Genomic DNA, 62,328 nt, shown 5'->3' with positions numbered 1-62,328 from the left:
ATTAAGACAAGATATCATTAGGCGGAATTTAAAAATACATAACCAAATAAATGGAGAACATGTGGAGAAATGGAAGGAAGAATGAAGGAAAGATTAAAATGAAAGAAAGCTTATAGATATGGGGAAGTGGGATTGAATCACGCCACTTGGAAAAGGGAGCTCCAAGATGAATGAGGGGGAGTTGCCACTTGAAGCATTCTTTGCTAAAGATAAGACTCAAAGATAAATTGGAAACCACACAAGGAAATCACTCTAACAGAGTTTCTTTACTTCAATTTCGATGTCCCTTACAATGAGGCAAGACACTCTATTTATAGGTGAAAGTGCCTTGGAGAACAAGAGTGAAGGGTAGGGACGACAATTTACACAAAGCTTCTAGAATCTAGGTTTAACGTAGGTGATGTCGCACCATGGGTGAACTTTCTAAAAGGTAGGTCAAACAGTGATGCATAGAGGCAACACATGGGAGGTGTTTCTATAAGCTAGGTTGAGGTGGGCTTGCCCAATTTATGCTAAGTACACCCTAATCTACTGAAATCAAAAGCAAGGAAAATAGTTAGTGCTCAGGTCAAATTATATGGGCTATGCTCCTATTAATCCTCTGATGAATAAGAGGCTCTGAAGCACTGACTATGGGTTGAACCTGACCTAGTCTTGGATTCTGTATGATGCTCTTAGTCATCCGTTTGGAAGGTTGGGCTAGTTCAGTGGTTGCTCTATCACTCAGGGTTCCCTCATGCTCCTCGGGTTGGACAGAATTCGTCCACGAATTTGAAACACCTGTAGAGAAAAGAGTTAGATTGCTAACATTAAAAGAATTACTCCCTAAATATGTTTCAGGAAAATCTAACTTATAAGCATTATCATTTATCCTTTTAATGATCTCAAAGGGACCATCACCACGAGGAAGGAGTTTGGGTTTCCTTTGAGTAGAAAAACAATCCTTTCTCAAGTGATGTCATACCCGGTCCTCAGGTTTAAAGATCATTTCTTTGCACCCCTTATTTAAATGTTGAGCATACTTGTCTACCTTCCTTTCTATTTGGCGCTTGATGTGTTGGTACAAGTTTTTAATACATGTAGCTTTTTCAGAACCATCTTTTTACAACACTTCATCAAGTACAAGAATAAGAAGTAGGTCAAAAGGTGTAAGGGGATTGAACCCATACACAACCTCAAAAGGGGTGTGAGAAGTAGTAGAATTAACTACTCTATTATAAGCAAACTCAATATGAGGAAGTAAGTCCTCCCACACCCTAGGATTCCCTAAAATAAGGCATCTTAACATTTGGGACAAAGTTCTATTGACCACTTATGTTTGGCCGTTTGTTTGGGGATGACAAGTAGTAGAAAACATCAGTTTAGTGCCAAGTTGGCCCCATAATGTTTTCCAAAAGTGACTTAAGAACATAAAGTCTTTGTCAGATACTATACTTCTAGGAAGCCCATGCAATCTAACAACTTTCTTAAAGAAAAGATTGGCAATATTGCAAGCATCATCTACTTTGTGGTATTGAATAAAATGAGCCATTTTAGAAAAATGATCCACTACCACAAATCACTACAAGAAATAATGATGGAAGAGTCCCCAAAAGAGTGATGTAAATACCAAAAGAGAGATGCTACATGGGGCTAGTGTGGGCTTAGCGTCCCAATAGAAATGGAAGTTAATCTTTTCGTGGCTATGCATTAGAGACGGCCTCCAATGGGACATAAATGTACAAGGTAGTGTTGGTTAAGCCTACATAAAGAATATATATTATTTAACTATAGTGTAGGTTTGTGAGACACTAAAATGGATATATAATTAAATAACTATTAAGAAGTGGACTTTAAGTCTAACTCAACCTCATAAAATTGGCTTACAAGGTGAGGTTTGCACCCACTTATGTACTATGAAATGTCCTAATCTCTAGTCGATGTGGGGTCTCCAACACCCCCCCCCCCCCCCTCACGTTGAGGCTACCAACTCGTGCATGGGACTAGATGTTATGGGTGGTCCGATAACAGACCGATAGCAGGTGGCCTGATGATCCCAACAAACAATCGTTATAATAGGCTCGAAATGGCTTTGATACCATATTAAGAAGTGGACTTTAAGTCAAACTCAACCTCATAAAACTAGCTTGTAAGGTGAGATTAGCACCCATTTATATACTATGAAATGTCTTAATCTCTAGTCGATGTGTGATCTCCAAGAATAATTAAACTTAGTGTCGCTCTTGGGGACACTACGTGAGAAAGTTGCATGGACAAAATTATTTTTGTTTGATTTTATTTGAAAATTGAAAAGTTTCATGAGTGTTAAATAATAATGGACTAACCAAAAGCTTAAATTTGTTCACTTTTTTAATCATTGAGATTTGTTCCAATATTTGAATTTAAATAACATTAAATTTGTATTTAGATATTTTGCATCAATTACTCTTTTACAAAATTTAATTATTGTATTATATCATGTTTTTATTATTATTATTATTATTATTACTTATTTACGAATTATGTGTTTGATTTTATTAGAAATTGAAGAAAAAAATCTGCACTTAAGTCATAATTTATTAAGTTTAAAAAAAAAATATGTTCACACTTTTTCAATTATCGAAGTCTATTTCAATATTTGAAATTAACAAACAATTAATTTGTTTTTAAATATTTTGTATAAATTACTTCTTTACCGTATTTAGTTATTTTATTGTATAATATTTTTTTTAATTATTATTGTGTGTTTGGTTTTATTACAAATGGAAAAGTTTTTTTTTAAGTATTAAATGATGTGTTGCCTTACCACACAATGGCATATCTATTCTCCATATTTGAATTAAAAAAAATAGTAAATTCTTTTTTAAATTTTTTTTCCATCAATTACCCTTTTAAATATTAAGTTGTTTGATTCTATCATGATTTTTTAATTATTGTTATTATTATTAATCATTTACGAATTATGTACTTGACTTTGTTGGATACTGAAAAGTTTCATGCAATGTTAAATGATAATTTACTAAGTTACCATGAAGTCAAATTTTATCACTCTCTTTCAAACGTTGACATATGTTCCAATATTTGAATTGGAAAAATAATATATTTGTTTTGAAATATTTTGCATCAATTACCTTTTTACAGTATTGAATTATTTTATTGTATAACATTTTTAATTATTATTAATATTACTCATTTACGAATTGTGTGTTTGATTTTATTGGAAAATTAAAAAATTTGTGCAATGTTAAATGATAATTGGTTGAGTTATCAAAATGTTAAATTTATCCACTATATACCCTACTAAAAAAACACTAAATAGAAACCAATTTTGAAGTTAAAAATAATTAGTAGTTGTTATATTAACTAAGTTAATTAGATACCAATTTATAAATTATTTATCAATAACATAAACTAATTTATATATCAATAATTTAGTCTCTAACAAAGTATTTAAATTATTTAATATAGCAACTAATTATTTTTTATCTTTAAAATTAGTTTCTATTTAATGATTTTTGTAGTAATGTAAGTGTTCATATTTCGTCCAATGTTTTGAATTTAAAAAACAATATATTTGTTTTGAAATGTTTTGCATCAATTACCTTGTTTACAGTGTTTAATTGTTTTCTTGTATAGTAGTTTTAATTATTATTATTATTATTGTTACTCATTTAGGAAAGAGTATTGATATATAAACAATTACCACGTGGTTGCGCCACATTACAATCAGTGGCGTGGCATGGAAAATAATATTTTATTATAAATACGGGGTCGAAATGATGCGGTGGAAAAAATTGGAAATGTAGTGCTATATGCGTTTTTCTCATTTTTTGAAAGCTGCTGTTAGGGTGGGAGATTGCGTCTTCAATTCGCATTTTCCAAAAGTTGTTGTTAGAGTTGGGAGATTGCGCTTTTAATTCGCATTTCCTGAAAGTTATTGTTAGGGTTGGTAGATTGCGTCTTCAATTCGCATTTTCCAAAAACTGATGTTAGGGTTGGGAGATTGCACCTTCAGTTCAAATTTTTGTGTCATTTGGAGTGTTGTTTGCAGTGCAATTTAGGGGCTTCAAAGGAGGTTTGTTTTCGTTTGGTTTAGGGTTTTATTGCATTATGGTTGCGATTTTGTTCTCTACTTTTGTGATTGGGTACCATTGATTTCTGATTTCATGGTGTGTATTTTTTATTTCCGTTTTGGATTTTGATTTTAGGGGTTATTTAGGGTTTCGTTTTGAGTATGAAAAAATTTAATTCCAAAACAGTTGACCTATAATATGTTTCATATATGTCATACTCCATTGCATTCATAAATATAATATTTCAACTCTGAATTTAGATTCAAATGTGGACAAAGTTTGGCATTGCACTAACCGAATTACGAATAATGTCAACTTGGTGTGTACTACATGAGGTTTTTAGTCAAGGACCTCTCTCAATCCATGACTTCTTTCGTGTAGACCATGGTCGTCCCTTTCTTTTAACAGCGATTAGGCTACGAACTTCCATGTTTATGTTCAAAGTGATATGATTAAGTGACATGGGTGGTGGAGCAAGGCCAAACAACACTGCTTGGGTCACAATTGTAGAAGTTTGTTGATTTTCCTTGTGTTTGGCCAGAAAATCATCAAGACGCTTATGTAATTGTTCTGTTGCACTTATTGAGGCACTTGCAAGTTCAGCTATATCATAAAATTTCTTGCACAACCCGTCCTATCTATCAATTTGTGGATCATTGTCCTTCATCCCAGATGAAGCTCTATGTAGGTGTGTTTTCGGCGAAGATCCATTTGGTCAACACATACTTCATTGGTACTTGTGCCACTTTTTCTTACACAATAACAACCAAGCAGTGTAGACACAAAATTCCCCTAAACATAAATAACCAGCATGTGCAGGAAATATCAAGGTTATCCCGATTAAAACACACTTCAAAGTTCATGTGTTTAGTTCTTTCATTACAGAAGAACTCTTCAACAACATTGAACCGACAACTTTGTTCCTCAACAAACACATTATGAGCAACACAATTTATTTTCAATCTAAATTTCTACTTGCACTTCACTGAATTTGGCATGTGTGTACTCCATTTGGAATTGTCTTTCTATGCTAGACTAGGACATGCAAGGAGTAACGGTGTTCAACGAAGCAAAGTCTGATTCACATTCTAATTGTGTTTTTTTGTAGTACATTGTCATATTAATGTACAAATTGTTGGAGTGTAGTCATTGAATTGATATAGCCATAAAAAAAAGGCGTTCATGCTCTCGTTCCTTTGTGTTGTTGACATCCCTGCCTAAAATAAATTCTTAAGAAAACATGGCACCCAACGTTGTCGTTCTTCAAATAGGGTAGTCACCAAACATTGTTACTCAAATCAAATGCACTAATGAATTTTCCAGGACGACAAAAATTCATCAACATTGGTGGACTCATACATTATGGTCTTCATTGCATGTTTGATTTGTTTATATTGACCATAACCTTGTAGCTTCTCAGGTATATTCTTCATGATGTGCCATAAGCACCACCTGTGACTTGCATTAGGAAAAACAATTTATATTGCATTATGCATTGCCCTGTATTGGTCAATCACAATGCCTTTTGGTGGCCTATTTGACATACATCGCAACCAAGTTTGAAAGAGCCAAACAAAACCATTTATGTTTTCTAAAGATAGTAGTCCACAACCCAACAAAATAGATTGGCCATGATGATTAACACCAACAAATGGTGCAAATGGCATGTCATATTTATTAGTCAAATACGTAGTATCAAAACATAGAACATCCCCAAAGCTTTCCCACGTTGCTTGACTTTGTGCATCAGCCCAAAAAATATGACGGATGCGGTTATCAATGTCGAAATCAATGTCAAAGAAAAAGTGTTGATTAAGCTCCCTCATACGAGAGAAATGAGTTAACATTCCACTGTAGGAACCAAATCATCATTGTCCGGTCCTTTCTTAGAACTTCGTGTTTTGATGCCAAAACCCTTTGAAATGGCATATTGTCGATAACAAAATTTAACAATATCAGGTTTATCAAAACACATGTCCACTGTAGGAACCAAATCATCATCATTATTAATTCATTTGTTATTAATTGTGTTAGAAGTCTCACATTCTTCAAGCAGGGGAATCTCATTAAGGCAAATATTCTCCATTTCGTTAATATTTTGCATTATTAAAAACATTATCGGATGCAAGTATCAATATACTACATTGTAAAATAAATAAAAGAATATTGTCTCACCTTGTATGCTATTGAAAGTAAAATAAAAAAAGTAAGAAGTCAGACAAATATTCTCCATTTCATTCATAGTCTATAATCTTTAAAACATCTTGTATGTAAGTATTAATATACTACATTATTTACAAAATAAAATAAGATTGTGCCATATTGTATGATATTCAAATTAAAATAAAACAAGTATGAACTATTACTCAGATATCAAAACTGTAATAAAGTGCAAAAAAACATGACAAAACATGACTTTGCGTGGAGGTTTTCAATGTGTAGGTGAAGAAGTATCCAAATGCATTGAATGCAGCGTTTGGAAATGAACTTCACATTGAATGCAAAGGTTGAAAATCACCTTCTTGTAGGTGTGTATTGAAAGAAACTGTTAATGGAGTAAATGGAAGCATTCCACCACCGTCCTTGTTGTGGGTATGTAATAAAAGAAGCACTTAATGGAATTAATGGACTCATTCTGGCAACGTACTTCTTGTAAGTGGGTATTAAAGAAACTTTTTGCCTTACTTATCTTTGCCTTTTCAATCAATTAAATCATAGTAGTTCAAATGCATTAATATGAGTTAATGCTAACACCTACCAACCTCATCAGAGATGTCATTTCAAAAAATAAATACAAAACTGCACATAGCCAATGCTACCTTCAATATCTTCAGTGGAAAAGATTATTCAGTTAAAAAAAATATATAATAGAAATTCATATTTTTCATATAAAACTTGCATTTATTGTTAATAAAATGATAATAATATAATATGAAATCAAATAAATTTCAAGAAAAAAATCATAAATTATTAATAAAATAATAATAATTTAGTATAAATTAAAAAACAGTTCATGAAAAAATTCACTGATAATGAAACAATAATAAAATAATAATCTAATATGAATTCAAAAGTACTAAACATAAAAAGTTCATTTATCATATTAATAAAATAATAATTATTTAATATGAATTGATGAAAATATATACTTATAACCATGTGTCAAGTTCATACATTTTAAGCAATTCCTACTTTCCTATCTTCTAACATTAACTTCATACAACATTCATTCTTTAATAAAATAATTTCTAATGGAAGAATGAGAGGGTCTTGATATTGATACCACTAATATTGCATAATTTGTACGACAATGCAATTCCAACACAAATGTAATACCTAGACTTGCAGGTAATGTGCAAGTTGTTATTTATATATACAAGAATCACCACATACCATGACCACTGTCACGGTAAAAAAAACTAAAGTTTGGACCAAATTAAATTAAATTCAAAAGCATTATGTGTTGTGTGCATAAAGTATTACGCATATCACCACTTATTCATGGACTCATTTCTAGTTATTTTGGGAGAAAACTCAATGACGACCACATCACTCATGACCAATTGGAAATGCCAAAAAAAAAAAACTTGGGACCATCTAACCCACTACCAATAAGTCCAACAATCCATCCTCATTCTCTGAAAAACCTAGTTAAAAAATTGTATAAAGCGTCCATTTGGAACAACTTAAATTGTGATCACCACTTATTTAGACAGGGATCACTGGTTACCATGACCACTGTGAGAGTCAAAAGTTGAAACTTGGACTAACTAAGTTAAATCCCAGAACATTATGTGTTGTGTTCAGAAAGTATTATGCATATGACCACTTATTCATGCACTCGTCCCCACTTATTATGGGAGAAAACCCAATGACCACCACATCACTTTTGCAACTACAAATGCAAAATTAACCTTACAACCATCCACCCAAAAATTATGTTTGTATATGTACGTACACACTATTTAAATAAACCAACGGCAACCTCAACAATATAAAATAACTAGTCCATTAATGATCATGTACTTGTACATTTAACACAACAGTATCACAGTTAATTTAAAATAAAAGATGCACAATTTTTTCAACTGCGTCTGTAACATCTGTTACATGGTACATGTAACTTTACAATTACAAAGTTTCTAAAAAAAACAAATATGAATCACTATCATCAATGTTGACCATTCAAGTTGAAATCCTTCAAAAGATTATCTCGATATATATTTCGAGCATCAAAAAGCAGTTGCACACCATTTCTTGTCGCAAAACTTGGAGATCCTCCTAAAATTTACATGTTTAATTCATTATAGCACAAAGTCAATGTAAAAAATGAAACTATGAAATATATAAAATTAATAACTACCGTAGTGTACTTTGGGATCGTCTTGCCATCAAAGTCACCTTTCCCATTCCATATTTGCATATATTTCATTACTATAACCCCACAATCATACTTGCATACATGATACAACAACACATCAATTAACACGATATACATATCAATCAAAATAACAAGTACACTTGTTTTATATATTTATGTGTTTGGTTGTAAAGGAACATCTTCTTCTACAAGTCCAATACGAGGAGTGTTTATTTAAGCAACATTGTCAACATAAAGAAACAAGTCCTGAAGTTGTTTGACCTACACATATGAACATTATCACAATCCTTAACATTCAAAACAAATTAAACACAATTATCAATTCATTGACTTTTAAACATAATGCAACTACATAGCATTGCTTTGTCAATTTCTTTACGTTCGACAATAAATCCAGGAAAGGAATCCAAAACATACAGTTGCATAGTATCGCGGTTCAGGACGTAGCACCATCAGTGTTGTTTGTGAAGCGTGGGGACAAACACCTACATGTGTGAATAAATTTTAAATTTAACGTAACATTAATAAAATTTCATTAACATGTAATTAAGCATAAATAAATAAACCACTCACAAATTCACAATGTGATAGCCCTTCTAATTCAAAGAAACCATTCTTTATAAAACGACATGTAGTCCTTCTTCTGCCAAATTGTGGGACTCATGGTCATTTCTTTTATCACGCGACTTTATAACAAACAATAAGTACTATTAACACCAACATCATAAAAAAACAAACAACAATAAATACACACAGTTGACTTACCACAAAGAAAGAATTAAAGCAAAAGTGGTCAACCCCTCCAATTTTATGATATTCATCAAACATGAAGAAACCAGTTGCAAATAGCATAACCTAAAAATACATTGCAACTATTTCAATTTACATACTATAATTCAATAAAAATCAAAAGTTATAAAAAGAAATGTGTCATCTCGTTAACTCTTGACCTGTGACTTAATGAAAGCAAGTCAGCCCCAGTCAATATCAACTTTTTTATGTCAATAAGAACACTGCAACATGACAAAAAATAAATGGTCAAATTAACTCACTTAAATAAGTTAATTAAGTAATGGTAAGTATCACCAGTTCACTATATATTCACTTAACGGTTTAAGTGCAGTCCCTGCAATAAACACGTTATTTTATATATCTTCATTCCATCAAGGGGTACGTCTTCAACAACATTGGGTTTGTCTTCAGCACAAGCACTAGGTTGGTCTTCAATAGCAGGAGGTACTATTCACCAATGATTTGCTTTGTGCACTTGTTCTTGCAAAATTCTAATTTTCTTTTGCAAATCACATAGCCTTTTGTCATTCACTATAATTTGCTTTTGGGAAACTTCATGCTGGTTAAGAATTGTTTCCCATTCACTCAGAGAAGAGGCTCGGTACATTCATGTTTTTCATGTGAACCAACACATACGACTTCAATAACAATGTCCAGGTTTTGTTCTTCTTCAGTCAAGGGACATTCCCATGAAATCTGAAATACAATATTATTTATTATAATAAAGAAATTAAGGCAAAATTATCAACCACAAAGTTAACAATATAATCCACCTCAACTGATAAAAAAACATCATGTATCTTTCTTGACCGAAGGTTTACGCATGACCGTTGCAAAAATCGTGAAAAACGAGAATTATTTCCCGCTTTATCAAGCCAAACATGTTCAACTGCCCCTGTTGCACAAAAACATTAGTCAATAAAAAACTTGGTTTTAAGACTATGAACATTGCATTATATCATCCATTGTCGTCAATTTTGTACATGCCTGCAATACAACAACACAATCAACTAAGTATATCTCACAAGGATTCATTTGTTGGTTATATACTTTGGAAGCCCGAGTTACACTGGAAACAATTGATTCATGAACTGCACCCCCCAATTGTACACGTGGAGTGCATCTAAATTGTCTAAAACTCTAAAAGGAAAGCTACAAAAATTCTTATAACTCCTAGGAAAATAAAAAAACAAGTGAAAGCAAAAGGTATAGCATACAAAAATCATCAACATTTTCTCTCATCCTAAATTTTTCATCAGTCATTTTCTTCATAATACTACGTACATTAATCTCCTCTCCGTCAAACAACTCATTCACCAACCCTTCTGTATCATCCTCTAAATTTAGAGCTCCCCCCCCCCCAACACGCAATCTCAATCCCACACGGATATCCATAAGTGATAAAGGAACTAAATTTTCCCTAAACATGAAACTTTGTTTACTCTCATTCCACCTACTTAGGAGTTCTCTTAAAACGGTAGTTGATATTTGTATTATGTATTCTACTTCCACAATGTACTCCGTTTGCACTTTGTGTGTCACTATAACCTAAAAATTCAAAGCACACTATAATTAATGTTTAATGCATTTCATAAATAACAAAACTATTAACAACCTTACAATATAATCAATCTTACATTGAAGTCTTTTTCTTCACCATCACTTTGTCTTGAACTTGAAGTCATGTTGCAAACAATAGGAAACTGGTAATTGCACACAAAAATCATCACATTAAAGTACTTAAGCACTTCCAATGACCTATTTTAGTATTACATTACACCCTCCAAACATTATATTATACTTATACACTAAAACACATATATTAAATAAGTTCAAGCATACACAACATACGTTTAGTGTGGCTCAGCTAAAAAGAAAAGGAAGTGTTGATATATTTATTCCTATTTTCATATTTTAACAACAAGAATCGTTGATTTTTTTGGAGTCTTAATATAGCTACATTTTTTCTTCCCAATGTTTTATGTATTGGTCATGAGTACTTTTATGGATTTTCAATCACTAGTAATTGTTAGTGTTTTAGATAACAAATCAAGTTGAAGTTGAGATGATTATTTGGAATGGCTTTATCTCACTAAGTTGACTCTATGTACCATGATTATACAATGTAGAGTTGGAATCCATTTTTTTGCAATGTATTTCTTGTTTTGCAAGAATGGAAACTTTGACAAAACTAGTACATTTTGTTCGTGTCATCTGAGTTGTCTAGGTGGTATATTTGCTAACATTTTCTTTCATGTCATTTACTAGTCACTTTTTGGTTTTATGGAGTCAAAATATTAACAAATGAGTTTATTGTTGAACAAGAATGAGCAAGAAATTGAACAAACAGAACTTAGTCTCACTTTAATCAACTTAGCATTGCTAGGAAATGCATATAAAAAAGTGAATTTGGTAAGAAATGCATAAATTGAAACAAATTGATATTTGTTTTTCATGATACACAAAATCATTTAAGAGTTAAAATAGTTCACCCCTCTAAATAATGAAATAATGATTACATGTCAAGTTTTGATGGTTTCAAAATTTCATCATTTGGTTCTCATTTTCTAACCCCATACAACTAAAGAAATCACAAATCCAAAGTTGACTTTAATCTCAGTTTTAAGCAACTTAGCCTTGCTAGGAAATGCATATAAAGAAACGAATTTGGTAAGAAATGCATAAATTAAAAAAAATGGTATTTTTTTCATGATACACAAAATCAATTCACACTAAAAATAGTTCACCCCCTAAATAATGAAATAATGATGATGGTTCCAACTATTGGATTCAAAGATTAAGAGTTAGAAAAAAAAATGCACATCACGAACATGTTTCATAGTAGATGTTGCTTTCGTTTTTCTCTTGTCATTTCTTGCTTACTTGATAAGCGTGTACAAGTTCGATAAAGTTAGTTAATTAATTGGAAAATTTTCAACTTTTCCCTACATTATCTACACTATGCGGACATAATACACATGTGTTACAAAATTGTCAAATATCATACATAACAACTCTTTCGAAAGGTAATAATAGGAATGTTAATTCGACCCTATGGCATAAAATTCTCTTTTATATTCCTACAATGGATTCAGGTGAAATAACTTTAACCACACATAGCGATGACAAATATATGTTATCCGATTAAGTCTTGTTCCATTGGTTGTTGCCACTGCATCTTGCAAACTGGGGTATCACAAGTTACCATAAAAGTGCATATAATTTTTACATTCATCATAAAAGTACAATAGAACTTTAACTATAACAATCCCAGTAAAATTCAGCAACCTAATGGGATCTCCATTACATAAAGGTGAAATAAAAATATGTACAACATGACACAAATTCAGGGCATTCATACAATTTGGTTTCTCTCTTTCTCCAAGTACTAAGATCGAATACATTCCAATGTTCAACACATGAGAAATACAAACACGCATAATCCAAATCAAAGAAGTGCAAAAATCATAATCCCTAAATCCTATAACCCTAAATAACCCTTAAAATTAAAACCCCAAGAAGAATCCTACATAGCTCCTAAAATAAAAACTCAACAAAACCCTAAATAACCCCCAAATCAAAATCCAAAATGGAAATAAAAAATACACACCATGAAATCGGAAATCAATGGCACCCAATCACAAAAGTAGAGAACAAGATCACAACCATAATGCAATAAAATCCTAAACGCACTGAAAATAAACCTCCTTTTGAAGCCCCCAAATCACATTGCAAACAACACTCTAAATGCCACAAAAATTTGAACTAAAGGAGCAATCCCACTTTGCCTTCTCGATGCAGGTTTCCAGTGAAACAAAGAACGAAAATTTCATTCAAATCAAAAACCAATTTGTTTACCTCATTTTTAATTTTTTAAGATAAGGACAAAATTACCCTTTGTCATGTCATCAAATGTGCCACGTAGTAGGGAGGTATACAGGTGCAACTTTTTTATGAATGTCAAACAATCATTTTCCTTTAGGAAAGAGTAATGATATATAAACAACTGCCTAATTTGATTTTATTGAAGACTTAAAAGTTTTGTGCAGAATTAGATGATAATTTGTTGATTTACCTAAATGTTATATATATCCATTCCCTCTAAAGTGGTGAGAAGTATGTTCAAATATTTGAATTTAAAAATTAATAATTTTGTTTTAAAATGTTTTGAATCAATTATCGCGTTACAATATTTAATTCTTTTATTGTATCTTGCCTTCGTTATTAGTATTTTTATTGCTAATTTACAAAAATGTTTACCTAGTTTGATTAGAAATTAAAAAAATTCCTCTCGTGTTAAGTGGTAATTTATTGATCTACAAAAATGACAAGTGTATTCATAATTTTGTTTTCAATTATCGAGCTCTATTTCACTATTTGAATTTAAAAGAATGATAATTTTTTAAAATTATTTGCATTAATTACTCCTCTATAGTATTTAATTATTTTATTGTATATTTTTTTAATTATTATTATCATCACTTATTTACAAATTAAATGATTGATTTTGTTACAAACTGAAAAATTTATTGAATGATAATTTGTTGAGTTACCAAGATATCATATCTAATCACTTTCTTCCAATTATTGAGGTATGTTCTAATATTTTAATTTAAAAAAATAATAAATTTGTTTTTAAATATCTTACCATCAATTACCTCTTACAGTATTTGATTGTTTTATTGCATTGTGTTTTTTAGTTATTATTATCAGTCATTAACGAATTATGGCTTTGTTTTATTGGAAACTGAGATGTTAAGTGATAATTGATCAAGTTATCAAAAAGGTCAAATTTATTCGCTCTCTTTAAATTAAATTATCGAGGTGTGTTTCAATATTTGAATTTTAAAAATTAATAAATTCATTTTTAAATATTTTTTTATAAATTACCGTTTTAATGTATTTAATTATTGTATCGTGATTATTGCTCATTTAAGAGTTATGTGTTTGATTTTACATCAATCACTCCTTTACAATATTTAATTATATTATTGTATGATTGTTTTTTTAATTATTATTATCATTACCCATTTAGGAATTGAATGTTTGATTTGTTAGAATTTGAAAAGTTTCTTAGAGTATTAAATAATAATGTACTGAGTTACCAAAATATTATATTTATTCAATCTCTTTTAATTATTAAGGTATGTTTCAATATTTGAATTTTATAAAATAGTAAATTCATTTTTATTTTGCATCAATTACCGTTTTGGAGTATTTAATTATTTTATTTTATTATTATTTTTTAGTTATTATTATTATTAGTCATTAACAAATTATGTGTTTAATTTTATTAGAAACTAAAAAGTTTTATGTAGTGTTAATTGTTGAGGAACTAAGTTACCAAAAGTTAAAATCTTTCACCTTCTTTTTAATCATTGAGACCTGTTTTAATATTTGAATTTAAACAACAATTATTTGTTTGTAAATATTTTACATTGGTTAGTATTTTACAATATTTAATTATTGTATCATATTTTGTAATTATTATTATCTCTTTATAAATTGTGTCTGGTTTTACTAGGAAGTACAAAATTTCCTACAATGTTAAATGATAATTGATAAGGTTACAAAGAAGGCAAATATGTCCAATCTCTTTGAGTTATCGAGATCTGTTTTAATATTTGAATTAAAAAATAATATTTTAAAAAAAATGTTTTGCATCAATTACTTATCTACAATATTTAATGATTTTATTATATCTTGTTATTCTTATTGTTATTATTATTATTATAAAAATTGAAAACTTATTATATATAGATATCAATACTTTAATATAACTTAACAAATTAAAACATACTAATATTAGTATTTTTATGAACTAATAATAATTTGAAAGTTAAATATTTTAAGTAATAAATGAAAATAATAGAAGAAATATTACATACTTGTCAATAAATGATTTTATTCCAAAAATAGTGCAATTTTCAAATCAACATATTTATTTTGGTTTAATTATTGGATTTCTTTCCAAAATTGTAATTTCACATTCAAAATACAATTTTAAATGGAAAATATCATTAAAAACTATCTCCTAAATAAATAAATATATAATAAAAATAAAAGCACCAATTAATTGGTAGTATCTTTGGAAAGGTAGAGTTTGTCATTTTTCTCTTAATAACCCTAGATGCAATCTCTTTCATTCTAAAGTTATTTAACTCCCATCATTTTTAAAATTTCTCTCCAACTCTTCTTTTAGATTCATCCTTTGGAAAAAAAAATAAAAATCTCTAGCTTATATAATTCTGATCTGTTTTCACATTGCGAGATTTGTGTTCATGGTTCATAATATGTGAATAGTTTTGGCTTCTCACTCATACTCCTGTGTTTGGATTATCATTAGATTGTTTCACTTTCTGAAGCAGAACACAAAGAAGTAAGAATTCTTATGATCATTTGTTGAAACTTGCGTTTACACCAAGGATAGCTTGTTTCCAAACACACCCTTCATCTTCTTATTTCATTAAGGTAACCCTTTGATCCAAACAATTATTATTTTATTATCTTGGTCATAATTTGAAGTGAGTATCATGTTAAATAGTGAATTTGGGTTTTGATATTTAGTGTTCATAGATGATTTTGCACGAATTTTTTATTTGATTTTTATGTCACTAACCTCAAATTCAATTATTTTACTATGTTTAGGGGAAAACCATATAAACTAAGTTTAATAGTATCTTATCTTGAGTTATTAATTCAAATGGTGAATCTATTTATTCATTTTAAGGTGACTCGTGTCTCCATTTATTTTCTTTCTATATATTTATTTTTTGGTTAAACACATTCTCTTTGTTTTCTTGATTGAAAAGACTTGAAATTGATATATCCTTCCTCCAAACCTAAGGGTATGCATCACATTTGAGATAAAATACTTTTTTGTTAAGGACTACTAATTTCTTTTCCTTGTTATCTATCATTAGCTAGCACTTAAACTCAACTTTGATAAACACATGAGTTAAGACATCATAGTATTGGTACCAATGATCAAGACAACCTATCAGTTGTGAAAAATGTAATGCAAAATAATCTCTTAGCACTTAGGAAATTTTGTTAAAAGATATTTTTTTTTAAGAATGAATAAAATATGTTTGGATTGTAATAAATATTTTTAGAAATATGTATATAAATTTTGAAAAAGTTAAAGAGTGGCATGGTAAGATTCGAGTTTTTAAAATAGAAATATTAAATAGATAAATAATAAAAAAAGTTTATGAATAGAGAATAAATATTCATCATTTCTTTCATTCAAAATTTTATTTTTCTTAAATTTTTTTTATCCAAAGTTTGTCTATGTCTATATAAGATTCTCATTTTTGTTATTTAGTTTGATTATAACGTTAAGGAGGAAGCTAGACAAGGAGCAAGACTAGCTTATCATAATTGAATTTTGGTAAGTGTCCGACCTCTACTAAGAGTATTTTATTTCTTATTTTCTTTGTATGCTTTGTTAAGGGAGAATCTTATTGGAATAAGAATTGATAGTTTGGAAATATTTTCAAGAATTTAATTGGATTTTTGGAAGTGCTAAGAGAAGCTTAAGATTATAAACATGCTAACATTTAGGTAAGGGGAGTTAATATTTACTTTTATTTAATGATTTTTTTTAATGAGTGGAGTATGAAATGGTTGACATGTTAAATATATGTATATAAAAGTGTTGTATTTATATCTTTGAGTATGTTTTATAACATAATGAATTGGAACTTGAAATGTATTTTAATAAAATTGAAATGCATGTGGATTAAGTATTTTTATTATTTATTCTTTGTTTTCTAATGAGTGTTCTCAAGTTGAATATTGTTTAAATAACATCTCATCACTCAGGCGACACCTATATAGTGTGTAATTATTGATGAGAAAAACGCACGCAGAAGCAACACAATCACGAATCAACTGCAAAAAAAATAAATGACACAAGATTTAATGTGGTTCGGTCGCTAACTGCAACCTACATCCACACGGGCAACTATTAGGTTTCATTCAATCATGTTGCACACCAATTACAAGTACAATGATCTTTTTAAATAGAGATTATAAAATGGATAGAATGATTAAGCTCACTCATTGAACATGGTGTCTAGTCAGCCCAACCCAATTGGTCCTGCCTTCATACCCAACAATCTCTCACTTGAAGCCACGAAACAATGTTCACTTGCGCTTCAATTGTGTACAATGATTAAGCTCACTCACTAAACATGGTGTCTAGTCAGCCCAACCCAATTGGTCCTGACTTCATACCCAACAATTATTACACTCATTGCTCAAGTGACACTCAAATGATGTGTAATGATTATACTCATTGTTCATCATCGTTCAAGCAACAACATGAACATTTAAACAATGAAGTATGTAGTTAAAAGTTTATACCTTAAGTGAGAGAGATGCAAATGTAATTTTCTCTCCTTTGGGAGTATATCGCTCAAGCAACATGAATGTTGCTCAAGAGAATGATGGTGGTGTACATGAGTCCCAAAACCTTAGAGAAAACATGAATTTACATTAGGGCGTTCAAGTTGTGCAATAATTGCTCAAGTGATAATGGAGCAATGCCTACAACTTTGGATCTTATTAGAAGAAATCCAATGTGCGTGTTGTTCAAACATGGTGAAGATGCTTAGGTGCAATGATAAGCGCTTAAGTAATGAAGATAATTTGATCTTTCAAGATATCTCACTCAAACAATATATTATTTCTTAAGCAAGGAAACTTGTTTCTTAAGCGATGGCGATTTGTGGAGTTGATAAATGAAATGTGATTAATTATAATGGATTGAGATATGTGATTAATGTATGTTATGCATGTCAAAATGTATACGAGGATTAATAGATTTATTTGTGGGATGAGATGATGATTATATGTGAGATTTGTGATCTTATATGGATGATTAATGTATTGATATTCAGGGTGATATCTACCTATATGGTGGATAACTTATGTGGAAAAGTACCATATGTGTACCTATATGGTGGATAACTTATGTGGCAAAGTACCATTTGTGTGACAAAGTATTAAACATATTATTTCATTAAATAAAGGAGATATTCTAGCTTTACTAGTTATTTAATCAAGTTTAAGATATTAGGTAGTGAGAAGTTGAAAGAGGTTTATGCATCAAACTTGGATAAGTAGGTGCATAAACTACCTTGATCGAATGACAAAATTAGTTTTGTTAGAGTATGCTTAATACCTATGTGTCTTTCGAAAAGTGTTATATGAGAGATATGATGATGTGAGTTGATTTTAGATTGATTCATTTAGGTGACACTTTAGATTTAAGATTGAGATTGTTAAGCAATTAAGAGTGAAACGCCTAAGGAAAATTCCCACTGGACATTAACTTAACAAGTGTTAAGTAGATGTGAAGGTTCATTTCCATAAGTCCAAAAGGAAAAACACAATTAAAGGTGAAGATGAATGCCAAAATAGGCGCGGAAATAAACCAAGGAAAACTAAACAAACATAAATGGCCGAATTGAATTCAAGAAGCAAAAACAAGAACAAGACATATTTTGGAATTGAAATTGGAATGGAAAAAGATGAGCGAAAGGAAACATAGGAGATGAATTTGAGAAGACGAAACACGCCACTTGGATTGCTGATTTGCTCTAAGATAAGTGTAAATGCCGCCACTTGAGAGCTCTCAATTTCTCACAAGATAAGACAAAGGTTTAGGGAGACAATGCTCACACACTCTAATTATAGTAACTTTACTCAAATTTCAACTTGTGAATACATGAGGTAGACCTCCCTATTTATAGATTTAGGAGCCTTGGAAAAGAAGAAAAGAGGGTAGAATGGGAAAGGGAGAAGTAGTGCGATTTTAGGGTTTGACTTTGGTCAAAACCGCACCATCCTACAAATTCTAGAATCTAGGTTTTCCTTTCTACCCTAATGGACTTCTTATGGGCCCATTCTTATGTCTTCACCTCTTAATTATGCTATATGAACCTTCTCTTGCTTATTCTACTATTTGGACCCCTCATGTGAGCCCAACTTATTTACAACATTTTTCTAAATATTAAAAAGACTAGCAGGAAGAACCTTAAGTGCTATGGTACTTGTCCAATCCTCCCTCTAGTGAGGTCTCTACTCTGAGATGACTTTTGTTTGTGTGCTTTAACATCCTTGGTCATCTCCTTGTGGGCTGGGTTTGCATCATATGAAGTGCATTAGGATGTGACAAAGGATTCTGATGTCTCATTAATGATGTTTCAATTGATATTGTTTTATTTGGGATGTTGTTGAGGGATAATTGAAAATGTTACTAATAATAGACATGACAAAGTGGGTATGAGTCTACTTAACAGGTTGGTGTTTCCAACTTGTCAACCTGTTTTTTTAATTAAAAAAATAGTTTAATAAATTAATTTTTTTCAAATTATTTTATTTATTAGGATGCAGATGTACAATATTATTGTAACTTAAATCATCAACGCTTAGAAATTAATTTATAATTATTAAATAATGAAGTAATTTAAGATGTAAAAATGATAATAATTTTAATTTATCCAATTAGAGACATTAATTAATTAATAATTTAGAAAAATATTTTTATGATTAAGTGTAGTTTTAATATATATAATATAATACAAAATAAAATTCCAAATTTTTTTTGGAGGACTAGCACACCATTGCGTCCTTTGACGAGACGAATTAAGATTTTTAATCCACTTTGCCACGACAAGCCACAACCTGAAATTAAGGAAAATTCTCCGTGCAACTTACCAATTGTGGTTTGTACTTGACTTACTTTTGAAATTTCAAAAATTACCCTTCATTAAGGATTTGAGATTTTGGAATTAAAAAAAAATACCTTTTAGAAAAACAAATTTGAAATATATTATTTTATTCCATAAATGAAATTTTGGAATAGAATTTGAAAATCAAAATATCGTTATAGAAAAGTAAATCTGGAATGAAAAAACACATTTAAAAAAAATAAATTCAGCAAACAAAATATGAAAATGTATTTTGAGAAAATTTTTCAGAATTGAAAAAAAGTTTCTATAAATCCAACTTTGGAAATGTGTTCCAGAAAATAGATTTTGAAAGTATTTTTGATCTGCAGCTCTTTTTAGTTAAGGACATTTTTGTCAATTTATATGTAAATTAGATATATGTTCAAATTTGAAATTAGACCATATGAAGGTCTAAAGTTAAAATAAAATGAGTTAAATTAGCTTATTTTGCCACCTCTAATTAGGAGTATATTTTGTTATATATATATATTAATGAACTTATGATATATGTGTATTATATATTATGTGTTAGTAATTTAGTTTCAAAATAATTTATATTTAAAATATTATAGGTACAAATATTAATTATTCAATAATATAACTAATAACCATTATCATTAATTCTCAACAACCCTAGTCCAAATTAATTTTACTATATTGCGTTGCATCCTTTTTTGTAATTACTTTATTAATTTAATTGAATTTTACATTTAAATAAAATAGAGAAAATGTAAACATGTAAAAATATAAAATATTTAACCACCCTAGAAAAATAAAATCAAAGGTTTAACCACACACAACATAAAAGTTATATACATATTTTTTTTTAAAATTCACATATTCATGCATATAAAGAAAAATTATTAACTATTTGTAAACTAAAAAACAGTCACAAAAAGTAAGGTTTGGTGTTTGTTAATGAATAGCTGTACAAAAATGTTAGAGTATTTGGTCTAAACTGCACCTATGAACGCCGGAGAGACGTAAGATCGGAACAGAGAGAGAGAGAGAGAGAGAGTGGTTGCTTTAGTGAATCTCACCGCGCTCAACACGCGCCCATTTCTTTTCCCCTCCATTTTCCTCTCACACTCTTCCTTTTTGCGATAACAATCTCTGTAACCGTTCCACATTCCCCTTTTCTATTTCTGGTATGCTTTTCTTTTTCGCGTTTTTTTTTTTTTTATCAAAACACGGAAAAAACCCTAACCCCTCAGGTACCGCTTTTCGTTCCACCACGCACTCTATCTTCTTTCTTTTCAATAATTCTTTATGCTTGCAATGGAATCATCGTAGTTCCTGATTTTATTCCCTGCCTCGCCGTTCCCTTTTCGTTCCATTCTGCGATAATGTATCTGTCACTTTGTTACGGGGGTGTTGGATTGTTACTGTTGCTGCCTACTCGTTTTCCTTTTGGGAAATAATTTTCTGTTTTCGTAGTTTGATTTGTTTGACCAGGCTTTCTCTCCTTAAAGTTCAAATGTTACTGTTCCTGTTACAATTGAAGCAAAAACTCGAATGAAAATGTCCATATTATGGGGTTTATAGATATATTGTGATGTGATGCCAAGAGATTTCAGATTGTCATAATGAGTTTAATTTGTCATCGGTTTTAAGGAAAAACGAATGATGTTAAATTTTGCTTCTACTAATCGTGCTGGTTACTCAATAGTTTAGGTCATGTCAGCTGATGTGCATTCCATTCCTATATAAAATTTTAATGAATGCACGCGTTGTAATTTGATTTCCATGGATACTTATTCCCTTATGTTTGTTTTAAGAGATATATGCCTGCCTACTATTTATGGATTATGCCCTAGTTTCAAAATTTCGCTCAGTGACATGAATTCCTTTTCAACCTTAAGCTGTACCTAAAGTTGTACTGAATGTATCATAAACATGTTTAATACTTTACGCGTTATTTTGTTGAATCTGCCTCATTTTTGTTACTTTACGTTACATTATTGTTTTGTCTTCTTAACCTGATTTTTTGTAATTTACTGTAATTATAGGGATAATCATGGGCCCTACAGAAATTGTGGATTTATCTAGTGATGATGAAAGTGAAACAGTTTGTTTGAAAGCTGTTAAGTTGGAGGGAGATTTTGTTATGGATAAGAAATGTCAAAGTCATACTACTGGACAGGATTCTGAAGAAAACCTAAGTTCTAATGGTCCAAGTACAGGTCATAGTAACTCCAGTGTATTGGAGCAGGGACCATCGCCGGTTGATGACACATGCATTTCGTATGTTTCACCCATTGGTGCAGCACCCCTGTGCAGGCAGTTTTGGAAAGCTGGAAACTATGATGATGGGATTGGTTCTAAAGTCACAGTCCAAAGTAATCCAATATATTTTTCTGGTCAGATTGATATAGGTTTCTAAATTGGTTATATGGCTGCAACTCACCTACACAATTTTCTGTCTACAAGTTCATATAAATTCATCTTGAATTCTTGCCAATTTTCTTCCTGCTTGAATTTCACGGGGACTACAGCTCTTATCTCTTTGTTATGCTTTTTGGGTTGCAGATGCTAAAAATTATCTACACGTGCACCCCATGTTCCTTCACTCAAATGCAACATCCCATAAGTGGGCATTTGGTGGTATGTTCTTACCATCTTTATAAACTTTTGTTTTATTATGACCATTTTGATCGACCACCTTTGGTGATATTTTCCCATGATCTTATCTTTATCTTTTTTATGTTTGCAGCCATAGCAGAGCTTCTTGATAATGCAGTTGATGAGGTTATTATTCCTGATGTTTGAATCATTGAACTGCATGATATTTTAAATGTGATATTGTCGTTTTCTTTTGTCATCTGCAGCGTTCTAAGCTATTGTCTTTGCCTTCTGATAGTACATTGCATGGATTATTGTAAAACATAAACGTCTGTTGTCGTTATTGTTTTATGCCTTAAAAATCTTTTAAGCCATCAATACATATTTTCATTTGATTTTTGTTCCTATTTTTTTTTTTGCACTGTTAACATTTGTTCTTAGGATAGATCCAAAATGGGGCTACCTTTGTCATTGTAGATAAAACTTCAAATCCAAGGGATGGGAGTCCAGCATTGCTGATTCAAGGTATACTGCTTCTGGAATTCATTATATAGGAACATATTTTTGAATCTTTTTTTTGGCTTTAAACTTGTAGCCTGAATCTTTCTTTCATATTTGCACTGGATACAATGATTCTAATTGTTTTGATTTGATCATAACACTTGGCAATTAGATGATGGTGGTGGAATGGATCCAGAGGCAATGCGTCGTTGCATGAGTTTTGGATTTTCAGATAAGAAGTCACAGTTTGCTATTGGACGGTGTATGTATTTTGACTTATTTTTGCTATCATTTTCATATCCCCTTTCATATTTATTTTTCAATTGGGTCTTTTAGATGGAAATGGCTTCAAGACCAGTACTATGAGGCTTGGTGCAGATGTCATAGTCTTCAGTTGTCATCTAAATAATAGGTATGCGTCTGCTAATGAACATAACATCACACTAAAGTTGGTGAAGGCAATGTGTCGCCTGCTGTGTTTGCAGTCACCTTATTATCTTGAAGAAAGTACGAGTATTATTGATTATTTCTCAGATGTATTTGTGCATGTAATTTTAGTTGATTTTTTTATTGGAAAAAAAATGAATAAATTCACCTTTTTTTTCCTTTTCTTTTTATAACCTCAGACAAATGTGAAGATATAATTAGGTTTTTTAAAAATTGAAATAATCTGCTCTCTAATGTTAATCCATTCTATGTACGCTCATCATTATTGATCTTTAGCCGATTCCTCTTGGCCTTTTTGACTATTGCTGCACTTATTTTCTTGGCTGGAAGATGGGGAGGTTTTTCAACAAGCCAACAATGTATGAGTTTAGGGGGGGAATAAATTATTATTTTTTCTTACTGTTTCTATCTTGATCAGGATTTTGACTCAAAGCATTGGACTTCTGTCTTATACGTATTTGACACAAACACAGCTTGACAGAATAGTAGTGCCCATGGTAAGTGGTTTTTCTCATTTTTAACTTGTTGAAGGTTTTGGTTTAAAGGCTACTTCTCCATACAATTGCAATGCAATAATGGAAGGCAACCACACAATTCATAATGATAACAAGTTTAGAAATTTAAATAACAATACAAGGGTAAAATATGCTTTCAGTACAATAAGTATTGAAATATTTATTTTTTAGTACAATAAAAAAAAGAACAATCTTAATACAATGATGGTTGAGTCACTGGAAAAGCACTAGGAAACAAAACAAAATTATGTATTTACCTCCAACCACGAGTAGATTCCTCTTTTCTCTTGGGCCAATAGCTTCCATGAACATTGCTTCACGTCACCTTCCGCGAAGTGTTCTGCAACGACCTTCATTTTTTCTTCAACCCTTGCTTGAAGTAAACATTAGCTTCCACAAAACAATACTTAATTATATTTAAAATTTACAAAATAAATATATAATAGTTCAAGTTCTAGACTTGAAATAACAACAAAACATATTTATTGAGTAGAAAAGAAGAAAAAAGAGGGGAGTGTGGTGCGCAAAAAAAGAGGACAAAGAAATATGGACCCAGCAGTTTGTGTCAGGAGGACTGTGTCAGGAGAAAGGGACAGGTGGTGGCACTGAAGTGGGTCAACTATGGTGCTATATGGTTGCTGAAACAGAACAGCTGTGTGGCCGGTAGGTAATTAGGTTTTTAAATTTTGGGTTGTATGACCGTACCCTTTCTTTTCGAAAAATCCTCCATGGCAGTTTTTGGAAAACACTTGGTGCATCCCCATTTCTCCCTATCCTTTTTATATTTTTCTAGACCTTTTTGGATTTTATGAACCACCTTTTCTCATAGAAGAAACCCTCGCCTCATATTCTCTAGCAACCTTCAACAGTTTGACAGTTTCTCTAACAACCTTGAATCCCCTGCCATATTCTCTAACAACCTTCAACAGTTTGACAAAAAGAGGACTTCTTACCAAATTAAATGGTAGTGCGTTATCATTCTTGCAATTACTAATTTCTTGAATCACAACATCTCTCTATCTTTACACACTTCATTCATTGTCTTTTGTTTGAAAATGTTAGATGTCCCAACCTATCCTTTTGTTACTTCTTCCAAAGAGTCTAGGTTGCCATCTTTCCTTTTTTCTTTATCCTCGAATAGCTTAATTATTTCCTTAACATCATCTGGAACATATACACAAACACTCACATTGCCTTTGTTCGAGCAAGATGATGTTTCATTCTTGGAGCTCCACTCAACTAACATGGGAGCAAAATTTTCTTTCACCTGAAGACTGTGTGGGGGAACACTTTCACATTACTGTCAAGTAGTATCAACATTTTTCATTTTAGCTTGACCCATTCTTCAATAAAATACAGCAACATACAACAAAGACGAACCAACCAGTAAAATACTGACAACAACATAAATATTAGAACAACAAGACAGCAGCAATACAGCAGCCAAAACAGGGGACAAGCTACACAGAAACAAGCCCAGACCTGCTCAGCCAAAAACCAACAACCAACATGGAAAAAGAGGAGAGAATGGGTGGGGTACTCTTTTTACCTGACCTGCTTTGGTGTGACCTGCGGCAACTCAGAATTGCATGATCCACATTTGGATTGTGATTCATGCGTATCTTGTACCATATCATATCAAGTTGTGGGAATCATATTGTGTAACCCCCGAGACTAACTACACTGGTTGACAATGATGATTTGATGCACTGTTTATACTGATAAATTTTCTACGGTGAAGCTTCTATTAGTTTCAACTTACACCACTAACTTATGTTTTTCAATTTCAGGTGAATTATGAATTTAATACATCGACTGGATCGTTGGAAGTATTAAATGGCAATGACCATTTTGTGTCTAATTTATCCTTGCTGTTGCGTTGGTCACCATATTCATCAGAGGCAGATCTTCTGAAACAAGTCAGTTTCTACATTTTCCCTTTAACCCTAATAATTGTCTAACTTTGTTAAAATATACTAGCGTCATGTATAAATAGTTTGGTTTTAGACTTCTTTCCTGACCTTTATCCAGCCCCTTCAAAACAGGCTTTCCATGGGACTGCAATGTTAGGGTTTCAGAATGCTAAATTATAATTCTTCATTTGTTACTTATAAATTTATTTGTTGTGATAGTTTGAGATTTGGCACCAAATGACACGTATTCTGTTTGTATTTTCACATATATGTTGAGTGTGTCTTGTATTTGCCTGTATGCAGTTTTTTTAGTCTGTATGATAACGTCTTCTCATGACGCCTCACATACATTGTTCAAACGTCTAGTTCTAAGGCCTGCCCAAATATTCTAGTTACATTCTTGTTGATTTGATGAGCTAAATTTGTATTCAAAGAAACAGAATTTGTATAGTAAGTATGTCTTGTACAATCACTAATCTTAATGGAAATAGGAAAATAGGAAGGTAACTGAAAATAGGAAACTAAAATCCAATGATATCCAAAGATAAATCACATATATCACATGACAGTTGCAACACCCCTTCAAGTTGGTGAATGAATATCAATCATTCCCAACTTGCCCGTAAGATCTTGAAACCTAGCACTAGGAGGTCTTATTGGAGTCTTGTAGGTACGAGTTGTAACAATTAGGCCACTTCCCACTTTTCTTTGATGAAATGTCTATTGATCTTGTTGAATGAGTGACATGGAGGATGGTATCTCTCTAGTACCATGTTGAGATGAGAGAAACAAAGGAATGTAATGAATTTTGTCTGTTGTTTACAAACATGGGTATTCTTATTTATAATGAAGAGATAAAATAATACAAAATTAGTATTTAAGATTGGGAAATATTATTTGGTAAGATACTTTCCTACCAGTTCATATCATGTATCCCTATTTAATGTAATAAAATCATATCTCTATCATAATAAGAACATTGCCCTTTAAGCTATGGCATGTGTATCATGAGACAAACTTGTTTCAAATGTCATCAACATAAAGCTCTTGAAGACTTGGTAAACATGTTAGATAGTTGGTTGCTGAAGTTGAGAAAGTAAATAATGACAAAACTAGTACATAATCATGACTTTCTCTCTTTCAAAGTGATAATTTATCTTCAATGTTTTTTCCTTTGAAATCATATCTTTAACACTCCCCTTCAAGTGGGGCTTATGTATTGTATTAGTCAAGGTTGTTAAAATGATTAGAGGTCATGATGACTACTAGAGAGCAAAAATGGGTAACAATTGTCAAAAAGAAATAATGGTTAGATAGCATAATTATTGTTGGAATTTTTTTTATAGGATATGGCTACTACTAGAAACAAAAATGCTCATAGGACATGGCAATTGTCCGAAAGTAAATGTACTTGGTTGTTGGAGAGCAAAAATGCTGAGAGCAACAACCTATGGGAAGCAAAAATGCTTAGAGACATGTCGATTGTCAGAGAGGAAAAATGGTCATAGCACGAGGTGACAATGGTGGCGGTTGTTGTACTGAAAAAACTCACAAGAAGAAAAAGTTTGCTAGGAAAATCTCAACACTAAACAATACTTGTTGGGAAAACTTAAAAGATGAATAAAACTAGCTGAGAAAATGTTGGCAAGAAACAATATTTGTTGGAAAAGTGTTAGTGGTAAACAATATTTGTCAGAATAATGTTTGTTATAAATCGTACTCGCTAGAAAAACTAAGAAAAAAGTGTATTCTATGTGAACAATCATGGTAGGGAAAAAAATGAAACTAGAAGACATACAAGGTTTCTAGATACCATGTTGAAAGGATTAGTGACAAAATAGGTTTTAGTTCCCTTCTCGTTTGGCTCTTGATACTATGCTGAAAGGATTATTGACAAAATAGGTTACGAAGGATGGTACTGCTCTAATAGCTTGTTGAGAAGAGAGAAGTCAAGAAGGAATATAATGAATTTCACATTGTGTACTCACGCATATTCTTATTTATAATGAAGAGATACAATGATAACGACCAAAATCAATATCTAATATTGGAAAATATTTGATAAGATATTTTCTCATCAAATCATATCATATTCCTCTTGAATGTAATCAAATCATGTCTCTAACATGATCAAATTATATCTTTTAACAAACTTCATTGTTTTGTTTTGTCATGTTGGATTGGATTATGGACAATGATGATATCTAAACTTTTGTCACAACAATTTCTTGGGGCCTTCATCTTTAACTTTTAGGTCATTAAGGATAGTCTTCATTCATAATCCTTCACATGCCATCTCACATGGCTCAAAACTTAGATTTTGCACTAGACTGGGCAACTATGTTTTGTTTCTTGGGCTTTCTTTATCTCCAATTTTGTGGTTTTTCTCAATGGGTACCTTGTAGTTTTGCATCCCAACTTTCTGTCATCTTATGTAAGATCAAATGCATACTTCCTTTGGGATATAAATATGTCTTTCTAGAATAGACAACCTATATTCAAGGAAATATTTCAGCTTACCCAACTGCTTCATCTCAAGAGGAGTGGCAATATTTCTTTTGGAATATGTCGCTTTGTCTTATTGTCGCTGCAACGATCTTATTGTCTACATTTACTTGGAGAAGAGTGGGTTTGCCATTAGGAGAGTGTTTTATGGATAAAGTATGTTCACCTTGGCTCTGCATGTATCTTAGGGAGATGACTTAAGTAAATCTTTCATAGCATTTAAAGGTGTTAAACTACATGAAAGAGAGACATCGAGCTGAAGTCATGTATTTTGGAAACAACATGAATGTTTTATTCACATTAAGAAAATGTAATCAATTCAATAGAGAAGATTTGATATCTTCAAATAAGAAAGATATGATACAAGAATAAATAAAAACATTGTTAATATATGTATTATATATATAAAATCTCGATATTCTTGATTATATAAGATCTATTCCTTATTTTTATAATTATGACATTCCTCCCCTCAAGTTGGTGCATACAAGTCATATGTGCCTAGCTTGTTGCAAATATAATCAATCCTTGTTTCTCCTTGAGACCTAGTACATATGTCAACCAATTGTTCACTAAAGTTTGCAAATGTAGTGCTATGTCTCTGGACACTAGTTTTTTTCTTATGAAATGACAATCCATCTCAATATTGTCCTTGTGAAAGATAGGATTAAAGGCAATGTGAATGCTACTTGGTTGTCTTATATAATGTGTAGTTGGGAACTTTCTTCAAATTTAAACAATTTAAGGAGTTGTTTTAGCCATAGTGACTAATGTCACTTGTATTTTGTTTACGCACTTGATCTTGCCATTTGCTTTTCGATGATATTAAATTACCTCCAACAAGAATACATTACCTCGAAGTTGAAGCCTTTGCCAGGAGCATTTTTAATATACTTTAGGATCCATACAATTGCATCACAATGGTCTTGACAATGAGAGGTTAAAAGTTAACTTACGACGCTCAATGCAAAGGCGATGTTAGGACACGTCATTGTGAGTTAATTTCACTTATCAGCTAACCATCTATAACACTCCCAAGATGAGAATATGATTCTCCTTGGTTAGGTACTTGTTTGACTCTTTGATCCATTGGTGTGTCTATAGGCTTAGCATTTAACATCTTTGTTTTTTCTTGAATGTTGAGATTATATTTTCTCTGAGATATGACTTAACCATCCTTGGATTGTGCAACTTTTATAACAATGAAATACCTCAAGTGCTCAAGAGTTTTTGTCTAAACTTTTGGTCAAGTAACTGATTTAGTTGGACAATGCCCTCCTTATCATTGATTGTGATAATGTGGTCCATGCATACAATGAAATAAATACATCCTTGTGGAGAATGATGATAAAATAGGGAATGATTAATATCATTGGAGGGAGAAAAGTAGGTTGGACAACCTAATGAAATTCAATTCAACTACCACAAGGGAAGGAGTGTATGGAGGAGGCGACTTGGGCCTATGTTGGTTGGCCATCCGATGTCATTGGGCTTGTTGGTTGAAGTTGTTGCTATGACGAGACAAAAGGTGCTCAGGAGGGTGTGGATGGGTGTTTGTTGTTGACGTTTGGTTGGATAAACTTTGTGTGATTTAAACATTGTGTTTGCCAAAAACTCACCGGAGGTAGTGCTAGAGGCATGCCCTCAAACCAAATAGAAAGCTTCATAAACAAAATCCTTCTAAGACAATGGGTCTTGCGGGCTAGCATGATTTTGAAAAAGGCTTTAGATATTATGTACTTTTAAGACAACACATGCTTGATTTATATTTAGAAAATGTAATCAAAACAATAAATAGAGGAGATATGATATCCTCTAATAATAGATATGATATGAGAATAAATAAAAACTTTCCTAATTATACATAATCTAGATATTATTGATTGTATAAGATTTAACCCTTATTTCAATAATTATAATAAAAGCCATTCAAAACCTGTTTCATCTTACGCATTTAATCTTTTCATTGTGAGATTCAAATCTTGGGTGGAATCTCCATATAAACATTCTCTTCTTGGTCTCTATGTAGGAAGGCCATTTTAACATCAAATATCTAAAAGGTGCTAACCAAAGTGATCAACTAGGAAGAGAATGATTTGTTTTGTAATTTGAGTTGTTTCTACGAGGATGGCCCCTTTCAATGCGACTCAACTTTATACACCCTTTTGGAGTAGTATTTACATGTAGTGTGGATAGTTAAAGAACCCACCAAATTTAGAAGGTATTAGGGCTCAAAATGATGATTTTCTCTTCCATGAAGAGTACATGTGGACAATGTGTGATGAACACCATATCAACAATGTGTGATGAATGTAATCACGTAAACAATGGATGATAAATTGTGTCGCAATGAATAATCACAATGAGCAATATTAAGCAATGGAAATTTAGCTCCCAAGATCGGGAGCTTAAATATCAACACGAAAGGAACAAAGTTTGTATCTTGGTTGAATGTGATGTACAATCATTAATATGCCTTTTTGAAAGGTATAATAAATGAGGAAAAAAATAAATAGGAAACAAAGATCTCATAATATCCTAAAGATAAATAATACAATATCCTAAACATAAATAAATATCTCGTGATATTCAAAAGATAAGTAAAAATGAAAGGGAATTTTTTGAATGTGCTCAAGTATCTTTACCGCTCAACAATAACAAGAATGATTATGAATATGCTAAATAACAACTACTAGTTTTTAGAAAACAATGAAAACAACACAACTCCCTAAGCTACACTGAATTATGCTAATCATTAACTGAACTACTAGAAAGATAATAACTATTAAATGCCCCTATTTCCAATTGTCTCACATATTACATGGTATTTATGACAATGATATACTCATTTGTTTCATGATATTGGATGATATCTTGATGTATTAGTAGCTTATTTTGACTGCCTCTTGTAGTTTGATGAGATTGGATCTCATGGTACAAAAGTTATTATCTACAATTTGTGGTGCAATGATGATGGGAATTTGGAGCTAGACTTTGATACAAATTCTAAGGTTGTATTTATTATTTTTTTTTTGGTTTTATTTTTTCTTACTTTATTTTGTTTTTATAATCTTGCTTTGCTGCTAATGAGGGGGTACTTCTTATATGCAGGATATTCGTATTGCCGGGGATGTCAAGCGTATTGATACACTTAAAGCCTGGAAGAGTGTAAATGAGGATCACATTGCTAATCGGTTTCGTTACTCCTTACATGTATGCATTATTAGAAAATTATGGTGCAGTGGAAATTTAAGGTTGATTTTTCTTGAGTCTAATATTCTCATGTTGCCCAGGTATATTTGTCCATATTGTACTTGAAGATTCCTGAAAGATTTCAAATTATATTGCGTGGGCAAGTTGTGAAGCCACACAACATTGCTGATGATCTTAAATATCCTCAATTTGTTAAATATGCACCATTAATTGGTGGATCTGCAAAGGTTATTGCCTAACTTTTTGGAATATTTTTAATTATATGTCAATTGAGAGGTATTCGAGTGTATACATTTCTCGACTATATCTCCTTTTTAAACTTAGTTTGTTATAATTTATTAGCTTACCTAAACTTTGTTAGTTACAATTTGTTATCCTTACTCTGGTTAGATTCCTATGCTATAGTTAGTTTACTAGCATAGTTTACTCATATCTATATAATTATAAATAGTTTAAGCTTTTGTAGTAAAATCAATTTCTTTCCCTACTATGTAAATTCTAATATGGTAGCTCAAAACAATCCATACCTTGACTAGATTTTTTTCTCTTCCTCCACCTTTGCTCCTCCAACATTAATGGTGACAACTATTTTTTCTCACTCAATCTTTCAAAAGCTTGATTCCAAAAAATATAAAGGTTGAATCTATTATTAAGGGACACAATTTTCATCTTCTCCTTGTTAATCCTAAAATTTCTAAGAACCTTGTGTCAACCGAGGATGGTGATGCCAATTGCATAACTGATGAGTATCTTGTGTGCAAACAAGATCAACTTCTCTTCTTGTGGCTCCAATCTCCATGTCACAAGAAATGCTCACTTTTGTTATAGGATGCAATCATGCAAGTCATTGTGGCAGCTTTGGGATGAGATTCCATTTGTATTCTAATGTGAAAGCTCATCGACTCTACATGGAGTTACATGATACGTTTCATGATAATTGCTATGTTTTTGAACATCAACTCCATATTCAAGTGCTGGTTGATGTGTTAACCACTACCAATGATTTTTGTTTTTGCCAAAGAACAACTTGAAATTATGATTGAAGGAATGGAGTTTGAGTATACTTTTTCACTAATCAATAACAAATTTCATCTACTGACAATTGATGAGGGGAGGTTCTCTTTTTACATGAAGCGTGCTTTGAAAAGTTTGAGAAGCAAACTCTCGCCTCAATCAATCTAGTTGAAGTGACTATCTCATTAGCTACTTTGCCAATTTCTTTGCAAGCTACTTTGCCCACACCCCCATCATCGAAATGGGATTGTGGCAAGAAAACATCATCATATTGTGGATCTTGGCCTTACACATCTTGCTCATGCCTCCCAATTTTTGGATCATGAATTCACCACTACTAGTGTTTATCTCTTCATTTTGACATTCCATACTTTTTTAAGCTCTTTGGCCTACTACCTCACTACAATTTTTAAGCACATATTTGGTTGGTCATGGTTTCCCTTTCTCACACCTAACTACAATCTCATTCTTAAGAGTGCATATTTCTTTCTTTTTCTATCCCACAAAGTTTACAACTACATTGTTGCATATGAAAAAATCCGTGTCCCTAAAGATGTTCTATTCAATGAACTTTGCTTTCACTATACAAGTGTGTTCCTAAACTATTCTCCGATTCATTAGTCTCACCCTTCAATGCTACATTTATAATTCTTTTGAAGAGACCAATTACCTCAAACCCCATTGCTTCTCCACCATCCTCTCTTTCATTAACAACATCATCCTCTTTATTTGCAACTCCTCAATCTTAAGGCGCTAGTCCACTACCTACCTACAAACACACCTAATGCAAAGTCATTCCAAGTCTGGCATAATACTACCATTTATTCACCCTACTATTTTCATTAATGTGCAACCATGATCTTTAAAACCAAGAACTCTCATCCTACTTGGATTGAAAAGCCTTGAGTGCTCCACTCTATAGTACCTGGTCCCTTATTTCTCTTTTATATGATTACCAACCCATTGATGCAAATAGTTTTTCGAGTCAAAGAGAATCTAGATGGGTTTGTTAGCATGTACAAAGCTCGCCTTGTGGCTAAGGGGTTCCATTAACAATTATGTAATGGCTACAATATAACTTTTTCTCTAGTCACCAAACCAGTTGTTTGTTTAATTTTCTCCCACGTTGTTACTTGTGAATGGCCTCTTAAGCAAAATGAATTATGTAATGCCTTTCTCTTTAATGCTTTGGTTGACTAACCCTCGGTCAAATTCTTCACTAGGATGTATGTGGAAAGCACACCTCACAAGCCTAGTTTGACAATTTTCTTGGGATGTAGAGAAAAAACTATCTTCCACTAGTTGTAGTTCTTAATACTTTGTTGAAGTATTGTTATTTGAATTATCTTTGTAGGGAACCGCTTTGACAGTCACAACAATTGGATTTCTTAAGGAAGCTCCTCAAGTCAATATCCATGGTTTCAACGTATATCACAAGAATCGACTCATACTGGTAATTTTAACCCAAAATGTTCTAATATTTCTAGTTGGTTGTGTGTGTATATATGTATGTATATGTTTGTGATTGATCAATCCGTAAACTGTTTATAAATTTTAGTATTTGGTTGGGTAAAATTTTATGTTTCGTGTAAAGCACATGCATTTCCTCTTTATTTATTAGAATAAGTAAACTTATGCATTGCATTACCAATTTGACATGTGTAGATTGATTTACTTTTCTTTATCTCTTTGATGTAAGGATTCCTATAAATGAATGAATTAGCTAAGAGGTGAAATAGCCTCTCAATCATTTTTTCCATATTTCTCTCTCAAGTTGGTAGCAAAGCAGGTCAATTCCATTTGTCTGTGTCATTGTGTGGTTAGTTCACTATTAGCCATTGTCACCTTGTCTCTTTGACAAGCACTTGGTTGTGTTTCTCTTACTGAGTAATAGAAAATCTTGTATCCATTGTCACTATCAACCATTGTCGGCCACCATAGTTCGCGTTGGAAAGCACTAGATTTGCGGTGCATCATCGAGCGTTGGAGAACCCATTTGGTATCGAAGGTAGATTCCTCATTAGGTGCTACCAACACAACCTCTTTGGCAGATAATCTAGGTGGGTGTAGTTCACATGCTACCATTGTCAACCTCTGTAGTTTCTATTCCAACCTTTTTTTTCTTTGTAGGCTCTCTTGGGGACCTTGAGAGTTTCCCTTTTTTACCCTCGTGTTCTTTGTTTTCGATTTTGAAATGGACCCTAGACAAGCCAAGTCCTTTTTTGGTCTACATTTATTGTGCTTTGGTTTCTTGGCCATGTTTTTCATAATCACTTGGATAAGGATTTTCAACTTTTTTGACTTGTATCTCTTTTTAGAATGAAACTAACAATATTTTTGCAAATGATATGCAAACGTCTCTAACTCTACTCATGAATTGTCATCTTAGACAAACCCAATCATGATATGACTTTCTTTAATTGTTGAAGCCTAACCAACCAACTACTAAGGAATTGAAGTTGTTCTTTGTAGTTAATTATTTTGAAGATATTAAGAAGTTGGATTAGTTCTACATAGTTGTGATCCTTCATGCCATGCAACCAAATTTCGATCATGTTTGGGACCAAATCTTGACTACTCAAGAAATTCGATCTATTGATAGCCTAACATGGGTTGCTTTATTTTCCCACTCATACCAAAATAAAATCATCATGATTTTGTTGAATCACCTTTCATGGTATCTACTCACGCAATGGTAGCTCGTGGAAACAAAGGACGAGGTGATTGTGAACTTCCTCAATTCTCTTGTTACAAGAGGATGGGTCATATTGCTTCTCTTTACATGGCTTTGTTGACAAGATGGTCAATGTCTTCAAATTTGAGAAGTTGGAACCAAAGTTTTTTTGATAAAGATATCCAGAATATTTGAGGTTAAAATCTAACATATATGAACAATTTTCCACCTAATTTGGTCTGTCAATAGCCTACATTTTTTAAACCATGGAATGTCATAGTCCTTGGATTCTTCATTTAGCCTCTTCTAATAGTATTTCGAGTAATACTTCCTTGTTTTCTTCCATTTCCTCTTGTAAAGTTCTTCATTTTATTATTGTAGTCACTGGGTCCAAAGTTGTTAGTTTCCCTTTCTCCTTTCTTGAACCTAAATTTTGTCCTTCTCCCTACTCACCCTTTTAACCACATTTATGAGGCAAGTAACCAAGTCATTAAATTGTTCTGCAACCTTTGATGCTTATTATATAGGAGTGTGGTATGGGTGTAGTGATTGGCAAAGGACATGTAGTTAGGGGACTCCATTATCTTGAACCTAGATGTTTTGTATCCTGTTTTGCTTCTTCCTCTCCTAAACTTTATCATGTAGTCAAGTATGGGTCATCCATACTTATCAAACTGAAGAAAATGGTTCCTTAACTTGACAAACTTCAAGTCCTAGAGTGTGGGTCACGTTAATTAGGGAAAACATGCAAGTTAAATGTTCTTTTCCAGAAAGACCTAAAGTGTGATGTAACTTTGTTTTTCTATATTTCATTATAATATTTGGGGACCAACTTGGGTCTCCTCTTTTGAATTTTGATATTTTGTTGCATTTGTTTATGAGTATTGTAGCTATACTTTGATTTATTTGATGAAAGATTGATCTGAACTATTGCCTTTTAATGTAATAAAAAATTAGTTTGGCTAAGTTATTAAAATTTTGAGGAGTGATAATCCTAAAGAATAATTTTCCTTTGAGTTTTCTACTCTTAAGTTCACATGGTGTTTTACAGTAGTTCACCTATTCTTTATACACCCACTTGAATAAATAAGATAGAGGAAAAACAATGTATTCAACCTACACTGTTGTGCTCTTTGTTGATGTAATGCAATTTCATTTGCTCATTTTCACAAAATTTATGTCACATGTAGCTAGGTCCATATATCTATTCAGCTTTTACTCTAGATCAAGCAACAACATTTTGTTTCTTACTTTTCCAAGATATAAGATTCCTTATGAGGAATAGACAGTACCTAGTGGTAGATCTCCGGTCAATGGAACAATCAGTCCAATCTGCATCACAATACCCTAAGACTTGAGTATTTTCCTTTGTTCTCATACAACAATGCTTATCCTGGGATCCCTTTTACATATTTGAGAGTGCAAATCTCAACATTCCAATGATCAATGTGAGGTCAAGTCCATTTACAACTCATAGGCTTCTTCCCAAGAGGAAGGGAGACAAACTCTCAAGTACCACTATGTTCAAGTGCATGCATTTCGTTAATCATGGCTTATCACCATTCAGGGTGGACGAGAACCTCATGAACATTGTTAGGAATAATAATGGTGGACAAGGTGAAAACAAAGAAGGAATATGAAGGAGACAATGATAACTTTATAAACATGATATGGAATAGGAGTAGATCGAATACCTTTTCTAAGAGCAGTAGGCCAAGCATGATCAAAGACAAGAGGGCGAGGAGGATGAAGAATCTATGATATGGGAAATGGGTGGTGAAGGCTTTGAGTCACGAGGATCTTTAGACAAAGATGAAGGAGTTATTTGTGCTCGACATTGGTATACTCCCAAGGATCTCCGGATGTTACATGAAGGACTTTTTGAACAAATGAAGAATGTTCCATGGAGGACAAGAAAAAATGTTTGTAGAGAAGGTAACATTAGCACACATATAATACCTTTTGGTTGAGGGAGAATAACATTTATACCCTTTTTTACGGCGAGAATACCTAAAAAAGACACACTTAATAGTTTTTTTAGAAAGCCTGTTAAGACCTGAAAAGACATTATGAACAAAACAAGTACACCTAAACACATGTGGAGAGGTATGATACAAAAGGTATTTTGAAAAAATTATAGAGCGAGGAACTTTATTTTTAAGGAAGAAAGAAGGCAGTGAAGACTGCATCTCCCTAATGATGAGCACAACATTAGTGTTCACTTCATAGAGCATAAAATTTCAATATGTTTATTTTTCTTCTCTACTATACTATTTTGTTGTGGAGTGTGAGGACATTGATCGATGTAAAATTCCCTCGGAAGATGAAAATGTAGTAGAAAAATATTTTTTAGCATTATCACATTCATTAAATAAACCTAAGTAGATTAAGAGAATTCATCAATGAAAGTTACAATAATTAAAACCAAAAGAAGTGGCACAACTTAGTCCCCAAATATCATAATGAATATTAGAAAAAAAATCTCTTTGATTAAGGTTTCTTATGAATGAATCAGCTCAGAGATGAAACAATCTCTTAAGCATTTTTTTTTGCATAGTTCTCTCTCAAGTGGTTGAAGAGAAATAAATGAGATGAGGAGAGAGAAGAATAGGCGGGTAGAATAGAATTAGGTAAGAGGTAGTACAATAGGTACCCCCATTTTTTAAGTTATTTTTCATCTCTTTTTCCCACCAAACAACCTACATTAATTCCATACTCCATTTCTTCACAATATGAAAAGTTCATTAAGGTTTGGTTTTATAAAAGATAAGTGAAGTTTGCTTCTTAAAACAAGTTTGAGAAGTGACAAAAGTGTAGGTTTTTGCATTGGGGTGATAATTTTACCCAACTTTACTTTACTAATTTCCAAATGCAAATCGCTTCACTAAGAATTCAAGTTTAATTGGAATAGATGTGGCAAAATCAAGATCATCTAAATATGATTATGTTTTTAGGGTTGAGTTCGTTAAAGTGAGATATGATGTCATAAACTTTGCCTATTAGTCAGCCGTACAGTTGTTGGATGTCATTGGTAGAAAAATCCTCAGCCTGTTCCCAAACAACATCACAAGCTTCATAAGCAGGACAAATTTGCTCTAAGGAAGGATGAATGATGAATTTGGTTGACACAAAGTTGGGCATCAATCTTTATTCAATTGTTAGCAGTTAGTTACAGAATAAGAGTTTGTGGTCAAAACAAAATGGTCTTCTTAATCTTGATTGAAGCTAAGGTTTGATATCAAAAGCCCAATAGTTTGCTTCCATCAAATTGTTGAAAGAGTTGGGCAATTGGTGAAAACAAGGGGGTCAACTTTGTCTGAGTGTTTGAAATAACCATGGTTAAGCTTGGAGGAGAGAGAATCGGTTTCGAGAACAATGTGCAAGGGAGCTAAAGGGGAATAAGGGCCATAAAGTGTTGTGCAAACAAATCTGGTATGTTAAATGGCTCTGAAGGAAAGAGCAAATGGAATAGATTCATGAGCACGAAAGTAAATGGAGGATCATGTCGTGTCTGTTAAAGCTAAAATTTTGGTAGTGAATGTTTAGTTTAAATTTAATGGCACAACAAGAGAAAAATGTAGCATTATCAAATGAATACATTAAAAGAGATGTATGGCTATACAAGAAAAGGTAAGGATGCAAAATATTATGTTATAATATCTATTGAGGAAAAGATATCAAAGTCACTTGAGTTAGTTTGGAGACGTGAAGAAAAGATTACTAGAGTGTAGGCAAACACTAGTATAGAGAGTCCGAAGGCATTGGCCTTGTAAAAAATGGATAGAGAGCCTGTTAAGGATACTAGGCATTTTTATAAGGGATTTCGTGCTGAATAGAAAAGGTTACTAGAGTGTAGGCAAACACTAGTATGGAGAGTCCGAAGGCATTGGCCTTGTAAAAATGGATAGAGAGCCTTTGAAGGACACTATACATTTTTATAAGGGATTTCGTGCTGAATAATATCCTTGAGAACTTAGGTTTCAAGCCAAGGTTAGCGACATTGTGTGACCCCATGTAGCCGACCTCACTTAGTGGAGAAGGCTATTCTTGCATTGTCATATGTTTTACTTTTCCAAAGGATTCCTTGTCCACTTCATAGTTTTCCTTTTTCTCATTTTGAATATATATTCTTCTAAAAATATTATAAATAACAAAATTAGACATTTTAAATCATTTTGTATATTCTCTGTTGCTTTAATGTTGCTTTAACATGGATTTACCATTTTTTTTTGGTTTTACTCTAATACTGTTGTTACCCTTTCTATATACTAGCCATTTTGGCAGGTTGTAAACTATTTGGACAGTAGGGGTAGAGGAGTTGTTGGTGAGTAATATGTTACTATGCACTTTCAAGTTTTATCTGATATTTAGAGACGTACTGCATCTACAGTGTATGGGTTCCTAACTGTCAATTAATCTATGGTGAGTTCAGGTATCCTGCAAGCAGATTTTATTGAGCCAACGCATAACAAACAAGATTTTGAGAGAACTTCCCTGTTTCAAAAGCTTGAAGTGCGTTTGAAGGAGATGACATGGGAATACTGGTATAGTGTTTTCTAGTGATCTCTAGTCTTACCTGTCCTGCTCTATTTTGGAACATGCCAACCGTTGGTTTCTGTAATTTAAGTTGTGTCAAGCAAAATGCATTCATGTTTGAATATTTTTAAATTTTTTTGGAATTAATAACTAAGAGGGTGAGTCCTGGTGCAACGGTAAAGTTGTGCCTTGGCACTGGTTGGATGAGTTTGAATTTTGAAACTACCTCTGTGCTAGGAGTAGCAAAATGGGTCCACTCCAGACCCAAAAAAATGCCATGCAGAGTTAGGTTGTTCAACCCACAGCCTGCCCTGCCAACCCTGGTCTGCCAGTCCACCTTTTTTTTAAGAAAATTAAATTTTATTATGTTTAGGCTTAGAGTTCCTGCTTTGTATTTTTTTAGTATTTTTAGGAAGTCAAAACACGTGTTATTGTTTTTAATGCAAAATCAAATTTAGGTTAAGTTTTTAATATACTTTAGGTCTTTTAACTAAATTTGTCAATTTGGATTAATTTTTTAAATGGAACTTTTTTTCCTACTATTGGTGGACTTGTCTTCCGGCCATCCAACCCACCCGCCTAAGCCATGATTTCCAGCCAGCCATTACTTGGTGGGTCAACCTGCCCTAACCTGTTTTTGGCATGCTGGTGGTGGGCAGATGGATTGGACTAGCTTGTTTTGCCACCCATACTCTTTGCATAAGCAAGGGTAAGACTGTGTGTAGTATACTCTTCCTCTCCCATGCCTTAGCATAAAGGAAGAGCCTTCTTCTGTCGGCATATTTTTAGTTTAGTTTAACATTAATATGTTACATGTCCAGTATTCTATTTAAACTTCTGCAGGGATACACATTGTACATTGTTTGGATACAAAAAAGAAAAAAGGAAGTTTACACCTGGGGTTACATCAATGCAAAATCCACTGACTATAGAAAAACCAGTTATATTGAACAAAAGTTCCTCCTCTCTCGTCAATGCAAAAGCATACGGGAATTCCTTACAATGTTCCAAAAATCTGCAAAGCTTGGATCAAGGTAACCGCTTTCATGAGAAACAAAACCTTATACCATTAGCTTAACCAATTTTATCTAGCTAATGTTTCTTCTTTCAGGTTCTCAGAGTAAGAGGAAGAAGACACATGAACTGGTAGACCTTATGAATACGCAAGAGCATGCAAGCACAGATAATGTAGCCTGTGTTGGTTTCAGTCAGAATAAACAGGTCTGCATTTGCTTCTTCATCAATGTTGAAATTTGTTAGTGCATATCATTTAGTGGCATATTTTCCAATAGTATCGTTTACTTAGGGAACATGTAGTGTAACTCAACAATGGTGATTGTCAAATTTGTTTCCATTATTGGTACCCCTTGGCTCCTTTTTTTCCTATCGCTATTTGTCAGAATCCCATGATTTATGCTGCAGTTAATATTTCTTTATACACTTTTAATTACATAATTGGGAGGATAATAAGGACGATTAATAGGTTGACAATATATTTTATATTTGTCGTACAGCATCATTGATCCTGAATTGTAGGGATAGAATCCATCATAAATTAGATATTAAGTCTTTGTATTCTATTTAAGAAGAATTGCTCCTCTATGAATAATATCAGAAACAATTTTTCTGACATAGTATCGATGCTCTTAAATCCTTGGGAGCCAGTGTATTCTCTTGTGCAGCCTGCTTTGCTGCAAAATCACACCCCTTTCATTTTCTACTGTATTAACCTGCACGGCCTGCATTGCTACAACACCACAACCCTTTTTTTATCCCACTGTATTCCTTCTAGGCCTGCATTGCCATACTTCAAACCTTAAAAATATCTGATACTCAGAGAACCCTTGACCAATCAGACAATTTGGGTAGTGTGGAACTGCAGAATATTCAACCAAGCCTTAGGCTTAATGGGAAAAATTAGCTAAAATTGTAGGGATAGATTATATCCATCATAAATTAGGATTTTCAATTATTAAGTCTTTGTATTCTATTTATGGAATTGCTCCTCTGTGAATAATACCAGAAATTGTATTTCTGACATTATTATTGGTATTGTCATTTATTGTATTGTATTGTATCTATCTAGTGTTCAGGAGAAACTCCTCATTTATTTACTTGATTTCTTTGGAGTTCATATTTTGCCACAATCTGGGAAAGGTTTTTTATGCCAACTTTACCCTTGCATTTTATGTAGACCATGGCAACTCCAGCTGACCAGGTGGGAGACCAAAAGAATTTACATTTAATTCATCAAAATAAGCAACTGCATGCAAAGTGAGTATATTTTTAATTTCAGTTATTTTGATGAGTTTTATTTGTATGAAATACTGCTCATCAAGTTGGATCGGCTTCAAATGTTTCTCACTTTTGCTGGCAAACAGAAACTATGTACAATTACATTCATTTTCTCATTTTGATTTTACCAATATTTGCCGAACTCATTTATGGCCTACAATCTTCTCCCTGCAGATGTCTAGAATTTGAAAAGACAGGAGAAGAACTTAATCTCAAGGTAATTTTTACGAAGTAATAAAGTTTGGTGAAGTTACTTTGCATATTCTTGCTGCGAAATTCATAGTGACAACTTCTTTATTCACAGAATAAAATGCGTAGTGTTCTGTTCGTTATACGGTTGGTGGAATTGCATTGACATAATTTGATAGCCAGTTCTTTATTCTTTTTGGTTTTTGGAAACTTTAAAAGCCGGACCTGCAAAAGTATTTTTCTTCCGCCATTCTCAACTAAATGTAAAACAAAAGAAAATAAAATATAAACATAAATCTCTATTAAAAAAGTGTGGTTAAAGATTTGTATCTCAAAAGTTTGTTACCTTCTATGGATTTGGTTGAAGTTTGTTAAAATTAGATATTCTGCTGTATTTTGAGAGAATGAATATCCATTTGAAAGAAATGCTTATGATTGTACAGGTGGTGAAGCTTAAAAGTAAAATACAAGAAGCCCAAGATGAGTATAAACGGCTTTTGGCAGAAATAAAGTCACTAGACGTGAAAGAAGAGTAGTGTTGTAGCTGTAACTTCTTTTTCTTCTTTGGTTGGTCGTTTGTAGAAATGTTGTATGTATAGCCTAATCCTTTTTTAAGTCTGCGGCTCCTTAGGTTTTGAGGAATTTAAAGGATGATAGGGTCTGAGTCTTTGTTTTCCAGGCTTCCTATTCCTTTACCATGTATATGGAAGTGAGCCATCTCTTCATGTAAAGTTCTTCAAACTTTAACTACATCCAATTAAAACTTCATATATTTCCCCTCTACTCTTTTACTTTATTCTAAAATGGAATTATTTTTAAAATTCAAACTCATATTTGACAATATAATTATGAAACTCATTATACACCAATACCCTATTTTTTAATTGCTATACAAATTATATTAATATTTTTAATCAGTATTTTAGTTTTTTATGCCAATCATAATTTTCAATATTAAATATTAATATTATCAAAACCACATGCGATTAATATTTACATTTTTAATACATTAAAGTATTAAAGTATTATCGTTTTAAAATATAATGTTAGATTAATAATATTAATAAATATCAAAATCATACAATTTAAATAATATATAAAATTTTGTAAGAATAATATTAAAAGTATATATGTTGTAATTATTTTAAAGTAGATAAATTATATAATTACATTAATAAAAAAATCAATTACTTTTTATTAAATAAAAATTAATTAATTAATTTATTAGAGAATAAAATTGTCAAAATAGAAAATAACTAGCTATCTTTTTATACAATAGTTAAGATATAAATGACTCGGCTTATAATGTAAAGTAAAGATATAAAATTACTCATCACGGTCGAAAGTAAGAAATGTTATTTTGTATCAAATAAAACAAAGTCATCAAATGACAAATAAATTTATCAAAAATTATTATTTTATTAAATTTGAACCAATACAAGAAATTTTCTAAAAAAGTGGGAGAAACAATTATATTAAAAATATGTTGTAACATTTATTTTATAGTAAACAACACCATCGCGAAATGATTTTTTTATTTAACAATCAAAAAGAAAAATATTTAGCGTAATTCTAACCACAAACTGTAGCAACCGAATTTACACTGCCGTTTTCTGTTTTTCACTTTTTAGGAATTTATTTTTTAAAATTAAATAGGTAATTTACTACATTTATTATATTTAAACTTGTAATATTAAATTATTAAATTGTAATGAATTATTAATTAAAAAATAATATTAAATTTTCTAATTATTTAACTAATAAAAATTCCAATAATTAATAGATCTTAATAATTAAATTTTAATTAATAATGATTTCATTATGGAATTGATAAACTTAGTAAATTACAAAAATTAATAAAGAATATTAATTTTAACAATTATTCAATTAGTAAATATTTTACTAAATTTTATTGTAACTAAAACTAAGTAATAAATAAATAAATTATAATATTAAATGTTTAATTAATATCAGTCTAACAAAGGTTAAATAATTTTAATTTAGTTATTAAAATATTTATTTGATAACTTTTAAATAACTAGAAGATAATATAATTTAATTTTTTAAAAGCAAATTAAAAAAATTAAAATATTGTGTGAATTCAGTTGTCAAAACCCATCACACTGGCAGAGGTATCTACTGTTATAAAATATATATTTTCGGAAATTTGTTTTCTTTTTATTGTTTAATAATAATAATAATAATAATAGTAAATCTCGTGAAATTCACATATTTATTGTTAAACCTTTGACACAAGCACCAACTCGCATCTGTTTTTTTGCCGGGCAGTCCCACATTCACTGCCTTCAAACTTACCTTGTGGACACCATTCTGCCCGCTGCCCGCTGCCGCAGCCCGTAACCTAAGTTTGAAGTGGTGCAGCAGCCTTACTAATGTGGTTTGCCCTAAAAACACAGTTGGTGGCTCTATATAAACTCCTTTTTCTCTTTCAATCTTCTTCCACTTCTCCTCTTAGATCTTCTTCTACTTTCACCTCATTCCATATTCTCCTTCTATATCTCAACTTCCTCTCTCAAACTTTTCTTATTTCTTCACTTCACTTCACTTTCCATTACTCAATTAACTTCATATCTATACATTCTTGAAATTTCCATTGCTAATTTCTATTGTTTCTGTTCTTTCATTGATATTCTTTTCAAGTAGTGCAAAAAACTTCCATCCGCATGTGACACATGCTGATCATGACGGCCATATTTTGCACAAATTGATTTTGAAAGTTTGAGGCACCAATTGAGTGCTTTAAGCTGCTTCTAATGAGAGGTTCATGTGGTTCTTTCGAAGTTTGCATAACCCTCTTTTAGTATGAAGCATACACCTTTTTCTCTTTACCATCAAACACTTTCTTCATGTACTTCATCTTTGATGAATATTTGGAACCTTTGACCTTCATGAGGAAAAGAATGGAATATGGATAAAAAAGTGTGGTTGCTTTGGTTGACACCTTTTCTTACCAAGCAAAAGGGCATGTAGATTTCCCATTTGAGAAAGACCCGTAAAAGGAATAAAAACACATATTCTTTCACAAATACTTTTTTTAATAATAAACACAACTCCTCTAATCTAGACATTTTTATTCAGTAATTGGGATTGGTCAATTTCTACCAATCGTTATTACTACATTTTATTTTAATTTTCACCTTATTTTTCAGATTAAACTTTTTCTAAAATAAATTATTCAAATGAATTCATTCTTCTTATTATTTATCTAATTAGATCTATTTATTTTGTTTCTTCCTTTTCCTATTTTTTCTATTTTAAAAAAAAGTTGAAAAAATTAAATTAAAATTTTGGCTGTTCAAAATTAAATGTAGTAAGAAATTCAGTCACACTAAGGTGATAACTTCCAAGGTTTTGAGATTTGCAGGTTCTAAACCCTAATTATTTGGACTCCTTAATGAGGAAACAAAATTCCATTTTGTCAAAATTATATGGGATTAAATATGATTGGATTAAATATAGAATAATGTTTGTCTATAATACCTAAAATAACTCTTTCTAGTTTTTTTGGTATAAAAAGATGTTTTTCTATAACATAAAATCCTTTTTGATCTTTAACAATAGCACCACACATTTCCAAAAATAGAACAAAATTGCAAAGTATTTACATTTTAGACTAAAAATATATTTTATCTTATTTGGAGAGATTTAGTTATACTTAATTCTTAAAAAGCTTCACCAACTTAGAGATTGTGCTGGGAGAGTTTGCAATACAGAAGTCATTAGCTATGAACAAACACTCAATGTATATGGCTGAGAAATACTTAAAATATACATTTTTTTATTACATAATTTGCATGCTTAATATGTAAATTAAATTAAACTTAATATGTATGCTTGTTTAATAGAGATAGGATGTTTTTAAAAAATATACATTTTTTTATTACATAATTTGCATGAGAACTGTAACTGGTAAGATTTACACATATTTTATCCTATATCAGTCTATTTAAAAGTGTATTAAGAAATGTGTGACAAACGTTTTTCTTACAATAAAAAAGAAGGGTAAAACGTCTTTTTTTTAAATACAATTTTATGTTAATTTTCTATACGTAACCCTGTTTTTTTTACGTAACTAACGTAAACATACACTCTTACAAGAACTTAAGTATATCAAGACATTTTACAGTGAAAAATCAAGTAAAAATAAGGATGTGATTGAAAGAATAATTAATTAGTTATTTATGCTGTCAGAAATTATTAAATAGACAAATAAACAGAAATATATTTTTTCTTTTTTGAAAACATAGATAAATAAAAAAGAATGATCTATTGGTAACGTAAAGCTGCTTAAGGATATTTTTTTAAAAAATGTTCCTTTAGACAAGGAATCGGTTATAATATAAGATAGTGTTTTTTCAGACTAAACAGGGATTTTTTTATTTATTTTTAACATTATTTTAATAATCTCATTTTTAAATTTCTGAATTTGATTCTAAATGTATTTAAAACAAGTTAATTTGATTTTTTTTAACGTTATTATATTGATTAATGCTCAACCCTAATGATGTGACATTGTAGAGTGTTTCTTCTTGCACTCCCACATTTTTCTTTCTTTCTGTACTCCTACATTTTCTAAAATATTGAAATTTTTTTTAATAGTTTTGAATGATTTTAGAATAAAATTTTTATAAGTAAAAGGTATTTTTGGAATAAGAATTCCACAAGTAAATGATATTTCCGGGATAAAAAATTCAAAAGACAAAAAACTATTCTGGAATATCTTTTTCAAAGCACATTTTTTATTTATTTCTGAATTGATAAATCCGGAATTCATATTGTGTTTCAAAAATTATATTCTGGGAATATTCCAGAAAACCAATCCGAAAATATTTTTAAAAGAGTAAAACAGTCTTCTCAAAAAAATGAGGTGCAGAAAGATATTTATTAGGGTGCAGGAAGAAACACCCACATTGTAATGAATTGGATCTTGTTTGTATCTTTAACATTATTTTTTGAGATAAAAAATAATTTAGACACAGAAGCTTGATTATACACTTTGGATTGGAGATTCAATACGTGGATTAGTTGTTTCATGTTATAACTAATGGATTCAAAATTAATTAAACCAATTCTCATAGGAGCTATAAACACTTTATTCATTTGAAAATGCATTCATTGTTTTAGATTCTTTTATTTTTATATAAAGATAATTCTTTTCACAAGTACACACCTATTTCTCTAGATATAAATATACATTAATGAACTTTAACAATGGAAGAGATTTTTTTTATATAGAAGGTGAGTTTGTAAAACAAAATAAAATTGAATTAATTTTACTAATTAAGAATTAATTATCTTAAACATGATCAATACATTATAATAACTTGAACTTAGGTATATTATTGAAATTAGGGAGTTGAATGTAATGATAACTTTGGAAAAACAATAATGACTTTTTGAGAAGTTATTAATTAGAAATAAACTTTTTATGTGCATTTGAAAGTGACATGTGATAGTTTACGAGCTAAAAAAATACATACATTTAACTTTAAAGTTCTTTCAAGTTCATTTTCTAATTTTCTCTTCTAAAATTTGGAATCTTCTTCTAATTGACATTCCTTAGAATCTCTCTTTTAATTCTTCTTCTATATTCTTTTTTTGTCTTGTTTCTCGTGTTTACTCCTCTTAGTTTTTCTTCTATTTCTTCAACAAAATCTAACTCATCCTTATTCATATAATTTTTATTAAACACTTGATTAGGTATTTTCGAAAGTAAAAATAAAATATTTTTTATTAAGGATAAAATAATTTACAAAAATTATTACGAACTATTTATTTAATAATTTATTAAAAAATAAAAATATATTTCAACCTAAAAAAAAATAGCATAATGAGAAATAAGAGTGCTACACAATTGAAAAAAAAAATCATAACCAACATTTTTAAAGATTAAATAATGTTCCAAATTAGGTTTGACTTCAATCCATTTAATAAGTATATAACTCTCATATATTAATTTAATATTTACAAAACTAGGAATAATACTCCTATAATGTATTTATGTAAAAAGGATGTCAAAAGTAAATTGCTAATGTTTTACTCCAAATTAACTAGTATTGCCTTTCCATGGCTTTATGTTGGGCATTGTGTTAGATGAATTTCATCTGTTACATCATATAATATAAGTATTATTAACAATGTCAAGTATATAGTTAATTTTAATTTACATATAACTTAGAAAAGTTATTTTTATAAATTTTTATTAATAATACAAACTACTTTACATATTAATAATTTTTTTAGTTTTGTAAAATAGTATGTAACTTATTTAATATATTGAAAATTTTCTTGTAATATTTAAAAAAAATTGAATTTTATTTGTTATGCTATAATTCAAAATAGTCAAAGTTGCTAACAATATTTGTCATATTAAAACATTATTTTAAATTATTAAACTTGCTAAACATTACTAAAAATTAAAAACAAAATATACACCAAACATTTTTAAAATGCTTTTAACATAGTATCTAACAAATTCAATTATAGAGAAAAAAAATTGAAGGTTTAAATAGTCATGAGAAATTAAATTTGAACCATTTAACAAAATGTAAAGTGTATAAATAAAATATCTAGCACAATCATTTTGTTCGTCATATTGTTCATTCCTTTGTTATTGCTCTTGCTATTATCAACATGTTGTTGAGGAAGGTCTAAGTTATTTTTTATTCTTTTTATAAAAGTTCTCATGTTAGACATCACTAGGCTGACACCTCCATCATATGAAAAAAAAATTATTAAAAAAAAAATACAAGCAAATATGGGGGGACTAGACCAAAACCCATATATAAAAAATTTAACAATAGCGATACTTAGGTAATCTATACCTATTAATAAAGAATTCTAAGAAAAGACTAGATGGGAGTCTATTATACTAATGAAATTGTTCTCTATGAATAATTCCTAAGTTAGCAAGTTTGTCAGCACACGCATTCCCTTCACGAAAAATGTGAAAAATCCTAAACATAATTTTTCCATAGAAATTAAGACAAATGTTCCATTTATTATGAAGAATCTAATGAACATTAGTCATAGCAGTAAATGCATAACAAACCAAGGCAGAATCACATTCAAGCCATAAACTAGTAAGACCCATCCTTTTAGCTTCTTCAATGACATGTATAATTTCATAAAACTCAACGACCAAAACATTATGAAATCAAGGAAAACAGATAAACCACCAATAAACTCCCCCACACTCCCACGAAAATAGATAATGGAACAAAAACCTAATATTTAGAATGCAATAGATTAATTAATTCCTCACATTGGCTATGCTTAATGGAGAGTTATTCATCTTCATGATAATCTCCATGGAGAATCGTCACTTGACTCCAAAGAGAACAAAATAAGACTCAAACTCAATATCACTCTTACAAGTGTTTCAAAATCTCCCAAAGTTTATAAGTTGGGGAGAGTGATAAGTGTCTAATTTTAGTAATATTTCATATTAAAATATAGACATTTATGAGTATTAATTGCTAATATATATATATATATATATATATATAAACGATTCCTAATTTATGAATTTATACCTTTTTACATATTTTATGATCTGTATTTAAATAAGAACATTTTATTCCCAAATTTGATGTTAATTTCAGATTTTTAGGAAAGAATGGAGATGACTGGGCTAAAGAGGAATAATATATGCTAAAAGAGAAAGTTTGAAGGCCCCAGAACGCACAAAAGCACAAAAAGTCCAAATCAGCATCAGAGCATCTCGCTCAAGCGAGCTATATCTCGCTTGAGCGAGAAAGTGCCAGAACCATTGGGCCATTTTATGTTTTAATTAAAAAACCCATTAACGTGACATAAGAAGTCACCTAACCTTAGCAAATTAGGTTAAATAGGAGGCTTGAGGCTCAACCATAGTGTGCACGATTGAGAGGAAAACACCATTGAGTGAATTGTAATCCAATTAGGAGAATAGAAGGTGTTAGAAGATGCGTGACTAATTCTACCCTTTAGGATTGAGAGTAATTTATTCAAACTCTTATGTATTGAGGTGATATTTAAATATGATATAATATTTTGTTCTTGATTAATTATTGGTATTGTTGTTTTATTTCTAATGCTTGATCTAGAATCTTAAATTTGACTGAAAAGTATTTTTATGGTTCTGACTTAAACAATAATACTTAACATATTTGAGTGCTAGGAATAGACTTGAAATGTTAATTGCTATCAACGTCTGAGCTTGATTCTAAGTTGTTTTTATAAATATGCGAGGACTCAATATTTAGGACACATTCATAATAATTTTATATGTAAGGAATCGATATAAATGAATTTGATACGGACATCAATTTCAATAAAAAAACATAACGTTACCATGTTAATCAAAATACATGAGAGTGAAAAAGATGAAACCTAATCCCTATTTTTCCAATTGAAGCAACAACTCTTTGATTTGTTTTCTTGTTAATTCTTGCCATCATAAATTTTTCAAACAAACTTTTTATTGTTTTGTTTTATATTTAGCGAATATTATACTTGATAATCCAATTGTTTCTTGTGGGATCAATATTCGTCCTTAGGGACAAATTATTACTTCTGACAACCTGATGCACTTGCTGTAAAAGGTTATCAATAACCTAGGTAAAAAAAATACAAACTCATATAAAAGAAATAAACTTTCTCTCCCTCTCTCTCTCATACACACACACACACACTATTTATGTAAACTAAGTCTTCCTTGTTCAAAGTTTCAAGCTTAGATTCATCAAATACATCAGCCTCAACTCCTTCAATACTTTCTTGAAGTTACAATAAGCTTTGTGTCCAAGGCTTCCTTAAGGATTCAAATTCTATTGGTGTTGAGGCAAACATAGTTCATGAAGCGAGGACCTAGTGCATAACATGGTTTTTTTAGTGGTTGGTTCCTTTTGTTTCATTTTTCAATGGATCCTTTTGTTTCCAGGGTTGTCTTAGATCAAACTTGGTCAAGAAAATCATTAAGCTTCTCAAATGACATAAACTTGTCAACTTTATGTCTTAATTCATTTAAATTTGATGTTTTTTTTTATATAAAGTGTTAGCGAACTGTCCTGATTTTAGTGCAATATGGTTCAATGCCACTTCCAAGCTTTTGTTGCTCACACTCATTGCTATTTTTTGTAATCCTTCCATGAATGCTCTTAGGAATTTTCCCTTTTCTTGCCAAATTTAACCAAGAAAATAAATATGAGGTAATGAGGTTTTCTTATAGAAAATTATATGTTGAATTTGGCCATATGGGTATAAAAACAATATATGTAGTAAACACTCAATCTTGTGAAGAAAATCAATGTTACTCCTTTTAGGGAGGTTAGGAACACTTTACAAAATATGGTGTTGTCAATGGTGTACAAGCTTCCCTGTATGACAAAGATTTATGTGTGTTTATTGGGTTCATAGTATCGTAGTATCTATTTAGGGAGAGGCTTTTCCAACTTTCTAGGAGGGGTTTTCCATGATTTTCAATAAAGGGGTGTGGATGGAGCTTAACATGCCTAAGGTGGTATGGCGAATGCGTGACATTGTGACCTTAACTTGATGTTGTTATTAGTTTCTTTCCTCTTTTTTAGTTGTTAGAGGAGACACAAGTTGTAAACAATCAAATGTTTCCTACGTTTTTTGTAGTTGTTTTAGGTCTGGATAGTATGAAGCATCTTGAATCTCTTTCAAATTCTTATGTGAGTTGATTTTAGATTCGTACATTTTATGGGTTGCACTTTCTTTATTGTTTTTTATTTTTAAGCATAATATGGTGAGAAACCCAAAGAAGATTCTCACTGGACACGAACTTAACCAAGTGGTTAAGTAAGTGTGAAGGTTCACTTTTAGAGGGCAATGAGAAAACCCAATGAAATGGTGATGATGATGAAGAGGTGCGAAATTAAAGCATATAATGGAAAGCAACAAGATGGAAAAACCAAAAAAGGAAAAGAACCAAGAGTATAAGAGGAATGGAAATGGCCCAAGGAAGGAAGAGATGAAAAGATAGATGAAGCTTATGGATGATGATGGTCGTAACACCACTTGGAGTGGTGGGAGACTCCAAGATGAGTGTTGAAGAGCCGCCACTTGAAGTGCACAAACACCCAAGATAAGACCCACCAAAAGAGAGCACTCAAGACTCACTCAACACTCTGACAAGGTTTCTTTTCTATTCAAAATTCAATGTTAAAATACATGAGGCAAGACACCCTTTATATAAGAGAGAGTGACTTGGGGAGCAAGAGTGAGAGGGGTAGAGTTGTCATTTGTGAGAAACCTTCTAGAAGGTAGGTCAAAGAAAACCTAAACCTAGTTGCACATGTCATGAAGGGTGAGCTTGACACAAACCCAAATTACTAAGCACACCTTACTCAAATTACTAAGCACACCCTACTCTAGCTTATTCTTCTATTTAAATTCCCAAAGTGAGCCCAATTTATTTACATAAACTTGTGTTTTAAAAAGATCAGAAGAAAGAACATTTGATGCTCTAGCCTATGTCCAGTTCTTCTTCTGCTGAGGTCCTTTTGAAGTTTAGCGGGGCCTTGTCTTAGATGCTGAGATGACTAACTTAATTGTGAAGTGTTTGTTGTGTCCTTAGTCATCTGTTTGTCGATATGGTTTGTATAAACTTCCTACATCTTAAGGTGTTTTCTCGTCTAAGGGTGTTAATCTCTTTTGTACTTCTCTTTTGAAGGTTTTTGAGTTCCTTTTTGAGTTTGAGTAGTAAAGTTGCCTTACTTGTGTGATTCTAACTAGTTTCTAATGATTATATTTATTCATTATTCTTCATGTTTCTTGTAGCAATAATGTGGTATTGGAAAATCTTAGTTAGACCCATGGTGGATGTCAAATATTCTTATAAGGACTAAGGTATTGACCTCCATAATATTGAAATTTACTTATTTTAGTGTGTTGAGATTTCTTTTTCATGTTGAATTGTGTACTCTATCTCCATTTAGTCGAGTCATTCTCTTTCATAAACTTGATTGGCGGGTAAGGATGTTTGTTAAGACACTTTGATGCTCTAGTTAGTTAAAATATTTGTAATGTAATAAATGTGTAATTAATGAAAAGTCAATACCTTAGTATCTTTGTTAAGACATAAACGAGTCTAATAATGATAAGACTGAAGTCTTAAGTTTAAAAGTCTTACCCAAGATACCTATGTTTTGATGATAACGAACAAGATAATAAGAAATTCTTAACAGTGTCAAATAACCTTATATCGATCATAGTATAATTTTTTAACATAATATATATAAATATTTATTATTATAAATTTAATTTTAATATATATGTGTGCGGCGTGTGTATGAAAAAATAAAATAAAATTTTTAATGAACTATTTTTAATTTATGTATAAGATGGAAATGTTCGACGTACACAAACATTTTACAATTTAACTTATATATAAATTAATTTTAATATATGAATAAATTCACTTAATTTTTATTTATTTTATCATAAAAATGTTTATAAAAACAGTTTACAGAGACGTACATAATCTTTCCTAGCCTCACTAAACATGTTACCGTGGACAGCATTAGAATCCTGATGAGCATAGTCGTTTTTTAGATGATGTTAAGTATGAATCACAACTGCATTACAACTTATGAGCTATGTAAAGCTCATAACATCAAATCCTACAAATCTTGGAATCACAAATTTCCACAAAAATATGTTGCAGCAAAGCAGCCACAAAAACCTAGAAATATTTAGTTTTTAGGATTTAGTCACTAAAATTATAAAACCATCATAAAGACTTTGTTATTAGTGTTGAAAAATAAGTGATTAAAGAAAAAGTTTGGTTAAATTATGGGACATATATATTTAAAATAGGAGTAAACAATGTGCTGATTTTTGTGTCACATCAATTTAAGAAAAAAACAAAAAGTAGTGACAACCGAATTACTATTAAGATTGGGTGATGAACTTAGCTTATAACTATTTTGGAATTGAAGCAATTCGTTGATGATTTGGAATTGCATGAGTACTAGAAGATGAGTGGGATTCCTCTTATTTGAAGAGTGGTTTCAACATTGGCAAACACATTCCACCATTCTCCAAAGTGGGTTGTTTCATATATAACACATCTTTTTGATAAACTATGTTATTCACTGAAATATTTTGTGATGAATTAGAGAATTCCATGATGAAAAATGGGTTATGAATGTTGGAAGAGAAAGTAAAATCTATGCATGAGATATAGGTGACAATGAGAGGGATGAGAAGATGTTTTTTTTTTTTTTTTAATGTAGTGCAATTCTAAAAGCAAATTGGACAAATATTTTTGTTTTACCAAAATGAGTAAATAATATATTGAATATACGATTTAAAATCGCCAATTGGATTTGCTATTTCAGAAAAATAAAACCTCATTTATACGATTTCAATCTAAAATCGTATATGAAATATACGTTTTCAATTTAAAAATATAATAATTTATATAATTAACTAAAACTCAGTATATTTCATATATAATTTTATCTAAAATAGCGTGTGAACTATACATTTTTAACTTTAAAAAAATAATATATAAAAATATTAAAAAATAGAAAATAAGAGACACGGTATTTTTGCCTTATTATTTTAAAGTTTTTTTAATATATATATAATTAAAGAAAAATAGATTTTTAACTAATTATTTTTTTAACTGAATAAGTTTTTATTAAATATTTTATTATTATATATAATTAAAGAATGAATTTTTTATAAAATATTTTTTTATATATAAAATTAAAGAATGATTGATTTTTTATAAAATATGTTTTTTATTATATAATTAAAGAATGACTAAATTTAAAAAATAAAAAATTATATATAATTAAAAGATTAAATATAATTTTTTTATTTTTAATACATTAAAATTATTTTAAATTTTTAATAAAATTAATGATGTAATACTTTAATAATATAAAATATAATAAGGTGAACGGTTGTATCTTTAATTTGTTTTGCAATTGTCGAATTTCATCAAGCAGAGTGGGTGATGTGACAATTCGGGTATCAACAACACATTCCACACAACTTATGCAACCTCGGTAAATTGCACAAAGAAGACATATATGGAAGAACAAACAAGTACTTACCACAATCACCAGAGGTGGATAACAATGTAGAATGACCGATAAAACCATTTAATTTAGGGAGTACAATTTCACGAATGTTGGGTCTTCTTCAAATGTTGCACAATTTGAACAACAAGTTAAACATCAATCCACCCCCGATCAAACACCACAAATATTCAACTTTATGGAGCACCACCACGGTGTCCAATTTCCCTATCAGCAAGTGCCATCAACTTACATCAATTTTCCACCGTAGAGAAATATTTTTCTCTAGATCCATCGCAGATGTTTGGTACTTAATAGTGACACCACCGTCCGCATTTTTACCAGTTCTTACCATGCATTGTTATCGGCCCATAATGCTTTCAATGAGGTTTGATATTCCATGTGACAACAACGAAGTAGAAAACAATGACGATGATAGTTCACCTCCGCTGAGACATCCACCGAGACAACGAAGAAGGTCCCCATGTGGAACAGAATCTCATAGACAGTTCATGCATTTTTAGGTTAAATTATGTAATTTTTAGTTAGGTTATCATGTTTGTGTGCTTTCACTTAATGTCAGATTTTCATATTCTATTTAAACATGTTCTTGTTCAGTTAACGTTCTCTGTTTTATCTTTCCAGAAGTTTATGATTTATTTTTATCGTTTCAAATTTAGGATTTTACCAACTTAGTTTTTTACCACATGGATTAGTTTTCAATGAAGTTACCAGAAGGAAAACGAGTCATTAGTTGCAAGTGTATCTTTAAGAGAAAAGAAGGGATCCCTAGTGTTGAGAGTATAAGGAATAAAGCAAGATTTGTTGTAAGAGGTTTTGATCAAGAGGAAGGTATTGACTTTAATGAAGTATTTTCTCCTGTTATTCGTCATACTTCAATACGTATATTACTTGCTTTAGTTACCTTGTATGATTTGGAGCTGGAACAGTTAGATGTGAAAACTGCTTTTCTTCATGGTAATCTTGAGGAAGAGATTTACATCTAACAGCCTGAGGGATTCGTTGTTCCTGGAAAGGAGGACCATGTATGTCGTTTGAAGAAATCTCTCTACGGCTTGAAGCAATCACCAAGACAATGGTATAAGAGGTTTGATTCTTTTATGGTTGGACATGGCTACTCCAGAAGTAACTATGATAATTGTGTCTATTTTTTTTCAAAAGACATCTGATGGGTCATTTATATACTTGTTGTTATATGTTGATGACATGTTGATTGCCGCAAGAGATAAATATTTAGTTAACAAGTTAAAGGCCCAACTTAGTAGTGAATTTGATATGAAGGACTTAGGTCCTGCCAAGAAAATTTTAGGAATAGAGATCAACCGAGATCGTCAAGCTGGAAAACTTTTTCTATCACAAAAGAAGTATGTTCTTAAGATGCTTGAAAATTTGGAATGCGAAATTGAAAAGCTGTTAATACTCCAATTGCCGCCCACTTCAAGTTGTCATCAGATCAGTGTCCAAAATCAGACGAGGACAAAAGGCGCATGTCACATGTCCCGTATTCAAATGCAATTGGAAGTCTCATGTATGCTATGGTATGTACCAGGCCTGATTTAGCTTATGCTGTTAGCATTATTAGCAGGTTCATGCATAATCCAGGCAAGGCACACTGGGAAGCCGTTAAATGGATACTTCGTTATCTGAAAGGTTCTCCAGATCTTGGTTTGGTATTTGATCAACATAGAGTCGATCCCAAAAGAGCAGTTGACTATGTTGATGTTGACTATGGTGGTGATTTAGATTGAAGAAGGTCACTTTCAGCCTATATTTTTACCCTATGTGGTTTTGCTATCAACTGGTATTCTTCACTTCAAGCCATTGCGGCTTTGTCCACCACTGAAGCAGAATATATCGCTGCTACAAAAGGTATGAAAGAGGCTATATGGCTTCGAGGCTTGGTAAGTGAACTTTGTCTTCAACAAGATGTTCTTATTATATTTTGTGATAGTCAGAGTGTTGTCCACTTAACCAGGAACAGTAAGTATCACTCAAGGACTAAGGACATTGAAATTAAGCACCATTTTATTCGAGACATTGTTGATACGGGAGATATAATTGTTGAAAAAATTCATACGGCCGAAAATCTTGCAGACATGTTGACCAAGCCACTTCCACCGGCTAAGTTCGATCATTGCCTGAACTTAGCTGGTATTATCCATACTTAATCAAGGCTTCATGGCGAGAGAGTGTTTCAGTCAAAGGCAAGTCAAGGTGGAGATTTGTGGGATATGATTCATCTTTTCTTTTTTCTTACCATTCATAATTAATTGAAATCAAAGGGAGGCTACTTACCTTCACAATTAATTGTTATCAAAAGGAGGTTACTTACCATAATTAATTGTTTTTATTATTGTTGTCTCCTAGAACCACTATATATAGTGACTTCTTTCAAGCAATGTAACACAACAAAACAACAACATACACTTGCTTCTTCTCTTCTTTCATATACTCTCTATTTCTTCTCTTGGGTGTAAGTATTCAACCCATATAGAGAGAATTTGTTTTGGGGTTATTTATCTATTAGCCTGAGAGAAATTCATTGTACTCCTAGTACCATTATAGTGGAAGTTTTAGCTCTCTCGCAGGTGGTTTCTATTACTTTAATTTCTCATAATATTTGGTTGAAATTATCACGCTTTCACACACGATATCCCTACACACGTACTCTTAATTATAAAATATTTTGGAGAAAACGTGTGGATAAGAACCAAGTATATGTCTCACTGTTACTGCACAATCTATGGAGTTTCAAAGGATAAGAAGGCTTGGCTTATGTTGGGAGTGGAAATTGAAATAGAGTAGAGAAGGAACAATTTTATTAGAGTGAGAAAAATTAATATGAGACAACTCAAACATGATCAACTCACTCTCAGATTAAGAGACAAGTGGTGGTGAAAACAAGAATGAGATAAGCCTACCAAGTCTTGCTGAATGAAAGCACAACAATGAAAAGACAGTTTTTGTTCAACAAGTTTTGTGCCAAACTAGTTCCTTTGAAGTTGACAGACGGGATGGAAGACTCTGTTGAAGGACAGCATAACGACAAGAGCTATCCTGTGTGTTTATTCAATTCTTTGGAAGAGACATCAAATATTCACATGAATTTTTCTCTTGCAGGCTCTCATATTTGTGGTTGTGGATGAAAAATTCCTGAATAAGGTTTTAAACTGTGCTCATGAAAAAATAATTAAGTCTAATAATGATTTTTTCCGGTAATAGGTCGAATTATATGATTTTATCATAATTTATAATATTCTGTAAAAATTACACAAATGTGATTGATGCAGTTGCAGTTGTAGTCAAAATACGATAACAACCATAAAACTAGTCATTACATGAAACGGTATGCCCTCGAATATTTGGACTGGTTTAGCAACATTATTATGTAAAATTGTACAAAAAAAACTACTTGATTAATTTAAATCAATTCTTTATATTATTATATCCTTATGTCACTTCTAATAGAAGTTATTGAAACTATGCATGATGGGGTGATATGCATTGTGAAAACAGCAGCATATAGCCGTAAATTACATCTTTCATATGAAAAAAAGAGAAAACTATACGAGAACTAAGAAAAAACAAATTTACAATCAGAAGTAGGTTTTATCTGACCAAGGTATTTTCCCTGGCTGCTGCATGAATTTTGAGATTACAAATGCAAGTTGTAGCTGAAATTTGTTTTTCTGGTGAAGGAAACAGCTCAGGGGAGTTCATGTTCCAGTACTCACCATTTCTTGTCTTTTGCTCAACCATGCCACCTTCTTCACTTGAAACAGCTACCTTTATCCAGTTGCACCAGATTCTCAACATTATATACAACAATACTAAGCATATCAGAGTCGAAGTAAGGACAATGGCTACTATGATTGCTGCTACTTGTGAGTTTGACAGTTTCATTCGCGAAGTTTCTGAGCACAATGCTAGTGGAGGGCCACACAAGTGGTCATTATTCAGAAAAGAGCTCAGTGGGAACCCTGAAAAGGTTGATGGAATGAGGCCATGAAGATGGTTATTTGAAAGATTTAGCACATGAAGGCTGGTAAGTTGACCAAGTGAAGGAGGAAGTTGTCCTTGAAGATGGTTAAAAGAAAGATCAAGTCTTTCTAGCTTCATGAGATTTCCTAGAGATGACGGAATCTCACCAGAAAAGAGGTTTCTACTGAGGTCCAATATGACTTGCAACTCGGTGACTGCTCCTAGTCCAACTGGTATAATACCTGAGAGGAAGTTCTCTGAGAGCCTTAGCTCATACAGCTTAGAGCATTGCTGAATTGTTGATGGAATGTGGCCAGAGAGACTATTCCTTTGTAAGTTGAAGACATTGAGTAAAGTAAGGTTTCCAATCTCTAGAGGGATTTCTCCAGAGAGATTGTTGTGATGGAGCGAAAGCTTAAGCAACTTTGAGCAGCCTCCGAGCTCAGCAGGAACTCTTCCATGAAAGTTGTTGAATGAGAGATCCAGCTCACCAAGTTCTTGCAAGCTTCCTAACCACGGCAACATTTCGCCACCCAATCTATTATTATTCAGTAGAAGGTGTTCTATTTTCTTGCAGTTGGAGAGTTGAGGTGGCACATGTCCTGTTAAGTTGTTGAATGATAAATCAAGGAAGTTTAACTCAGTGAGGTGGCCAAGTTCAGAAGGAATGGTTCCTGTGAGATAATTGTTTGCAAGTCTGAGACGGGTGAGATCTCCAGAGTTGGCTAGAATAGAAGGGATGGAACCTGAAAAGCTGTTGTTTGTCAAGTCCAAAACAGTGAGAGAATTTGAACCAGTCAGAGGAACGATACTACCACTGAACTTGTTATTGGAAAAATTTATGATTTTAAGGTTTCTAAGAAGAGAGAGGGAATGAGGTAATGGTCCTTCAAAGGAGTTGTTGTAAAGGGTAATGGTACGAAGTTGTGAAAGGTAACTGAATGTGGGGGGTATGGAACCTGACAACTTGTTATCTGCTAATGCCAACAACTGAAGCCTTTTACAGTACCCCATGCTTGGTGGGATTGGACCTGACAGGTCATTTTGCCTTAAATGGAGAACAGTTAAGCCCTTTAGCTTACCTATAGTCTCTGGAATGGAGCCATAAAAGTGGTTTCCAAAGAAGTCAATTCCAGTTAAGCTTGTGCAGTTTGTTAACTCTCTTGGAATAGGTCCAGACATCTGGTTATCATACAGATAAATGGTGTTCAATCTCTTTAGCCTTCCAATCTCCGCTGGGATTTTTCCTGTGAAAGAGTTTCCAAACAAGAAAAGACTTCTCAAGCTACTAATATTTCCAATTTCCGGAGGTAGAGATCCAATGAAGCTGTTGTTGTTGAGCATAAGGTCTGTGAGATTCTGTAGTTTGTCCAGGCTGGATGGAAGTTCACCTTCAAAACTGTTGTCAGAAAGGTCCACCTGTTGGATTGAAGAGCAGTTGAGTAGCCCCAAGGGAAATCTTCCATAAAGCTTATTCCTAGCCAAGAACAGTTGCTGAAGTTTAGAACCTCTGAGGCAGAAGTTATAAGGAATACCTGTTAAAGCATTATCAGACAGAACCATAGTTTCAAGATTCTGTAATTTGACATTAAGGAGGGTTAGTGATCCAGAAAGGTTGTTTCTGGATAAATCAAGCTTCTGTAGCTGGCTCAAACTGTTTAGCTCTGGAGGAATTTCACCATTTAATTTGTTTCCAAGCAAATTAAGGTATGTCAAATTGGAGAGAAGACTCAAAGAGGTAGGAATTGATCCAGATAGAGTGTTATTAGCCAGGTTCAAAATCCTCAATGATTTCAAAGACCCCATTGAGGAGGGTATTTCTCCTTCAAGCATGTTGTTTGATGCTGCAAAATTCTGGAGCTCTTTACAGCCTTGAATCTCTTCTGGTATGAGTCCGCTAAGACTGTTCACTTGTAAATCTAGAGACACAAGATGCTTCAAGTTCCCAACCTCAATAGGAATGCTTCCATTTAAGTTGCAGTTGGCTACACCTAACACTGCCAACTCACTCAAGTTGCCAATGCTAGGTGGGATTTCACCTGCCAACATGTTATTTCCTAGTCTAAGAACTTGCAACTTACTCAAATTACCTATCTCTTCAGGAATGTTATGGGAGAGATAGTTTGAGTACAGAAGCAGTATTCTTAGATTTTGAAGCTGCCCAAGTTCAGAAGGGATGGAGCCTGTGAGGTTATTTGAAGACAAATCAAGTGCTTGAAGAGAAATGAGGTGACTGAGCTCACCTGAAATGGAACCTGATATTCCTGAGCCAGACAAATTAAGTCCTACCACATGTGTCTGATCAACTTCACATGTTAGTCCATTCCAGCTACAAATATGAGTTGTTGGAGACCAGTTTCTAAGGGCTCCTAATGGATCAACAAGTTCTGATTTAATTTTGAGAAGCCAATAGGATTCTGTTGTGCTATCTCCAAGAGTTGCAACAACAACAATGGTCAGTGGTAGAATGAAATGGCACATGCAAATGGAACCCATGGCTGAACGTTTGATCATGAACTTCCTGGTAAATAACAAGGCACCAGATAAAATGGTCCAAAGGGTATGCTTTGGGAGGCTAATTCCATATAAAGGAATGGAGAATAAAAGTTGAGAAAGGCTAAGTTTTGCAGGGTATAAATATAAGAATTAGGAAGTGATGGAAGAAATGATGAACAACAATTGTACAAGTTCAAGTGCTAAGATGTAAAATCCGACTATAAATAGTTCCAATGAAGCTAATCTGTTCAAAATGGCAGACGACAATCGTGCAGTTACACGTGGAAAAATGAAGAATCTCACATCAGAATAAAAAAACTCTGCAACATTGACTTTTTACACAACAACACGTATTCTTGTTTATTAATATTTTTCTCAAACATGGAAAATGTGATGGATTTAAACATCCTCTTTATAAAACAGATATTGGCTAAGCATACC

The 62,328-nt window shown here is 31.7% G+C and overlaps 2 protein-coding genes across 5 annotated transcripts; one reads left to right on the top strand and one right to left on the bottom strand.

Moving 5' to 3' along the window:
- The first annotated feature begins 20,867 nt into the window (after positions 1 to 20,867).
- On the top strand, positions 20,868 to 43,114 carry DMS11 (Histidine kinase-, DNA gyrase B-, and HSP90-like ATPase family protein). Of its 3 annotated transcripts, XM_068627970.2 has the most exons (20): positions 20,868 to 21,115; positions 21,977 to 22,306; positions 22,497 to 22,571; positions 22,681 to 22,715; positions 22,976 to 23,054; positions 23,203 to 23,292; positions 23,367 to 23,442; positions 23,896 to 23,974; positions 25,783 to 25,911; positions 31,323 to 31,421; positions 31,522 to 31,623; positions 31,704 to 31,850; positions 33,992 to 34,090; positions 39,584 to 39,635; positions 39,744 to 39,855; positions 40,691 to 40,881; positions 40,959 to 41,068; positions 42,042 to 42,121; positions 42,317 to 42,359; positions 42,775 to 43,114. In XM_068627970.2, exons 2-20 carry the CDS (start codon positions 21,985 to 21,987, stop codon positions 42,865 to 42,867), a joined length of 2,013 nt encoding a protein of 670 aa, XP_068484071.2. In that variant the 5' UTR covers positions 20,868 to 21,115; positions 21,977 to 21,984; the 3' UTR covers positions 42,868 to 43,114. The 3 variants fall into 3 exon arrangements, with proteins under 3 accessions (XP_068484071.2, XP_090150903.1, XP_090150902.1); XM_090294777.1 differs by lacking the exons at positions 20,868 to 21,115; positions 21,977 to 22,306 and having other exon boundaries at positions 22,531 to 22,571; positions 23,007 to 23,054; XM_090294776.1 differs by lacking the exons at positions 20,868 to 21,115; positions 21,977 to 22,306; positions 22,497 to 22,571 and having other exon boundaries at positions 22,696 to 22,715; positions 22,971 to 23,054.
- Positions 43,115 to 58,822: 15,708 nt separating this feature from the next.
- Positions 58,823 to 62,098, bottom strand: LOC137822808 (uncharacterized). Of its 2 annotated transcripts, XM_090295947.1 has the most exons (2): positions 61,635 to 61,771; positions 58,823 to 61,548 (listed from the first exon to the last, which is right to left on the bottom strand). In XM_090295947.1, exon 2 carries the CDS (start codon positions 61,438 to 61,440, stop codon positions 59,020 to 59,022), a length of 2,421 nt encoding a protein of 806 aa, XP_090152073.1. In that variant the 5' UTR covers positions 61,441 to 61,548; positions 61,635 to 61,771; the 3' UTR covers positions 58,823 to 59,019. The 2 variants fall into 2 exon arrangements, with proteins under 2 accessions (XP_090152073.1, XP_068483907.1); XM_068627806.2 differs by having other exon boundaries at positions 58,823 to 62,098.
- Between the last annotated feature and the right edge of the window lie 230 nt (positions 62,099 to 62,328).

Source organism: Phaseolus vulgaris, chromosome 9, assembly GCF_051622355.1.
Source record: "Phaseolus vulgaris cultivar YP4 chromosome 9, ASM5162235v1, whole genome shotgun sequence".
Classification (NCBI taxonomy): domain Eukaryota; kingdom Viridiplantae; phylum Streptophyta; class Magnoliopsida; order Fabales; family Fabaceae; genus Phaseolus; species Phaseolus vulgaris.
Note: the sequence above shows the minus strand (reverse complement) of the source record. Positions and strands in the feature narration are given on the sequence as shown.

Bases quoted from the DNA above. Each gene is read 5' to 3' on its own strand.
- DMS11 (XM_068627970.2), top strand. From the start codon at position 21,985: ATGGGCCCTACAGAAATTGTGGATTTATCTAGTGATGATGAAAGTGAA. The intron at 34,091-39,583 runs GTAATTTTAACC...TCTATATACTAG, and splicing joins ACAAGAATCGACTCATACTG to CCATTTTGGCAGGTTGTAAA. The intron at 40,882-40,958 runs GTAACCGCTTTC...TTCTTCTTTCAG, and splicing joins TCTGCAAAGCTTGGATCAAG to GTTCTCAGAGTAAGAGGAAG.
- LOC137822808 (XM_068627806.2), bottom strand. From the start codon at position 61,905: ATGATCAAACGTTCAGCCATGGGTTCCATTTGCATGTGCCATTTCATT.